Below are 71,223 nucleotides of genomic sequence, written 5' to 3'. Positions count from 1 at the left end.
GTGGGACCATGCTCCCAGCAAGGGGAGACCTAAATCAAACCAAAATGATCCTGGATCCCCAGCCATGGACTATTTGTTGGAACTCTGTGATGATTCAGACAGGCAGCCCAGTAGTTAGGAGTAGCGCTTGGAGCCAGAGGGACCTGAAGTTGAGTCCTAGCTCTGTCCCTGACTTGAGCAAGTTGCTTCCTCTCTCTGAACTCTGGTTTCCTCATCTGAGAAATGTAGATAATAATCATTTTTGGCCCTTAAGGATGTTGTGGGGATTAAATGAGACTGTGTGTAAAGTGCTTAGCATGGAACCCTTCACTGGGGAAATCAGTTGCCATGTAGTGAGGAGACTGAAGCAGCCCTGCAGAGGGGCCCACGTGGAGAGGAACTGAGATGCCCAGCCGACAGCCAGCACCAGCTTGCTGGCCATGTGAGTGAGCCACCTTGGAGGCAGACCCTCTGGTCCCAGCCAAATCTTCAGGTGAGTGCTGTCCCAGCTGACATCTGGACAACAACCTCCTGAGAGACCCTGAGCCAGAACCACCCAGCCAAGCCATTTGCAAGTTCCTGGCCCTTAGGAACTGTGTGAAATAATAAATAATTATTGGTGTTTTAAGTCAGGGGTCAGTGAACTTTCTCCATAAAAGTCCAGATAGTAAATATTTTAGTCTTTGTGGGCCACGTGGTCACTGCCATAACTACTCTGTCATTCGAGAGCAAAATCAGCCATAGATAAATGTGGCTGTTTTCCAATAAAACTTTATTTATAATAACAAGTGGTGGGTCGGTTTCAGTCTCTGATCCATAGTTTGCCAACCCCTGCTTTAAGCCACTAAAATAAATGATTCATGCATTTCTCACGGTATATAAAAATGGTCCCTTTCTTCTTAGAGATGATGGTCTTACCTGGAATGCCATCTCCTGTACATCCTCTCCACTGGATTGCTCAGACCTCAAGGGAGGGTCTGTGCTGATTCACTTCCATGTCTTGACTCTCCCAGCTCTCAGAGAAAGTGCTAACCTAACTATTTGCTGGAGAAACAAACCACGTAAAACTCAAGACACTATTCGTGCCACAAGTAGGAAGCAGACACTTAGGGCTGTGGGAACACTCCAAGGATTAATGTAGTCTGCAAGGCTTCCTGGAGGAGGTGATTGGAGCTGAATCTTGAGGGTAGGTACAACTCACTAAGCAAAGGACAATCATTTCAGACCAGAGGGAACAGCATGAGCAAAGCGTGGAAGGGCAGACACATGTGGTGGGGTCAGTGCATTGAGGGCCTTAAAGGCCAGGCTTGGATGTCATCCTGGAGACCAGGGCTTCTCAAATAGGGGCTTCACAGATGGGCTCTGGGGAGAGATGCTGTCACTTTCATAAAATTCTGTGACCCAGAGACAATGGGTCCACTGGGGTAAGCCACTGAAGCCACTGAAGATTTGTGTTTTATTTTTAAACAGAAGAGGGTGAGTTGTTTTGGGTTCCCCGTGAAGCAGACACGGAGATGAGGAACCAAGCGAATGGTTAATTTGGGAGGTGATTCCAGGAAACACTGTAAAGAGAGGGAAGTGAGGCCTGGAAGGAAAGGCAACCAAAATAATCAAGCAGGTTGCTGATGTGGGCTATGACAGCTCAACCCCAACTGGACCTCAGCCGGGGACCTCTGGGAGACAGTGAGAGACATGACAAAGAGGCATCCCAACTGAGGGCTGGGAGCTGGGCATTCACCCATCAAATCCTATTAGTCATTGGCCAAAGGTGCTGGGGGACCCTTGATTCCCCAGCACCTCTGGCCTCGGGCAGAGAGTTGCAGATGTTTTGGGAAGGCTCCTTGGGCATGGAAAGGTGAGCACCAAGCGGACACTGACACCAAAGGGACAATGACAGCATGTGATATGGGTAGGGTGACACACACAAAGCAGTGTGTTAGAAAGAGTAATTGAGCAGCTGTGGAAGGCAGGCGGGCACTGACAGGAGGAAGTCAGAGACTGAGACCCAGGGAAGTGGCCGCAGCAGACACTGCAGCCCAACCCTGCCGGGGCCGGGGGTGGAGGAGGGGGTACCGAGGACCAGGCCTGGCCCCACAGACCCAGTGAAGAGGTGGATGGGCCCTTCCCAGGGTCAGAAGCCAGGAGGGGAGGAGGCTGAGTCAGGTTCCAGACAACCCAGGTTTGACATGCCCACAGGGCTTCAAGTGGAGAGGACCAGCCAGGCGGATGGAGCCTCATGTCAGAGCTGGGGAAGGGGTTTGGGAGGCCCCCGGAGGCGGAGATAGGAGAACAGAGCTGAAAACTGACCCAGGAATGTAGCTAGGTGAGGAAAGAGCAAGAGGAGTTAGAAAAGAAGGAGAAAAGAGTACAGAAGGGCCATGGGAAGGGCAGCATTTCTGAGCTGATGCATGGCAAGAGCTTGGTCCCTGAGTAAACAGGGAGTGGAGAGGCCAGACCTCCAGAGAGGGTGGAGAGAGAAGGGGATGAGAAAGCAGCCCCCACACAGGTGGGCAGAACTTCTAAGATGTTTCATGACAAGAGGGAGAAGTGAAGTGAAGATCAGAGCAAAGGGGGGTGGAGAGGACAGAGACCAGAGACAGGCAGATGGAGGGTGGGGAGGGGGAGGGCCCAGCTGGAAACGCTGAGAAAGGACCAAGGGAAGGAGGGAACTAGCAGAGGGGGTGGGATCCCAGAGGTGGGATTCAGGCTCGTTCAGGACCATGAGCAGCCATCCTTCCCTCCTCCTCACACAAAGAAGGACCAAGAAACAGACATGCAGAAAACAGGCAAGCAAGGGCTGGTGGCTTCCTGCTGGTGCCTGAGGCAAGGACCACCAGGCAGCCCCCATACCCAATCTCCCTTTCTCTTGGAGAAAAATATTTCCCCTGAGTTTTAGCTGAGCGCATGTCTGCCCTTCATGATTCCACATTTGCCAGCCTCCCTTGTGACTGGACATAGCCATGTGGTTGTGGGCTGACCAGTCCCACCCGCTGGAGGATAGATGTGTTGGGGGCTATCTCGGGCAGCCCCCGGGGAGCCGCGCACCGTGCAGACCCTGCACCAGGCTGCGCTGCTCACATCCAGGCTGCTGTGGGAGGAGTTACACTTGCACCTTGTTTAAATCATTCTTATCCCAGCTCTCTGTTCTTACACAGGATCTAGGCACCCACTGCTCCCCCAGCTGTCTACTTTCTCTCTCCAAGTTCTTTTCCTCTGTGGCATTTTCCACAACTGGTGCATCATCTGCCTTCCTCCCCCAGCCCCTGTCCAACCAGATTATCAACTCCAGGAGGGCAGGGACATCACCAGACTCACAGCTAAACAAGGAAGCTGGCCAAGGGCCTGGGGCAAGAAGCCCAATGTGTGCAGACAAGGTCCCTGCTTTGGGGGGCACAGTCAGCATGACGACAGATCAACAAGATCAGTTCAGAGGGTGGGAAAGGCATACAGGGAACGAAGCAGGCTAAGGGGATGGAGCATGGTGATGGGGGACCGGGTGTATTTGCTTGCGTGGTCAGGGAAGGCCTCCCTGGCGAGGTGGCATTCAAGAGGAGCCAGGGAGGACCAGGATGAGCTCATCATTGGAGATTTGGGGAGTGTTCCAGGCAGAGGGAACAGCAAGAGCAAAGGCCCTGAGATGGTAATGAACCGGTGTGCCTGAAGAGCAGGAAGGCAACCAGTGTGGCCTGGGGCAGAGAGATAGAGAAGCGGTCAGCGGGGCTGGATCCTGTGGGCCTTGTGGGCCGTGATAAGGGGAGAACCAGGCGCAGCCAAGGCAGGTGTTAAGCAGGAGAAGAAGATGAGCTGGTTTTCTTTATATCAGACCCCTTTGGCTTCTTGGGGCAGGGTGGGAGTGGGGGTCGGGGTAGAGGGCAGGGGTAAAACCAGAAGACCACCTGGGAGGCCTTTACATGTATGCAGTCAGGGGTGCTGGATGCCTGCACTAAGCAGGCCGTCACAGAGGTGATGGACAGAAAGGGCTGGTTTGAGAGCTATTTCACAGGCAAAACTGACGAATCATGGTGATCGTCTTAGCAGACCTGGAAATAAGAATTCAAGTGCAAATTGGTTACTTGGGAGTGGACTCCAGAAAGCAAGGAAGTGAAGGAAGACAGGGAAGGAAAGGAAGTGAATGTAAGGAGTGAAGATCAAGTTGGGCAACCTGGCTTCAATCCCACTGGGAAGTCTGGAGACAGAGTCATCCCCCCTAAGGGGCGAGGAAGCTGTGGGCTTATCCACAACTCCCAGTATCATCTTGGGGCGGGGCGAGGAGGAGGTGTGTTAACTTACCAGCACTCCCAGCCTGCCCGGGGGGTGGCTGGAGCCCTGGGTTCTGGACAGCAAGTACCTGAATGATGAACACCAAATGGTATGGGCAGGGCACCCACTGACAGAGCCGGAGAGATGGCAGGACGGAGAGACTTGCGACTGGATGCCTTTGCCAAGAATTCTCAGGAGCTGAACTGGTCAGAAGTCATGAGGGATTGGAGGGGGACCATTCAGGTCCAGGTAAGGACTGGGATTAAGGGGCTGAGGAAGAGCAGAAGGTTGGTGCCTATCATTTCCTCCTCAGCCCAATTTTGGCTGAGCTGGCTGAGAAGGAGGTGGCTGAGGACTCTGTAGGCTGGGGGAGGCTGTGGGTCCTGAGGATCCTTAGGGCTGGGAGTCAGACGCCAGAGAAGACAATGGGGAGCTCTGGGAACCAGGGCTCGTAAGCTAGAGGCAGCCAGATCTGTGTTCTCTCCGTGTGACTCTCTGGGGCCTCCACTTCCCCACCTGTGAAATGGGTCGTTATGAGAACTAAGGACAGAGTGTGGAAGGACCCAGAACTCCAGGCTTTCTAAGGCCAGTGTCTGACCTTGTCCCTCTCCAGTCCTCCTCAAGGGCGGCAGCTCCTACTTCCTCTCTTCCCACCCACCCCCAGCCACCCACCCCCTCCCCATCTCCTTGGGAATACACTCAGACAAGGCCACGCCTGCCCCAATCCCACCACCCTTGCCACTGCTCCGCTCCCCTTCCTGCACACCCCCTCGCTCCCTCCATCCTAGCCACTCTACCTCCCTTCACTGCCTTGACCCCAAGTTCATTCCCACCTCCGAGCCTTTGCATCTGCTGTTCCCTCTGCCTGGAATGCTCTCTCCAGATCTCCACACAACTCGCTCCCTCACTTCATTCAGGTCTCCGGCCAGTGTCACCTCTCAGAGAAGCTCTCCCTGACCACCCCTTGTCACTCTCTGCCTCCTCACCCCACTTGTTTTCTTCACAGCACTCGCCCTCACCCCTGCTGGGCTGTAAGCCCCAGGAGGGCGGGATCTGGACCTGTCGTGTTGTTGGTTGAGTCCTCAGCGTGTGGACCAGTGCTCAGTAAATATTTGTTGAATAAATGAATGTTTAACTTCTGGGAGCCCTTTAAGACTCAGTTCAGATATCAGCTCTTGCAGACTTCCTTCCAGCACCTTCCCCGGAGTCTCCACCACCCCTCTGACATGCCTGCATTTCAGAATTTATCCAACTTTGTTGTAATTGCCTGATTTCCCTCTCTGCTCCCCACCAGGCCGTGAGGACCTTGTGTCTTTAACTCTCACCGCTCCCTGGCACACAGTTGGTGCTAGGTACTGAATGAATCAATCAATCAATCAATTATCCGATTCCTAAAGGCTGGAATCGAGACAGGGGATATGGGTCAAGAAAACCTGGGGGCCCAGTGTCCCTCACTGCACTTCATGTGAAGTAATTTTTCTATCCCTGAAAGCGGCACATAATAGGGCTGCATGAAATATTTTTTGAACAAATAGTAATAGCTAACACTTATTAGGCACTTACAATGTGCCAGGCACAGTTCATTAACTCATTTACTCCTCACAATAACTTGATTACCATCCCCACTTTACAGATGAGGAAACTGAGGCACAGAGGAGTTCAGCAACTTGCCCAAGGTTACATAAGTAGTAAGTAATAGAACCAGGACTTGAACCCAGGCAGTTGGATGCCAGACTCCATGTATCACCAAGCTCTACTGCCTCTCAGCTGACAAACAATGGATATAAATAATAATGATGGCACCAACTGCTATAATTTGCACCTTCCCAGGGTCAGCACTTGTCTGGGTGCTCTGCAGTTATCTTTTGATCTCCAGAGTGCTCCTTGGGCATGTATTATCTCCATTTCATAGATGAGAAAAGTGAGGCTCAGATTTAAGGGTGCACAGAAAAGTAAGAGGCTCTGGCTCTCAGCTCCTTCCAGAGTGGGAAAGTTCAGAGGCCTGAACCTTGGCTTTTTCCTCCACCTTTCTGCACTCAGTTCTCCCCCATCTTCCCAGAGCCAAGGCTGGTCCCAGCACCCCTGCCCCCAGCCCACCAGAGACCTGCCGTCCCCAACTATGCAAAACTTCTCTTCATCCTTCCCTTCTCTCCCCCAGCCAATTACTGACAGATGAACTTGATTGTGAACATGTTTTAGAAATATTTTCACTATTGTTTGAAACATTTTCCCTTTGTTTGAAAAAGTGTTACAACTTCAACAGCATGAACAAGAAAAACCCTATCCTAGCGGACAAGGGCTGTGAGTGTAAAACCAGGAACGACTGTATTAAATAATCAGAACTGAAAACCACCCAAACAATAGAACTCCTCAGAGTTCTGGCATCAGGAGGACTTGGGTCTTTGAGGCTGCCCCCAGGCGGGGTTACGGGGTTTACAAACACAGGAGAGGATATGGGGGTCTTGCCTCCAGTAATAGGTTGTAAATCCTGCTCTAATGCCTGCACCTTCTCCAAAGGGTGCTGAGAGCAGTTTTCTTTTCCACCCTTTTCTGGGAGATGGACTGAAGCCTGGGGAAGATGGGAAATTGGATTCATACAGCAGATCCAGGATGAGGCTACAGCTGGAGTCCCAGGTTAGAGGCCCCACTGGGGGCTCCGTCTGGGGCCAAAGCAGGGGCTCAGTATGAAACCAAGATCATAAGTCAGTATGGGGCCCAGGGTATGACTCAGTCTATAAGAAGGATCAGGGCTCAGTGTGTCACAGGATCAGGGCTCAGTCAGAGGCTGGAGTCAGGGTCTACTGTGAAACAACATTCAAGGTTCTGACCGAAAGCAAGATGGTAGCTTAGTCTGGGACTCAGTCCATGATCAAGAATGGGGTCAAAGCCCCACCTGGGACCAGGATTATGATTCAGTCTAAGATCAGGGTCAAGTGTCGGTGTGTGATGAAGGACCAAGACTCACTCTATGATGAGAGAATCAGGGTTCAATGTTACGACCAGGATCAGGATTCATCTTGGGTCCCTGAACCACCAAATAGGAGTCTATCACTTCCTGAGACCTTGGGTGAGTCAGTCCACCTACGAGGCCTCACTTTCCTCTTCTGTAAGCTGGGCTAACCATAATCCGTTTCCTGAATCCTTCCATAGTTAAATGTCAGGCCAGATGAAATAGCAGATGTCAGTAAGCTTTGCAAACTGTAGGGCACTGGGCAGATGTTTATATAAACACCCCAGAGGAAACCCCAAACAAGTCTTATTGTGGAAAAATCTAAATGTCACTAAGCCTCCTACTCCATCTTCTATCCCACTTTCTCTTCTGTCTGTAAAACTAATAATAGCTAACAGTTACACAGCATGGCCTTGTGCCAGGCACTGTTTTAAGAGCTTCATGTATTTTTAATCTAATCCTCAAACAACTGTATGAAGTAGGTATTAATATCATCCCTATTTTCAGAGGAGGAAACTGAGGCAGAAATAAGTAATTTGCTTAAAGTCACACTTAATACATAGGAAATCTCTGGTTCAAACCCAGGCAGTTTGGCTCCCAAGTCTATGCTGTGTATAGGAACTAGGGTGGGGGATGAGTCTGGGGAATTCTTCATGGAGCAGACAGACAGGGGTAAGAGATGCAGGTCAGCAAAAGGCCTAAGGATGACCCATGGCCCCCAGCAGCCTGCCTGTGCCCAGGAGGCGGAGTCTCTCAGCAGACCCCACTCCTACACAGGGACATAAAAGGCTGGGGGGAGGAGCTGGCGGGTGGCATTAAGTCATCTCTTTAAACCTGTTTGTTTATGGAAAGAAATTTCGGGCCAGCTGCTGAAAACCTGTATTTTATGGGTAATTTTTCAATTTATTTCACACTGGTATTAAAAACAACAACCCAACCTACCATGGAGGCTGTGATTCCACTGGGGTTGGTGAGGGAGGGGTGGCTGACTTGAAGCAGCTCCTTTGTTTGCCTGAGCATCCCAGGGCCAAGGCTGCTTGCCTTCCCTCGGCAAAAACCAGACAAAGTGAAGAATGAAGACAGGGGTTGCAGAGGTTGTGATTTAAGAGGAGAACAAGATGAAGTCCAGTGGAGGAAGGTGGGGGGTTCAATGCCTCTCTTTTACAGATGATGAAACTGAGGTATAGACAATGGAAATTATTAGTGAAGATTTACTCTGGATTAGGCATTGCTTTTACCTGCACTACCTCAGAAGCAGTCAGGATAGAATTAGTAAAATACTGTCTTCGTTTGGGGTTGCTGAGAAGCAGACCCTGAGACACAGATTGGAGTTCAGGAAGTTCATCTGGGAATTGATCTTGAGAAACACAGGGCTGAGAATAAGGAGTGAAACAGGACCAAAAGGCAGCCCACGAAGGATGGGTCATCAAGATAGTTACCGCTGGGCACAATTGGAGCTCAACCGTGCTGGGGAGTTCTGGGAGACAGCATAGAACATGCCTCAGGCTCTCTCACTTACTGAAGGAGGGAGTGGGGGTATTTGTCCATCACTGGGTATCTCCACTCTGCTACTGAGTCTATTAGCAAAGTTTTTGTTTCAATTATTGTATTTTTCAGTTTTAAAATTTCTTTTGGGTTCTTTTTTGTAACTTCTATTTCTTTGTTGAGATTTTCTGCTTCCATTTTTTTCAAAAGACTGTATAATTTCTTCTCAAAAGATTTTTTTTTTGATGGCTGCTTTAAAATCCTTGTCAGATAATTCCAATATCAGAATCATCATGGTATTAGCATTGGCTGATTGTCTTTTCTCATTCAAACTATGGTTTTCTGGTTCTTGGTATGACAGGTAATTTTCTATATATCCTGGACATTTGGGCTATTATATTAGAAAACTCCAGGTCCTATTTAAATGTTTCATTTTAGCATGCAGTCTCACTGTTTAGGTATAGCATATAGGTTCTCACCTACTTTGGGGGCTGTAGTTGCAATGACCATTTGGTTTCCAGAGCCCTTGCAATTCTCTTCTGGCCTGCTTTGTTCTTCTGGTGTTACTGGGGTAGTATTATCCTAATACCAAAACCAGACAAAGACAGTACACAAAAATATATAGAGATCAATATCCTTCATGAATATAGCTGCAATAATCCTTAATAAAATATTGTCCAGTAGAATTCAGTAATATATAAAAAGAATCATAAACCACGGCCAAGTCGGGTTTATTCCAGGGTGGAAAAAGGCTGATTCAACATTCAAAAATCAATGAATGTACCATATCAACAGGCTAAAGAAAAATCACATGATTATATCAATAGATGCAAAGAAAGCATTTGACAAAATCCAACACCAATTCATGATAAAAACTCCCAGAAAAAATAGCAATAGCAATAGCAGTAATAGAGAGGAACTGCCTCAACTTGATAAAGAGCATCTACAGAAAATCTACAGCTAACATCATACTTAATGGTGAAAGACTGGGAACAAGGCAAGGATCACTCTTGTTCAGCCAGTGCTGGAAGTTCTAGCCAATGCAATAAGGCAGGAAAAGGAAATAAAAGGAACATAAATCAGAAAGAAAGAAATAATAACTTTTATTTTATTTGCAAGTGACATGATTGTCTATTTTGAAAAGCCCTAAAAATCTTTTTAAAAGTACTCCTAGAATTAATAAGTGAGTTCAGCAATGTGGCAGGATAAAAGAGCAACACATAAAAATCAGTTGTATTAACCCAATCAAAAATGGGCAGGGCTTCCCTGGTGGCGCAGTGGTTGAGAATCTGCCTGCCAATGCAGGGGATACGGGTTCGAGCCCTGGTCTGGGAAGATCCCACATGCCGCGGAGCAGCTAGGCCCGTGAGCCACAACTGCTGAGCCTGCGCATCTGGAGCCTGTGCTCTGCAACGGGAGAGGCCGCGACGGTGAGAGGCCCGCGCACCACGATGAAGAGTGGCCCCCGCTCGCCACAACTGGAGAAGGCCCTCGCGCAGAAACGAAGACCCAACACAGCCAAAAATAAAAATAAATAAATAAATTTAAAAAAAAAAACAAACCCATTAAAAAAAAAAAAAAATGGGCAGAAGACCTAAACAGACATTTCTCCAAAGAAGACATACAGATGACCAATAGGCTCATGAAAAGATGCTTAACATCGCTAATTATCAGAGACATGCAAATCAAAACTACAATGAGGTATCACCCCACACCAGTCAGAATGGCCATCATTAAAAAGTCTACAAACAATAAATGCTGGAGAGAGTGTGGAGAAAAGAGAACCTTCCTACACTGTTGATGGGAATGTAAGTTGGTGCAGCCACTATGGAAAACAGTATGGAGGTTCCTTAAAAAAATGAAAATAGAGTTACCATATGACCCAGCAGTTCCACTCCTGGGCATATGTCCAGAGAAAACTCTAATTCAAAAAGATACATGCACCCCAATGTTCATAGCAGCACTATTTACAATATCCAAGACATGGAAACAACCTAAATGTCCATCAACAGATTGATGGATAAAGAATATGTGATATATATATATCTGAATTTGCCGTAAAAAAGAATGAAATAATGCCATTTGCAGCAACATGGATGGACCTAGATTTTATCATACTAAGTGAAGTAAGTCAGACAGAGAAAGAGAAACATCATATGATATCACTTATATGTGAAATCTAAAATATGGTACAAATGAACTTATTTACAAAACAGAAACAGACTCACAGACATAGAAAACAAAACTTATGGATACCAAAGGGGAAATGGGGGTGGGAGGGATAAATTAGGAGTTTGGGATTAGCAGATACAAACTACTATATATAAAACAGATAAAAAACAAGGTCCTACTGTATAGCACAGGAAACTAAATTCAATATCTTGTAATAACCTATAATAAAAAAGAATATGAAAAAGAATACATATATATAACTGAATCACTTTGCTGTACATCAGAAACTAACACAACATTGTAAGTCAACTATACTTCAGTTTTTAAAAAATCAGTTGCATTTCTATATGCTAGGAATGAACACATGGGGCAGCAAAACTAAAAATACAGTACCAATCACAACTGCTTTTAAAAAAAGGAAAAGAAATACTTAGGTGTAAATCTAATAAAACATATGCATATGCTGAAAATGACCAAACATTGATTTTTTAAAAAATCAAAGAAGATCTTAATAAATGGAGAGACGTATCATGTTCATGGATTGGAAGACGCAACATAGTCAAGATGTCAATTCTCCCCAAATAGATATACATACTTAAGGCAATTCTGATCAAATTCCCAACAAGATTTTTTTGAAGATATAGACAAAATTACTATAGTATTTATATTGAAAGGCAAAGAAACTAGAATAGCTAAAACAGTTTTGAAAAAGAATAAAATGGGTAGGATCAGTCTACCCAATTTCAAGATTTCTTATGAAACTACCAAAATCAAGACAATGTGGTATTGGCAGCCAGAACAACACATAGTTCATGGAATAAAATGGATAACCTAGAAACAGATCCATACAAATATACCCAGTTAATTTTTAACAGAAGAGCAAAAGCAATTCAATAGAGGTAATACAGCCTTTTCAACAAATAATACTGGAGTAACTGGACATCCACAGGCAAAAAAGGAACCTTGACTTACACCTCACCCTTTATACAAAAATTAATTTGAAATAGATCATGGACTTAAATGTAAAACAATATAACTTCTAGAAAAAAATAGGAGAAAATATTTGAGACTTGGGACCAGGCAAATGTCCTTAGATTTAACACCAAAATCATGATCCATAAAAGGAAAAATTGATAAAGTAGACCTCATCAAAAGTAAAACCTCTGCTCTATGAAAGACATTGGTAAGAGAATGAAAAGACAAATTATGGACTAGGAGAAAATATTAGCAAATAACATATAGAATAAAGAAGTCTTAAAATGCAACAATAAAAAAATCTAATTAAAAATGTGCAGAAAGACATGCACAGACATTTTTGCCAAAGAGGATACACAGAAACTTGTATACAAATGTCCACAGTAGCTTTAGATTTAATAACCAAAAACTTGAAATTATTCAAATGTCTTTTGGTGGATGAATGGTTAAACAAACTATAATACATCCATATCATGGAATACTACTCAGCAATAAAAAGCAACTATTAATACATGCAATAACTTGGACAAATCTCAAGGAAATTATGCTAAGTGAAGAAAGACAGTCTCAAAAGGACACATACTGCATGATTCTATTATATAACATAAGTGTAACAACATAATTATAGAAATGGAGAACAGATTAGTGGTTGTTAGGGGTTAGGGTGGAAGGGAGGGAGTGGGTGGGATCCTAAAGGAAAGCATGAGAGAGCGAGTCTTGTGATGGTCCAGTTAGGCATCTTGATGTGGTAGTGGCTACGTGAAACTATACATGAGATAAAATTGCATCCTAGGAAACTCTTCAGTCCCTGGCAAACCAGGAAAGTTGGTCACTCTAGCAGGGGTCATCCAGCAGCCCTTGTAGCTCTGAGGAGGAGTTTGGACTTCACCTGGAAGAAAAGCCAGGTCCTCTGGCTGCTTAGGAAGGAGAGCTTGTAGGGGCCAGAACTGACACAGCCAGAAGCTACTACATCAATGCGGCCAGAGTGGCAGACTGGCCAGATGTTCACCAAATGTTTGTTTTCCCCCTGAGCACATGGCTAGACTACATTTCCCAGCCACCTTTGCAGACAGATGTGGCACGTGACTGAGTTCTGGCCAATGAGATGTGGGGGGACATGATCTTCGCCTCCAATATGTGGTCCTCCATGCCCTGCCCCTTCCTAAGTGAGCTTTAAGCCATGTACCAGAGAGCAGAGCACAAGCTGGAAGGAACCTCGGTCCTGGCTATCCCACAGAGAAGGATTTGCTGATCAGGAACACGCACTGCGAGCATAATGCATTGCAGCCATTATACCCATCTTCATTTATTTGTGACGGTGTCCAGTAGTTCCTTAACTGATGGCCCCTGGTGTGTACACCTCCTATTCTGCCATCAGCACCACTGGTCTTGATGTCCTCCCTGTGCACCTATGTTGGGGGAAGGCAACTGGATGGCAGGCTGGGATTCCCAGACAGCCCTCTACAGCTACAGAGAACCCAAGACCCTCTGAGCAGCTCAAGGTTGGGTGGGGGCCTGAGTTCTGGCTCTTAAAACCCTGGAAATACCAAATTCTGCAAGGATTGGAAGGGCTCTCGGAGGACACAAAATCCCATCTGTACCACTGAATGAATGGGGAAACTGAGGCCCTGAGAGAGAATAGGAGGTAGTTGACGTCCCACAATGAATGAAGGGATGAGTGAACATTCATTCATTCTTTTATTCATTCCACAGATATTTATTTAGCACTTTATGTGTCAGGCACAAGGATAAAACAGAAGATTCCTGCCCTCATGGAATTCACAAACAAGAGAATTACAAACATGAACAGGCCTGGTGGTGCTCGGTACTACGGACAATAAAGCAGGACCGGGGATAAAGGGCACAGGCATCTATTTTGTCTGGAGTGATCAGAGAGGGCCCCTCAGAGGAGGTAACCTTGAGTGGAGACAGGCCCTGAGGATATCTGAGGAAGAATTTTCCAAGCAGAGGTAACAGCAAAAAGCCCTGCTGGGGACACATGGCAGAGTTTGAGAAGCAGAAGAAGGCGGGGGGCGGGAGCACGGTGTAGGTGGAGCAGAGGGGGTTGGGGGAGAAGAGGCGAGAGGCTACAGGCTGCAGAGCTCTGTGGCTACTAAGTGGCCCCAGCCTCTGCCTGACTCCCATGCACCCTGCCCTTCCCCAGCCCTGCTCACCTGGGGGATGGCCTGCTCTGGACTCTGGAAACTTCAGGACCGGTGCTGGCTGGGTAGGGGCTGACTTTCAAACTTCTTAAAGTTTGAACTTCTAGGGTCACCTCATTTCTCCAAGTACCCGAATTCCATGTATAAGCTGGGAGACTCCTGCATCTGGAGAACTCATTCATTCATTCATTCTACAAACATGTTGCATACCTGCTCTGTGTCCAGCATGAGCTAGGTTCCAGGCATCCCAATATGACCTCATCTCTGTCCTGGAAGAGTTGACAGTTCAGAGGAAGGGACAGACACATCCATAGTTACCACCTGGTGTGATGCAAGCTGTAATAAAGAGATTGTGGGAGCCCAGAGGAGGCACTGGACCTGGCCTGAGAATCAGGGAAGGCTTCCTGGATGAGGGGCATATTCAGGACTGCGTCCTGAATGAGTCAGTGGGGATGGGGGATGGGATGTAGACCGACATTCCATGGAGAGGCCACTCATGAAAGGCTCAGAGGTGTGAGAGGCTTGGAGGTGTCTGTGAAATACTGCAAGGAGTTGAGATCTGGGATTAAAGGGGTGAAAGGTGGGGTAGAGGGGAAGACGGAGATCAAAGAAGTCAGAACAAGAGGGCTTTGTAGGGTCTGGTGGATGGGGACCAATCTGGGACACCTGGGTGCCCATCCCACCTCTGCCTTAGACTTGCTGGGCTTCCTGAGCTAGGCACCTCCAATCCCGAGGCCTCAGTGGCCCCATCTGTGGAATGGAGCCATTTTGGGGGGGTGGCTCTGACATCCCACCAAGACCCCTAGGATGTTGTTTGTCAGTGTTCGTGGAGCCCTACAGAAGAAGAACAGCCAGGGCAGAGTTGCTTCACTCTGTGTTTCCCTCCCCCAACATGCCCTCAAATGTCCTCATTATACTGGGGGCCTCACTAAGGATGAGGACAAGGGGCTGGAGAAGGAGATGCCGGCATTTACCTTCCTTTTTTTTTAATCAAACTACATACACAGGATAAAGGAAGGATAATTGGTCATCAAGAGACTGTCAAGGGTAAGTTCCTCTGTGCCCCAAGCAGTGGCTAAAAGGGTGGACACTGGACCCAGACAAACCACTGACCTGCTGTGTGGCCTTAGGCAAGTCACTTGGCCTCTCTGAGCTTTCCTTTCCTCCCCTGTAAAGTGGAGCTAATCAGAATAGAACCTCGCTGGGTTGTTTTGAAGATTATATTATGTGTAAAAGTGCTTAGAACAACGCCAAGCACATAGGCCTCAAAGTGATAGGCAGTATTATTCTTACTCTTACTGTTTTTAGTGGGCAAGGTGGCCGGAGGCAGGAGTGTACCGTTTGTTGGGGAGAAGGAGGAATTTGGCTCTGAAAGGGTTAAAATTGTACCAGCTGCTCCCATCCTGTAGACAAGGCTGGAGGAAACACAGTCCAGGTCCTGGGCCCCTTCACTGGCTAATTTATCAGGTGCTGGTCACTTTGGGGCTTAGGAGAAAGAGGAAACAGAGAAAGCGGAAAAAGAAAATCCGAGGCGGAGAGTGGGGTGGAGGGAGATGCTGAGAGGACGGGGTCACCTGCGTCCGCGCGTCTGTACCTCTGTGTGTGGCGTGGAGGACCGTACCTGTGTATGCCGCGGGACAGTGCCGGGCGCGGAAACGACGCCAGAGCGCGCACGGCGTGACAGACCGACCTGGCCGGGCGACCCCCTCCACCCCCACCGCGCGCCTTCCCCAAGCGGGTTAATGCACCGCCCCCGCCTCGCTGGCTCCTCCCTGCCCGCCCCTCCCAGCCCCGCCGACGCCCTCACTAGACCTGGAGGCCGGCCCCTGGGCGGACTGCGGGTCCCTGGCTGCGGGATCTACCCCGCACTCGCTGATGCGCCCGGCGCGCCCTGAGCTGCCCCCGCGCCCGCTGTGCCGCCGCCGCCGGTAGCCGCTGGGCCGTCGGGCCTCCCAGGGAGCCCCGCGCGCCCGCCCAGACCAGGCTGCCCAGATGCGGGCGCCACTCTGCCTGTTGCTGCTCGTCGCCCACGCCGTGGACATGCTCCCCCTGAACCGAAGGAAGAAGCAAGGTACGAGGGGCAGCCGGCAGGGTGGCCGGGAAGGCGCAGCAGGATAGTCAGGGGGGTCGCCCTTGGGGCATCTGCCTGCTGCCTGACGCCCTGGGCTGTTAACTCTTCCAGACTGCTGTCAATCCCACTTTACAGATGGGGAAACTGAGGCCCCAGGGCACCCGTGGGGCAAGCTGGACCAAGAGGCTCTCCAGGGAGGGAAGGAGCTGGCAGGGCTCTCTCATTGCCCCCGCTCCCTATAATCACAGAATTGCTGGGGGGAGGGAAGTGACTTTTGAAGAGACAGGAAGCCTCAGGTGGCAGGCTAGAGGTCGCAGGGCCTAGGGGACAGAGTTAGTGGCTCAGAAATCATCCCAAGCATCCATACTGAGCCAGGAGGTGACATAAAGAGCCCTGAGCTGGGAGTCCAGATGCCCCAGTCTCAGCCCCATTATAGACCCTGATCCCCCGCATCACTTTCAAGAAGCCAGTAATTTTTGGTGGGTTTCCCTCTGGTGAGGGCATGAGCTGCATGAGCTCAGAGAGACCTGAGTTTGAAGACATTTATTCTGGGATGACCTGGAAGATGTCCAGCCCCTCTAAGAGCCTCAGTTTTACCATCTTGACCTCCTAGGGCCACTAAGAGGATGAACCAAGGTTCAGACCATAAATGTACCTGGGGCACAAAGCCAGGGGCCCCTTGCACTCTCACTTCGGGGTCCTGTGCCACAGCCCTTCCCTGAAGGAGTCAAAACATCCTCAGGAGGTGGGTTTGAGGCTGTCCCTGCAGAGCCAGGGTTGGCAGACCCTGGGGGGCTGAGGAAGGTGAGCGAGTCCCATACCCGAGCTGGCAGCCCTTTGGCCTCCGGATGGCAGTCTGAGAATCAACAACCAGCCACTGTGCCCAGGGTTTTCTAGTCAAGGAGGGAATCCCCACTACATCCTCGTGGCATAGGGCTTATCCCATTCTAAAAGCCAGGTGCCAAGGCTCAGACAGGCTAAGTAACTTTGCTCGGTTGACCAGCAGGTGAATGAAGACCCTGTGTCTTCTTTCTTTGCAGCTCTGGTGTGAGGTCTGAGCTTGGCTACATGGGAAAGAGAACGAGAGTCTGCCCTCTGGGGGTTTCTAGTCCACCTGAGTGAAAAAGCCCTAAATAGACACAGTCACTCCTCGAGTGAAACAGGAGGCAGAGAGAGGCTGTGGGAGAATTGGGGGTGGGATTGGGTGGGACAGAGAGACTGTGGCCTGAAGGACTCCAGCTCCAGGTGTGACTGGACAGAGGGATCCAGGAAGGGGAGAGGTGGGTGGGCTTCACATGAGCTGGGGGGCATCTGGGACCTCATGGGGACACTGCTCTGTGTATGGCCCTTGTATAGTAGTTACGGTCATGGGCTCTGGAGTCAGCCTGCCTTGTTCAAATCCCTGCTTCCCCAGTTACCAGCTGAGTGACCTTGGGGAAGTCACTTTGCCTCTCTGAGCCTCAGTTTACCCATCTGACGGTCTTTTAGAAGCTCTCTAAGATCTTTCTCAGTTCTTAAAAAGACCAAAAAAATAGATAAATAAAAACTGTCTCCTCAGCGACTCCTCTTTAAAATAGGAATAATAATCCTCTGTATCCAACTCACAGGGCAGATGTGGGGAAGACTGAATGAGTTAGTGTGTACGTTACATGAGTAGCCAAGTACAATAGTCATTCTCCTTTCCTGTCCATTGCGTCCTTTGCCTCTCATAACAGCCTAGTGGGGCTGGGGGGATGCTTATTTTCTAGACGAGGAAACTGAGATTCAGAGAGGAAAACTGATTTGTCCAACGTTGCACAGAGGGTTAGTAGCAAAGCAGGCTTGAATCTCAATCCGTCTGACATGACGCTGAGAAGATATCTCCCGAGCTGTGTTGGTCTTCTCTTCTCAGAGCCTCACTTTCCCCATCTGAAGAGGAGCTGGTTTAGAAGATCTTTAAGATGCTTCTCAGTCAGTTCTAAAAGACACAACACACAAAGAATAAAGAAAAAGAAAACTTCCAATCCCTCCCCCCATCCCCAGTTGCTCAGTGAGGAGGTCAGGCATGGCTGCGCCTTACATAGCCACCATCTGGTGAAGGGGCTATTGGCACCCCTCCCCACGGTAGGTGATCTCTTGCGTCTGGGACACGTGCATGTCCAGCGCAGCATCTTCAGAAAGAGGCTTGTGGCTCCATTTATCAGTCAGGTGCAATGGAGATAGCCTTGGATTTCAGTCCAACCGCCAACCCCTTTGGGTAAGTGGATTTCCCCCCCCCCCCCACCACCTGCCTGCTGCCCACAGCCTTGGTTTCCCCAATGGCACTGGGGTGGAGGTGGTGGTGGGGGGGTAGCAGAAGGCTTCCTGTAGCATCTTCTGCAAGGTGATCATAGGAGTCCTGGCCAAATAGGTATGAGAGATGCTGGCTTTAGCAAATTTCTTAACTGTGGGACTTATCAGAGCATTCATAGAGAAGAGGCTGAGGATAGAGAGCAGGACCTTTCCCAAACCAGTTACATATTAGAGACCATTTTTCGTAAGACAGCTGCTTGGAAAATTGCACATGAGATCCCTGAGGGTCTTACCAGCTTTGACATTCTGGTCTAACTTTGGCAGGAGAATGTGTCCTGAAGGCACCTAGGTATTGGCAGTGTCTTTTCTTTCCTTTCCTTTCCTTTTCTTTTTTCTCCCTCCCTTCCCCCTTCCTTCCTTCCTTCCTTCCTCCCTTCCTCCCTTCCTTTCTCTCTCTCTCTTCCCCTTGTTCATTCAACAAGCATTACAGGGCAGACCGGGCGCCGGGCTCTGTGCTGGGAACTTTGGGAGTGCCGAGGTGAACAGACCTGGGGCCCGCCCTTGAGGAGCTGCCGGTGTCGAGGGATGCCCTTCCCTGGCCCTCTCCTACCTCCCCTCCATGCCCGAGTGCTTGGCCCAGCCTTTGGCCTACTCTGCAAGGTCAAGAGGAACACTCGGTGGGCCCAGCAGCCGCCCAGGCTGAGCTGTCACCCTTGGGGCCTGGTTCCCACAGACCCATGCTTCCTCAAGCTCCAGCATCACCGTTTTTTGATGAAACCTAATTTTTCTGTTTCCAAGACAAAGACTAAAAGAAAAGGCTTGAGAACGGTTCTTGGATCTCAAGTGACTCTTACAAAACATGTTGATTAATTAAATATAAATGAATCAGAACCAGATGGGGATGTTTCTCTTGAAACATGCTGGGGTGTCCCGGCAGTAGGACAGTCGGGCAGGGTGAGGGGGCCCCGGTCTGTACCCGTACGTCAATACGGAGCTTCATTTAGGCAATGAGGAGAGGACAGGCCATGACTGACTTTCCCCAGCGTCCAAGGCCTGCTGGGGAGGGGGCTTGGTGGAGGCAATTGTCACCCACATTCACATGGTGCCTTTAGATCCTTCTAGACCTGAGGCAGCAAAGGGCAGAGGGAGGAGCTCGGAAATTCAGGGCCCTCTCCTTCCCTGGATGTGTGATTTGGGGCAGGCCATGTACCTTCTGCATTGGTTCCACATCTGTGAAATGGGAACAGTTGTACCTACCTGTTTGGTGTTTGGGACGATTCACCACAGTCCCAGAGGGAAGGTGTCCAAAGGCATAGAGTAGGTGCTTCATGAGGACTCAACCACTTCCCCCTCCCATTTTACAGCAGAGCTGGATGCTCCCTGGGCTGGGGGAGGGGAGTTTCATGCAGGTTGAATCTCACCTCTGCCCTTCTCCCCTCTCTGAGCCTCTTTTTCTTTATCTGTAAAAGGACTGTGGCAGCGCCCACTCCAGAGGCCTGTTAGGTGGACTGAATATAATAATTCTCTGTAAACTGAAAAGCCCTATGTGGATGGCCAGGCCGGCAGCACTGTCCCCTGTACACAGACAGAGAAGCTGAGACACAGCAAGCAAGTACCCGAGGCAGGGGTGGCGATCGGGGAGGACCCAGGTTTCTAGTCTCCAGGTCAGGGCCATGGCTGGGCACAGAACAAGGTGTATCCCACCTCCCTCTCCCATGGATGGAGACCACCCCACCCCTGCCCAGCCACCAAAGGAGACCCTTGAGGCCACTTGGGGCCAGCCACGTGCCGGGAGCTCTGCACGTGGGTTTCGACATCTGACTGACTGTGGCGCTGCCTGTGTTACACCTATTTCCTAGACAAGGGGTCTGAGGTTCCGAAAGGGGCAGGGACCTGCCCAGGAACTCCCAGCAGCTGAGCTGGTACGTGGACCCAGAGTTTTGGAGGCTCCAAAACCTGTGCATAGAAAAAGAAATGAATTCTGCTGGAGACGTGCCCAGGGCTGCAAGGAGGAGGCATCTGAGAAGAGCCCCATCAGAGGGCTGCAGAGGTGGCAGCAGCATAGGAGCTGGGGACTCTGGCAGGAGGAGGGGAGGGTCTGGCCGGATGGGAAGGGCCGAAGGGGCTGTGTGGCAGAGGGGGTGGAGGTCCGATGGCAGACAGCGCCAGAGCCCAGCATCTCCTAGGGATGTCAGGAATGGATCCATCAGAAAAAATGACATGGACAGGATCCTGCTGCTCCTCAGTGCAGCCTAGCGAGGCTGGTCGGCGGCAGTCCTAGTCTCAGCTGAGGAATCTGAGACTCAGAGATGGGACGTTACTTGGCTGAAGTGTCACAGGACAAGGGGACCTTCTTCCCTTTGTTCCCCTGCCTCCTCTAGTCCATCTGTCAGTCCACTGTCTCTTCATCCATCTTTCCATCCTTTCATCTAGTGAAAAAACTGAAGCTCACGTTGATGCAGAGTTTCTCCGTCAGCAGATGAGGGAGATAAATTTAGTAAATGCAGCTAGCATTTAGAATGCCGAAATGGAGTAGAATGGATAAAACAGAACAGAATAGTATAGAGTAGAATAAAATAGAGTGGGGTCGGCAAACTGTTTTTGCAAAAGGCCGTATAGTTACTATTCTAGACTTCATGGGACATATTCTTCCTGTTTTGTTTTGTTTTTTTACAAGCCTTTAAAAACATTAAACCATTCTTAACCTACAGGCCATACAAAAAGAGGCCATAGCCCAAAGTTAGCCCATGGGCCATAGTTTGCCAGCCCCCTTTTTAGAAAATATCAGAGTGCATTGCAAGTGTTAAGATTAATTATCATTTTGAGAAATGGGTTTCGGCTTACATATGTATGTGAATGTGTGAGTGGGTGCATGTGTGTGCACATGGATGTGGGTGTGTGTGGGAGTGTGTGAATGAGTGTGTGTGTACTCTGTGTACTGTGTGTGTACTGATGTAAAAATGTAATTTTTACCATTCCCCAAAAAGTGTGGAGCTTTTGGCTGAGCCCAATGCAGTGCTCCTGACAGCTCTGAGAGGCGGGTTCTAGGGGATCCCAGTATTGCAGGTGGGGAGACGAAGGCCCCATGGGTCACACAGCCATAGGCGTGTGAACCCAGAGAGTCTGGCTTTGGGGCCCCAAACAGGACACCGAACTGCCTTTATAAGTAGCAACTGTCCTCAACACATTTTGCAAACCTCTATTTCTTATGCTTGTTTCTAATGGCTCAGAATCTGGCGGCCACGTCCTTCCCAAGGTGTTTTCTTTTCCCAAGGTGGATTTTAGCCCTAGGACCCATTGGGGGCCTAAATATCCCTCCTGCATTAGACACCCTCAAGCAGCCAGTGAGCGCCGGACACTGCATGTTCCTTTCTCACCCACCCTCCCCCAGCCCTGCCAGGTGGATATGGTTGCCCTTCTTCCTTTACAGAAGAAGCAGGCTGGTTCAGAGAGAGAAACTGGCTTGTCCAAGGTCACATAGCCAATGTTCCTGATTCCAGAACCACAGGAGCAAATCCCGCCTACTATAGACCGCTCCAGAAAGTCCATCTAATGCTGCCATTAACCACCCTGTCATTTATATAGCACTTTATTGTTTGCAGAGCAGTTCAACTTTCATTTTCTCTCTGGAGTTCTGGAGAAGGTAGAATAATGGAATGTTAGGACTGAAAAGGCCAGTTGAGACCTTTGAGACCCACGCTTGTAAAAATGGAGCCTCAAGTGAGGAAGTACCTCACCCAGGATCATCCAGCCAGGAGTGGAGGTGAGGATGCAGGAAAGCGAACGGGGGTGGTGAGGGTGGCCTTGGATAGGCAGAGGAAGGCAGCTTGCTCCAGGGCCTGAAATCTGGTTTAGACCTTCTCAGAAACTGAGTCTCTCAGTTTCCCCTGTGTGACTTGGCAATGCTCAGTCTGCTTTGCCTTTCTCCCAGGCCTAGAAGAAATGTTAGAGGAGAGGATGGAACCAAGAGGGCTTTCAGAGCTTGAAGGCTGTCTGCAGAGGTTTCTTAATAACCAGAGGCCAGCCTGGGGTCCAGGAGCCTCATAAGGGCCTCCGGAGTTACCTGAGTGCCACATGGGGTCTGTGGCCTGGCTGTGTGGTTCCATAAGAGGGACCTGGTGGAGGCCTGGGCCCCACACAGAACTACCATGGCCTGGAGGGCAGTCCTTCCATCAGAGCCCCAGGCTGTGGACACTGTCAGGACGTAGAACAGCCCCAGACTCTGTGGACACCCAGGAGCACACGCCTCACGTATATATCCACACACATATATGTTCCTAAAAACATTTATTTGTTTTTTTTAAAGTACTTAATTTTCACTGGCACCAAAGGTTTAGAAAAGTCTCTTTTTGATTTGGTTTTATGGTTGAGCATTTACTCTATGCCAGATGTTACCTGTGTTGTTTTATTTTATTTGTCAATGTCAGGTACTATGCATATAAACTGACTAAATTCTCCTAATAAACCTGTGATGTGGGTACTATTATTATCCCTATTTTACATATGAGAAAACCGAGGCACAGAGGGGTTAAGTGACTTTCCCCAGGACACACAGCCAAGTTCAAATCCTTCCTAGTCCCAGAGCCAAGCTCCAACTACTGAGCTCAGTTGCCTCCCACCCTTATTTAGTCCTCACATCAACTTGCAAAGGGACTGTTACTATCCACATTTTACAGAAGAGGAAACTGAATTAAGAAGAGAGGAGCATTAGTTGAAGTATGTGAAACTGCCATTTTTGTAGGTTGAAAACAGCCAAATATTAACGATTTCATATGTTCCAGTCCAATAGCTTGGCAAGTAAGTTTGGCAAAGCCAGGATCTAAACCCAGACAATTGATTCCAAAGGTTGGGTGCATAGCCATCCTGCCTGGCCTTCTCCCAGTTCATCCAGATAATAGCCCACGAGGTGATTTGATCCTATTATTCTCCAGAGGTCCTCCAAGCACAGAGAGGGCAATCGACTTGCCAGGGTCACACAGCCAGGATGGGGAGAGGTTGGAATGTGACCCCCAGGTCTCCATAGCCAGAACCTCCTTTTCTCAGCCCTGTGCAGCAGTCAGCGCCACTCGGGACACATGAGCCCTCGGCCCCATCCCTGGGGATTCCTCCAGGGTCCCGAAGGGAATGGTCTGGTTCCCATTGCCTGGGTGAAGCTCACTCGTCTTGAGCACTGCTGCCTCAGGCTAGGCCATTACTGCCTGCCCCTGGGATGATTTCTTGTAATGCCGCGTGACTCATAGGGCCCCTGCTCTGTGGCCCGTGGTGGGGACTCCTCTGTGCTGCTGTGAGTGAGGGGTTCTGTTTCAGCAGCTGAGAAGAAAGGCATTCTCAAGCCTGGGGGACCCAGACTACATAGGGAAACCACTCCCTTTCCCTGCAGCCTGACTGCTGTACCCACATCCGCAGGGGTGGAGACACCCAGAAAGGAATGTCACAACTGCCCTTCTGCAGCCTGCTCTGGTGTTGGCAGGCAGGCACAGCTGTCTCTAGCAAGTGCCAGATGAGCAGTGGGAGACTGGCTGTCTGTCACGAAGGCCACGGGCTCTACTGCTCACCAGCTGAGTGACCTTGAGCAGGTCACCTCTCCCCTCTGGGCCTCAGTTGGCTAATTTGCAAAATGGGGCATGAAACGCATCCCTAGCACATAGTGAGTGCTCAGTTAGTGACTATGAAGAGTGTCCAGTGCCAGGCAGTGGGTGTGGGATTTGGGCTGTGACAGGCCTGGGCTCAGCTCCCAGCTCTGCTACTGCCGTGTTTGGGTGAAAATATTTCACTCCTGAATCTCATTGTTGTCTATCAATACAATGGGGACGATAATAGCATCTACATCATAGGATTGCCTTGAAGGTCAAAATTGTGCATGTAACCCACCTGGGAGACAGTAGGTGCTAATAAATGGTGGTCACAGTCATGCGTCATGGGAAGGTTGGCTCCTTCTAGCATCCAGGACATTCCAGCCTGATGTCAGACATGCCCCTGCCTGTGTTTGAAAGTCCTCTGTAGACCTAACTCTCCAAAAGAAGGTTATTTTGGGGAGCCCAGATTCAGAGGATAGGGAGGTCCTAGGTGCTCTGTGTCTATGGCACAGTGACTTACCCTCTCTGAGCCTCTGTTCACTCCTCTGTGAAAGGGAACCTCAGAGAACAGCAGTGAGGATGGAAGGATGTGTGTGTGTGTGTGTGTGTGTGTGTGTGTGTGTGTGTGCTGCTGGCACATTATAAATGTATAAATGATGTGATGGCTATTTGTGGATGAGGCCATGATGGGGCCTGACATCCTGCCCTCTGCCCATGGCAGGCTGGAAAAACCCAGTCAAATGCTGCCTTTCAGACCTGATTTTCCTTCCTCCTCCCCTCTTGCCCCACTTCTGACAGGCATTTGAGTCAATCAGACTTAATTCATAGCACATTATCAGCATCAGTCGAGCTGATAGTACTCTTGTTTTGTATTATTTTATTTCTCTTTCCTTATTTTTTAAATGGTTACAAATTGCCAATTTTTAATTTTACTCAAAATTTATTTCACTTATTTAAAATTTTTTCATTTTTATTTTATTTAAACACTTTAATTTTATTTTTAAAGTTTTAATTTTTATTAATTTTAATTTATTTAAATTTACTTTAATAATGCATTTTTATTTTATTCTTACATTTTATTTTTCTATGTTTTTTATTTTATCATTTAGTTTTAAAATGCCATTTTATTTTAAATTTTTTATTAATTTTAGTTATTTTTTATTTTAAATCTTTTAATTTTACTTTTCAGTTTTTTTCATTTTAAAATTTTTATTGTATTTTTATGTGCCCACTTTTTTATTAGGTTTCCTGAATTTTTCTTGTCAGTTTACAGTACTTCTTTGTATTACCTACATATTAATCCCCTGTTGGTTTTGACATGGAAGATATGTTTCTTCAATCTGATACCCAGCTACTAACTTTGTATGTCCTTTGGAGAAGAGAAATCGTTACTTATAATACTGTTCATGTGATCAATCCCTTGAAGGTTTTTTAGGTAGGAGGGCGTCGTTTCTGCCGTATGTTCTGGGCTTTTTGATTTTACAAAAAGTCCTCATAAGGTGGTCTCATGAGAAGGGTGTGAGCCCCCGATTCTCTGTCCCTTGAGCGGATCACCCTTCCCGCAAGTGATTCTTCCCTGACAAGTGTTGACAGTCCTGATACAGCAGCCCTCAGCCCTTCCTGAGTACATTCCTGGAACTCAAATTCAGGTGACGCTTCTCTGTCCACCCTCATTCCTGGATGTTCCCTGAGTCATCACATTTCAGCCAGCACACGTCTGTTGAACACTTGCTGTCAGCTGGCCCCTGTCCTTGGGGGCCCCAGACTGATGAAGGTAGCAGGCCTAACAGAGTGAATAGGAGAGGTGTCAGCTGGAGACCCTCGGCCCTGGGACAGGGGACGTTGGCTTGACGTCCTCCCTGCGAGCGGAGCATCCCCACAATGGCTGACGTTCTCCCAGGGCTGCTTTGGCTGAATAGCTTCAGTTCGTAGACCATCTTATTCCCTTGCATCAATAACCCTCCCTCCAACCACCTCCCCCATTAAAAGAAAAAGAAAAAAACCGAGCACTCAGGACATTTCTGGGTAACACAGACTTTATTGAAGGTCCGGGGATGCTGCTAAGGGCTCCATGGTTTCCGACTTAAGACCACTGGGTTGTTCCTGCAGCCTCCCCCCTTCTCCTCCTGTCTGACCCTGCACACAGCTCAGGGCCCCTCTTTGGCCCTGAGAGACGTATGACTTTCAGTGGCACTTCTCTGCCTTTGGAGAGCCACTGGGCATTAGTCAGCAGGGAGGGGCTGACAGGCCATCAGGGAGGCATGGCTCCCAGCAGTCAGGAGCTAGGACTCTGGTTTGCATCCCACCTGACTCTTCACTGTGGGCTCTTGGGTCAACCACTAACCCTAACCCTAACCCTAACATCTCTGAGCCTTAGTTTTCTCATCCATGAAAATGTGTAAATGTAGCCCGGGTTTGCAGGGCTGTGATGGGTTTGCAGTGATTTAACACAGGACCTGGTAGCACAGGATCCTGCATGCTGCAGACGGCATCAGCCTCATTCTCCCCATCTGCAGACCTGGTCCCTCAGAGGATCTGCAGGAGCTCACAGAGACCAGCACCTCTGGCTGTGGCTGCTCATCTTGGTTCCAGCCCTTAATCCTGGTTTTAACTGGGCAAGAAGGATTATGGTTCCCATTTTGCACATGAGGAAACTGGGACCCACTGACAGTGGTTGTAGAATTTCCAGGCCCTGCAAGCCTAGGTCCCTCCAACTGGCTGGGTATCGGTGTGGTGGAGACAAGTGCCCCAGGACCACGAGAGGTTTCCAAGGTAGAGCCCCACCATATACTGTGCCTGTGTCCCCTTCTTCCATTCAGCTCCTCCCTACTGGCATCACACCATTTCTTGAGCGCCTACTATGTGCCGGGTGATTTTTGTGTGCATTAGTTACCCACAACCCTAGAAGATAGGACCCATTTTACAGAAGAGGAAAGTAGAATCCAGATAGGTGAAGCCACTTGCCCAGGTTTCCACAGCCCCCATACAGTCTGGGTTAGAAGCCAAGCTGGGGCTCCGAAACCAGAGCTCTTTTTCATTGTGCCAGGAATTGGTGAGCAGAACCCAGGGCAGAGCATAAGGACAAAGTTGGCTCCCATTTGATGAGTCCTTGGCATATGAGCTGGGCACAGAGCCAGGGGCTCTGCAGGTTATTACCTCCCTTTATCCTCCGGGCACCCCTTCGATAGCATCATTCTCATTTTGCAGCTGAAGTGTGAGGCTCAGAGAGGTGAAAGGGACTTCCCAGAGTCAAGGTGGCAGAGCTGGGATTCATACCCAAATGTGTGTGACCTGGACTCCCGCCTGCCCAGCACTGCCTCCCTCCCATCTCCCATTTCCTGGGCAGTTGGTCTGGGGGCCTGGCCCGGGGAGATGTCACTGTGACTCACCACCTATTCTCACCTTCGAGAATGACTTAGGGAACCATCCAGACAGGGCCTCGGGTTTCAGTCCAGCTTGGGGGCGGCGGTATACAGCTGGTTTAGGGAGCAGCTGAACAGCAGAGCGGCTTAAAACAACCAGAGGGAAGCTTGAATGAGACCTTGTCCCGGTGGCCTGCAAAAGTCGAGAGGCCACAGCAGGTCAAAGAGGCACAACCCGAGCCAGTGACAAGGAGGAGCAGAAGCGATTCAGGCATCTCTGGAGGAGGCTGCGGGGCAGACAGTCATGGGATTCTTGGATTAGGTCCCTTTAGAGCTGAGGACGGGCAGCTGAGATCTGCTCACACCAGCTACCTGCTGCCCCATGGACTAGGCCACTTACCTTTTCATTCTCATAATAGCCCACAAGCAAGGCTTGTCCATCTGCTGCTCACAGCCAGCAGCCTGGTCCAGACCCCCTAGATGACCACAGGTCTCCGCCCTGGGCTCCCAGCTCCCACTCCTGCGCCCTACTGTTCATTCTGCTCAGCCCCAGGGGAGCTTTCGAGATGGCAGACGCTCCTTGGCCTGCACCACGCAGGGCCTTCCCATCTTGCTTCCAGGAAAACCCAGCGCCATCCACACTCCTGCTGAGCCTACCACCCAGGTCTGGGCTGATCCGCCATTCTGACCAGTCCCTGTGCTCTGGCCTCACTGCACTCTTGCATGCTAAACCCCTGGACCTTTGTATCTGCTGGTCCCTCTGCCAAGAATGCTTTCCTTATATGTCACAGCGGGTCCTGTCTTGTGGCCGGGACCCTCCTCTCCTCTCCTCTCCTCACTCTGTTTACTGTCATTCACTCACGGTCACTATCTCAAATGACCTCTCTCTCCTTTAGGATGCAAACTCCCTGAGGGGAAGGGCTGTCTTGTCCACTGATGTATCCCCTGTGCCTACAACAGTTCTTGGCACATAGTAGGCCCTCGAGCACATTTGTGAAAGGAACAAGCTTTCCAGTGAGTGGGTGATTGCCTCTATCTTACATATGAGCAAACCGAGGTTCAATAACGGGCCCAGGGAGTGAAGTGTGGAGCTGGGATTTGAAGGGGGGGTTGTCTGATCCCAAGCCTTGGGTTCCCACCTCCGCTCTTTATGCCTCACTGCTGAGCAAGACTGATTGGGAGCCTCTATTGTGGGGAAGGGGTGACAATAGATGTGTCACCTGGAACAGCAAGGGCCCAGCCATCCTCAGTCCCAAAGCAGGTGCAGCAGTGGGTATAGCAGGCCTGGCCTCCCCAGTTAGAGGCCAGGGACCAGGCTGTTCACAAGGCCAGACAGGGAGAGCCAGCTGGCTGGAGATAAAAAACCAAAGGCACCCATCCAGAGACCAGGGTTCCAGCCCTGCCTTCCAGTGACCCACTGTGTGGCTCTGAACAAGTGCCTGCCCCTCTCTGAGCCTCAGGGCACCATTTGTAAAATAATACTACAGAGTTCAAACTCTAATAGACACTGCCCAAATCCTTTTTTAAAGTGAGCACTGGATGTTGTCAGTCTTTTAGTTTGCCTTTCTGGTAGGTCACAAGCAATATTTTGTTCTTATTCTAAACATCATTTTGAAAATTATTAGTGCAATGTAATAGCTCTTCCTGAGGTTACTGGCCCATTTGTCTTTCTTTTTTGAATTACTTGTAATATTTTTGCCCATTTCACACCTTGGGTTGTTGCTGTTTTTCTTCTTCTTGATTTCTAAGAGCTCTTTGTATATTAAGGATGGTAATCCTTCGCCTTCTTTCGTGAGGCATAATGATCAGAGTGGACATGTAACAGAGGATCACAAACATGACATTTGCTTTTTTTTCTCTCTCTCTCTAATTCTGTTATATCTCTAAAACCCAATCCTTAATAACTTTGGGTAGATCTCAGAATTTCTGGTATTAAAAAGCTCAGTTTGGTGCTAAATTTTCAAAAACACAGGTCTAATTCAAAGCTGTCTCCTTCCCCATCACTGACTTGCCTCCTGACTCCATTGATCTGCCCTGTCGGGAGATGTGTCATCCTCCCTCCCTTCCTCCCCTGTGTGCTGGGGAGCAGAAGAGGGATGGGGACAGGGACAGCTGTGTCTTACTCCTCTGGTGCTGCTGTGGCCTCACAAGTCCCAGCAGTGAGAAAACTCGGGGACGCATCACCAGTGAGCACAGGGAAGCGGTTGGGTCTAAACGTTCCTATACCTCCCTCCACACCCTCTGTGTGTGGCAGGTGCCCTACCTGTGGCATGGCTGTGACTTATTAGGGGGGGGAGCATGGCCTCGACCTCTTCGTATATTCCCAGCTCCCTCACTACCCCATGGTACCCCTACAGCCCCTTTGGGTTGGAAATTTTGGATCAAGTTCAACAGCCTCCTTCAGTGTCCACGTGATCTGGACAGAGAATTGGCCAAATGGTGGCAGCGCAGGCTTCTGAGAGACTGACCCCTCCCCTTCTGCATCTCTCATTCATTCTCCCCCCTTCCCCAATAGACATGGGAAGGATCAGCAAGTGTGTGTTCAGTCAGGGGATGAAATGCCCATTTCCATGTCTTATCGGGTTCCCTCCAAACTGTGAGTGATTCTCTTGCCACCCCACCTGGGTTTAGGGAATTGGGGAAGTGCCCTGCCCCACCGCAGCCCCTGCTAGACAATCCTTCCTGGATCCTCTTCAGACATCGGTTTACACCAGCTGGTAGGCAGTGGAGGGGGAGAGGATGGAGGGTGCAAAGATATCTGGCCTCCCCCTTGCTAAGTTCTGAAGGGGGTGTCTGGCTCCAATTCCATACTCATGAGGCAGATTTCTTTAGAACACAGTGGTAAGGGGAGGGGAGGACTCAGACTTTGTTTCCACCCTTAGTCACAAGTTTTGGAGCAGCAAGATACATCTTGTTCCTTCGTTCACCCAATGGACATTTACAGAGCACCCAGTGTACCCTGGCACTGTGCAGGGCACTGGGAGGCGTGGGTGAACAAGACAAGGTGCCTGGGAAATTTCCCTTCCTGATCTAGTATCATTCTGCGCATCTTTCTAAAATGTTTCCACAGGTCTGTGATTTGTCTTTTAACTTTGTCCAATAAATCAAATAAAAGAAAAAAGTTTTTGTTTCTTGTTTTCACTGGAGTCTAGACAAGGGCCTGGTATATTGTAGGCATTCAAGAAACACCTACTGAATAGATGGACGGATGGGTGGATGGATGGCTATTGGGCCCTTAGAAACACTGAGTTTAACCATCCATTTGACAGATGGAGAAACTGAGGCCCAAAGACAGGGAGGAACTTGCCTGAGGACCCACAGAACCGGGATAAGAGTCCATATCTGGTGCTCTCTCCCTTCTACAAGGTTTTGAGAGGGGGAGGGAGCCTGTGGGGAGAGACCAGACCCAGAATAGGGTCCCTAAAGATGCTCACCCCATGTCTGGAGGTCCAAACTGGATTCCCAACTCTTTGTCACCGCTCGGAACCTCCAGTTACCCCGGGTGCTGGATGAGAGGGGCTGGGGCTGTCCCTGGAACACCAAGAGGGTCCAGTGCTGAGGCCCAGCCCCATTCCCTGATGCTCACTGGCGGCAGAGCCCCAGGTTTTCTCTGCACTGGGAGCTGATGCTATATCCAAAGCTTCCTTAGGGCTTAATTGTAAGAGGCAAGGAGGGTGTTTACATGGGACATATTCTAGGGGCTAGGTTCTCCGCAGTACTTAATAATAGCTACCAGTTACTAAGACTCCCTGGCGTTAAATCCCAGCTTGCCACTATGTGATCCTCAGCAAATTACTTACCTTCTCTGTGCCTTAACTTCCTTGTCTGTAAGAGGAGATAATAATACCTCGTAGGGTTGTTGCAACAGAGTCTGGCCTTGTAAGAGCTCCACACTGCTCACAGCTACCCCATTGCCGTGCACCTACCATCTGCCAAACCCTGTTCTGAGCATGTCAGACACACCAACATACTGAACCTTCTCAGCAATGCATGAGGACAATGATTATGCCCATTTTACAGATGGGGAAACTGAGGCTTAGTTTGCGATTTAGACCCAGGCTGTCTGCCAGCAGAGACCAACTTAACTGCTACACCATGCTGCACTGCCTCTCCTGCCATTGGTGCTGAGGGACTTCGGGGCTTGAAAGTCTTTAGAGATTATCCATGCCCTTAGGGGATGCCCCCGGAAGTGATCAGAGGAAACCAAGAGGACTGGCTCGAGATCCTCCCCCTCACCCTATGCAGGCCTCAGCCAAAGCAGCTCAACTCTTAGCTGCCCTATTAATCGAGCTCCCAGATCACATCCTATCTTGGGAAAAAGAAAGCTTCCTTGGCTGAAAAAAGTTTGAAAGTCCTCTGTCAAGACCAATCCCTTGTTCTTCTGCTGGGGAAACTGAGGCTGCCAAGGTCACGCAGTGAGCCTGAGTCCCAGCTGAGACGGGAAGCACGGTCCTGGCTCCTAGCCCCGAGCTCTGTTCACTGCGGGTCTTCAGCATGATGGGGTGAAGGGGTCATTTGTGGAGCAAACTGCGAGACCTGGTACCTCTCAGTCGAGTACATATTAGGAATCATGTGCTCTCAGTTCCTCTTAAGAAGTTCCCCCACCTTTCCTGGAATCCTGGCACTCATCCTCCCCACGGCTCATGGGGGGCTCCTGGACTGGATTAGTGGGCACCAGCCCCCCTACCCCCGGCCTGTGGCATCAGGTCTCCAGATTGGCTGGACGTGTCCCACCAGGTCCTGACTGCTGCGGCATCCTCCCACTCAGCCAAAGCTGAAGCTTTCACAGCCTCCCAAAGAGCCACAGGAGGCCTCCACAGCCCTAAAGAGCCCAGGAACCGTGAACTCCCCACAGAGGGAAAGGGAATTAGCAGCTAGTGTTTCCTGCCCCCAGTGTTGCCATGTGCTTTATACACAGCTCTTGGGGCGCTTTATAGCACCCAAGGCAGGCTCAGAGAGAATCAGAGAAGCAAGAGACCTGTCTGACGCCACACGGCAAGGCAGCCCCACCATAAGCAAAGCCAGAACCTGTCTGAGTCCACTCCCCAGCCCACAAGTTCTCACTGAGCACCCACTGTGTACCAGGTACCGGTGCTACAGACGTGAACAAGTCAGAAACACCTGCCTCAGAGAGATTCCATTTGTGTGTGTGTGTGTGTGTGTGTGTGTGTGTGTGTGTGTGTGTGTGGTGTAGCAGGGCCTCTTGAGCACCTACTATGTGCCAGGCACTGTTTTGAGCATAATGCATTTTATCTGCAAAATAGCCCTGTAAAAGTCAGTAGAAGAAGAAACTGAGGCACAGAGTATTTCAGCAACTTGTTCAAGGTCACGCACACAGCAAACCTAGTCTTCTAACACAAAAAGAAAAGGAACTGTCCTCTCCGTATTTTTTCAGAAGAATAGCAACTGCGCGTACCCAACACTTCATGACAGTTTTACATGTAGGACAATAGCAAGACAATTCCTTACATAATTTCACATACTTGACACTTTCACACGCAAGAGAGTTTTGTGACAGTTCCACAGACAGATGGATTTTGCAACAGGTTCGCACTCCGGGCAGATTCGTGACAATTCTGTTCATGGATAACGGCGTGCCGAGCTCTGGGGACATGGATGCCGGGGAAGCCAGCTGGGGGTTGTGACTCCCTCCCCTGGTCCTGGTCTCAGCCGCTGCTCCTACCCGCCCCTCACCCCCCGTGCAGCTTGCCGAATGATGAGGAATCCAGTAACAGTTCTTTTTTTTTTTTGAATTTTATTTTATTTATTTTTTTATACAGCAGGTTCTTATTAGTCATCAATTTTATACACATCAGTGTATACATGTCAATCCCATTTGCCCAATTCATCACACCACCACCCCCACACCCCCGCGGCTTTCCCCGCTTGGTGTCCATACATTTGTTCTCTACATCTGTGTCTCAATTTCTGCTCTGCAAACCGGTTCATCTGTACCATTTTTCTAGGTTCCACATATATGCATTAATATATGATATTTGTTTTTCTCTTTCTGACTTACTTCACTCTGTATGACAGTCTCTAGATCCATCCACATCTCAACAAATGACCCAATTTCGTTCTTTTTTATGGCTGAGTAATATTCCATTGTATATATGTACCATATCTTCTTTATCCATTCATCTGTCGATGGGCATTTAGGTTGCTTCCATGACCTGGCTATTGTAAACAGTGCTGCAATGAACATTGGGGTGCGTGTGTCTTTTCGAATCGTGGTTTCTCTGGGTATGTGCCCAGTAGTGGGATTGCTGGATCATATGGTAATTCTATTTTTAGTTTCTTAAGGAACCTCCATGCTGTTCTCCATAGTGGCTGTATCAATTTACATTCCCACCAACAGTGCAAGAGGGTTCCCTTTTCTCCACACCCTCTCCAGCATTTGTTGTTCGTGGATTTTCTGATGAAGCCCATTCTAACTGGTGTGATGTGATACCTCATTGTAGTTTTTTTTTTAGAATGCAGTTTTTAATTTTATTTATTTATTTATTTATTTATCTATGGCTGTGTTGGGTCCTCATTTCTGTGCGAGGGCTTTCTCTAGCTGGGGCAAGCGGGGGCCACTCTTCATCGCGGTGCACAGGCATTTCACCATCGCGGCCTCTCCCGTTGCGGAGCACAGGCTCCAGACGCGCAGGTTCAGTAATTGTGGCTCACGGGCCCAGCTGCTCCGCAGCATGTGGGATCCTCCCAGACCAGGACCCGAACCCGTGTCCCCAGCATTGGCAGGCAGATTCTCAACCACTGTGCCACCAGGGAAGCCCCCCTCATTGTAGTTTTGATTTGCATTTCTCTAATAATTAGTGATGTTGAGCAGCTTTTCATGTGCTTCTTGGCCATCTGTATGTCTTCTTTGGAGAAATGTCTATTTAGGTCATCTGCCCATTTTTGGATGGGGTTGTTTGTTTTTTTAATATTGAGCTGCATGAGCTGTTTATATATTTTGGAGATTAATCCTTTGTCCGTTGATTCGTTTGCAAATATTTTCTCCCATTCTGAGGGTTGTCTTTTTGTCTTGTTTATGGTTTCCTTTGTTGTGCAAAAGCTTTGAAGTTTCATTAGGTCCCATTTGTTTATTTTTGTTTTTATTTCCATTACTCTAGAAGGTGGATCAAAAAAGATCTTGCTGTGATTTATGTCAAAGAGTGTTCTTCCTATGTTTTCCTCTAAGAGTTTTATAGTGTCCAGTCTAACATTTAGGTCTCGAATCCACTTTGAGTTTATTTTTGTGTATGGTGTTAGGGAGTGTTCTAATTTCATTCTTTTACATGTAGCTGTCCAGTTTTCCCAGCACCACTTGTTGAAGAGACTGTCTTTTCTCCATTGTATATCCTTGCCTCCTTTGTCATAGATTAGTTGACCATAGGTGCATGGGTTTATCTCTGGGCTTTCTATCTTGTTCCATTGATCTATGTTTCTGTTTTTGTGCCAGTACCATATTGTCTTGATTACTGTAGCTTTGTAGTATAGTCTGAAGTCAGGGAGTCTGATTCCTCCAGCTCCGTTTTCTTCCCTCAAGACTGCTTTGGCTCTTCAGGGTCTTTTGTGTCTCCATACAAATTTTAAGATGATTTGTTCTAGTTCCGTAAAAACTGCCATTGGTAATTTGATAGGGATTGCATTGAATCTGTAGATTGCTTTGGGTACTATAGTCATTTTCACAATATTGAGTCTTCCAATCCAAGAACATGGTGTATCTCTCCATCCATTGGTATCATCTTTAATTTCTTTCATCATTGTCTTATAGTTTTCTGCATACAGGTCTTTCATCTCCCTAGGTAGGTTTACTCCTGGGTATTTTATTCTTTTTGTTGCCATGGTAAATGGGAGTGTTTCCTTAATTTCTCTTTCAGATTTTTCATCATTAGTGTATAGGAATGAAAGAGATTTCTGTGCATTAATATTGTATCCTGCAACTTTACCAAATTCATTGATTAGCTCTAGTAGTTTTCTGGTGGTATCTTTAGGATTCTCTATCTATAGTATCATGTCATCTGCAAACAGTGACAGTTTTACTTCTTCTTTTCCAATTTGGATTCCTTTTATTTCTTTTTCTTCTCTGATTGCCGTGGCTAGGACTTCCAAAACTATGTTGAATAATAGTGGTGAGAGTGGACATCCTTGTCTTGTTCCTGATCTTAGAGGAAATGCTTTCAGTTTTTCACCATTGAGAATGATGTTTGCTGTGGGTTTGTCATATATGGCCTTTATTATGTTGAGGTAGGTTCCCTCTGTGCCCACTTTCTGGAGAGTTTTTATCATAAATGGGTGTTGAATTTTGTCAAAAGCTTTTTCTGCATCTATTGAGATGATCATATGGTTTTAATTCTTCAATTTCTTAATATGGTGTATCACATTGATTGATTTGCATATATTGAAGAATCCTTGCATCCCTGGGATAAATCCCACTTGGTCATGGTGTATGATCCTTTTAATGTGTTGTTGGATTCTGTTTGCTAGTATTTTGTTGAGGATTTTTGCATCTATATTCATCAGTGATATTGGCCTGTAATTTTCTTTTTTTGTAGTGTCTCTGTCTGGTTTTGGTATCAGGGTGATGGTGACCTCATAGAATGAGTTTGGGAGTGTTCCTTCCTCTGCAGTTTTTTGGAAGATTTTGAGAAGGATGGGTGTTAGCTCTTCTCTAAACGTTTGATAGAATTCACCTGTGAAGCCATCTGGTCCTGGACTTTTGTTTGTTGGAAGATTTTTAATCACAGTTTCAATTTCATTACTTGTGATTGGTCTGTTCATATCCTCTATTTCTTCCTGGTTCAGTCTTGGAAGGTTATACCTTTCTAAGAATTTGTCCATTTCCTCCAGGTTGTCCATTTTATTGGCATAGAGTTGCTGGTAGTAGTCTCTTAGGATGCTTTGTATTTCTGCAGTGTCTGTTGTAACTTCTCCTTTTCCATTTCTAATTTTATTGATTTGAGTCCTCTCCCTCTTTTTCTTGATGAGTCTTGCTAATGGTTTATCAATTTTGTTTATCTTCTCAAAGAACCAGCTTTTAGTTTTATTGATCTTTTTTGTTGTTTTCTTTGTTTCTATTTCATTTATTTCTGCTCTGATCTTTATGATTTCTTTCCTTCTGCTAACTTTGGGTTTTGTTTATTCTTCTTTCTCTAGTTCCTTTAGGTGTAAGGTTATATTTTTTATTTGAGATTTTTCTTGTTTCTTGAGGTAGGCTTGTATAGCTATAAACTTCCCTCTTAGAACTGCTTTTGCTGCATCCAATAGGTTTTGGATTGTTGTGTTTTCATTGTCATTTGTCTCTAGGTATTTTTTGATTTCCTCTTTGATTTCTTCAGTGATCTCTTGGTTATTTAGTAACATAGTGTTTAGCCTCCATGTGTTTCTGTTTTTTACGTTTTTTCCCCTGTAATTCATTTCTAATCTCATAGTGTTGTGGTCAGAAAAGATGCTAGATATGATTTCAATTTTCGTAAATTTATTGAGGCTTGATTTGTGACCCAAGATATGATCTATCCTGGAGAATGTTCCCTGCGCACTTGAGAAGAAAGTGTAATCTGCTGTTTTTGGATGGAATGTCCTATAAACATCAATTAAATCTATCTGGTCTGTTGTGTCATTTAAAGCTTCTGTTTCCTTATTTATTTTCATTTTGGATGATCTGTCCATTGGTGTAAGTGAGGTGTTAAAGTCCCCCACTATTATTGTGTTACTGTCGATTTCCTCTTTTACAGCTGTTAGCAGTTGCCTTATGTATTGAGGTGCTCCTATGTTGGGTGCATATATATTTATAATTGTTATATCTTCTTCTTGGATTGATCCCTTGATCATTATATAGTGTCCTTCCTTGTTTCTTATAACATTCTTTAATTTAAAGTCTATTTTATCTGATATGAGTATTGCTACTCCAGCTTTCTTTTGATTTCCATTTGCATGGAATATCTTTTTCCAACCCCTCACTTTCAGTCTGTATGTGTCCCTAGGTCTGAACTGGGTCTCTTGTAGACAGCATATATATGGGTCTTGTTTTTGTATCCATTCAGCAAGCCTGTGTCTTTTGGTTGGAGCATTTAATCTATTCACGTTTAGCGTAATTATCAATATGCGTGTTCCTATGACCATTTTCTTAATTGTTTTGGGTTTGTTTTTGTAGGTCCTTTTCTTCTCTTGTGTTTCCCACTTAGAGAAGTTCCTTTAGCATTTGTTGTAGAGCTGGTTTGGTGGTGCTGAATTCTCTTAGCTTTTGATTTCTCCATCAAATCTGAATGAGATCCCTGCCAGGTAGAGTAATCTTGGTTGTAGGTTCTTCCCTTTCATCACTTTAAGTATATCATGCCACTCCCTTCTGGCTTGTAGAGTTTCTGCTGAGAAATCAGCTGTTAACCTTATGGAGGTTCCCTTGTATGTTATTTGTCGTTTTTCCCTTGCTGCTTTCAATAATTTTTCTTTGTCTTTAATTTTTGCCAATTTGATTACTATGTGTCTTGGTGTGTTTCTCCTTGGGTTTATCCTGTATGGGATTTGCTGTGCTTCCTGGACTTGGTTGGCTATTTCCTTTCCCATGTTAGGGAAGTTTTCGACTATAATCTATTCAAATATTTTCTCTGGTCCTTTCTCTCTCTCTTCTCCTTCTGGGACCCCTATAATGCGAATGTTGTTGCATTTAATATTGTCCCAGAGGTCTGTTAGGCTGTCTTCATTTCTTTTCATTCTTTTTTCTTTATTCTGTTCTGCAGCAGTGAATTCCACCATTCTGTCTTCCAGGTCACTTATCCGTTCTTCTGCCTCAGTTATTCTGCTATTGATTCCTTCCAGTGTAGTTTTCATTTCAGTTATTGTATTGTTCATCTCTGTTTGTTTGTTCTTTAATTCTTCTAGGTCTTTGTTAAACATTTCTTGCATCTTCTCGATCTTTGCCTCCATTCTTTTTCCGAGGTCCTGGATCATCTTCACTATCATTATTCTGAATTCTTTTTCTGGAAGGTTGCCTATCTCCACTTCATTTATTTGTTTTTCTGGGGTTTTATCTTGTTCCTTCATCTGGTATCTTGTTCCTTCATCTGTTCCTCCCTCTGCCTTTTCATCTTGTCTATCTTTCTGTGAATGTGGTTTTTGTTCCACAGGCTGCAGGATTTTAGTTCTTCTTGCTTCTGCTGTCTGCCAACAATTCTTTTTTTAAAGCAGCGATGATTTTCTGAAGGTCTCTGGCAGATGCTCTGGGCTGCTGAGGGCCCCCAGTGCTCCCATCAGGAACACAAAGGTGACCGCCCTTAATGAATGGCTAATGAAGGCAGACCATATCTTGTGGGTCCAGGGTGGGTTGTTACGGGATAAGGAAGCAGAGATTTGGGTTGATGTGGGGAGGGATTCCAGGCACAAGCAGCCCGCTCTGGACTGTCCACCCTCTCCCGCCTAGCAGGAGGGCTGGGCAGGGGCAGCACAGCCAAGGCCTTCTCCGTGCTTCAACCTCCAGGCACTAGAATCCTTTTGGTATGGGTCTCATCTGTCTGCACACACTGCCACTGTCTCAGAGGCACACACATGCTCAGGACACACAAACCCAGCCCCTCTTCTTCTTGCCATGCTGGGCTTGGCAGGGACTGTCCTCCACTTGCGCCACTTGGGAAAATACCCCTCCTATGAGTGGTAAGAGAGGTCAAGTTGCCCCTTCCAAATATCAGCACAACCTCTCATCCATCGTCAGGCCAGCAGGGCCAGGCACTGTGACACAGTAGAGTTTGGGGGCTCTGTCTAACTCTGTGACTTACAGTTGTTGGCCTTTGAGCCTTAGTTTGCTCCTCAGTAAAATAAGAAATAATAACAGCACCTGCCTTCTTGCTTCTTAAAATGAGGTCTGGGGGCCAGCACCATCAGCATCCCCCAGAAGCGTTGTACAAAAGCAGAATCTCAGGCCCCAGCCCAGAAATTTAGCATCAAATTCTACACTTGAACCCAAGGTCCCTGGGCACTTGGTGTGCTCCTTAGAGTTTGGGAAGCCCTGGCTGACCTCGCAGAGTGCTTTCTGAAAATCACGCAAGTTCATACACATACGACACCAGGCACAGCACTGTACACGTTAAACAAACAGCATATATCGAGGGACGGAGGTGCCTCTGCTTTTAATAAGCAGCCCCAAGTGATTCTGATGTGGATTTAAATCTCAGGATCACCACTGGCTGGGAAACAGCAGATGTGGGTATGAACCCTGGCTCCACTACCAGCCTCCATCTCCCCACCTCCCCAGCCCATGGAAGCCGATGTCTGAAAAGGATTCTGTGTGGATTTCAAGCAGGGGCTGGGGCAGGGCACTTCCCCACCTCCCCAGACCCAGGTGGGTGGCAAGAGAATCACTTGTAGAGAGCTTAGAGGGGACCTGAAGGACAGGGAAATAGGCATGTCACCCCTGATTGAACACGCAGGTACTGATCTGCCCCACATCATGGAAATGAGGGGAGGTGAGCACGGGATGAGGGGAAAATGAATGAGAGATGCAGAAGAGGCAGGGTCTGTCCTGGGAACACATGTACTCCCACTGTTTGGCTAATTTCCTGTCTCAGTCAAGGTCAAATGGACATTGAAGGAGGCAGTAGCCTTAGCACAGCACTGGGAACCTAGCAAGGCCTTAGCAAGGGGACCTGTTATTCTGTGTGGAGGATTAAAGGAGGTGCTGGGATACACTGGCAGCTGGGAGGCCGTGTGGCCTCGAGATGAAGCCTTCAGGTTCTGCAGTCACACCGCCTGGGTCCTCTTACTAAGTGACCTCAGGCAAGCAGCAGCACTGCCCTGGACCTCAGTTTCCTCCTCTCTGAAATAGATATGATAATTATACCTAAATTAATTTCGCAGCATCTCTATATGGAATGGTAAGCAGCTCTAAACAAGGATGAAGCAGTGATGTGCAACATTCGCCAGGATAATTTAAGTGAGCAAAGCATGGCGCTGAAGAGTCTGTGGAGCATGCTGTGGTTTATCCCTGCCCTCCCGGAGCTCCCCTGTCAGTGGTGGGACAGAGACACCAAAAATTCAAACAAACACCTCACGTATCAGGTGGGGATAAATGCCAAAGCAAAACAAAGCAGGGTGAGACAAGGATGCAGGGATGGGTGCTACTTCAGGCGAGGTGGTCAGGGAGGTCTCACAGAGAAGGGGACGTTCCAGCAGAGACCTGAAGTGGGGTAAGCCCTGAGGATGCACGTCGGGAGGGCATTCCAGGCAGAGGGAGGGGCAAGTGCAAAGGCCCTGAGGAGGGAGTGGTCTTGGCATGTTTGAGGAACAGCAAGGGTGAGGCCAGCATGGCTGGAGCAGAGCAAGCGATGATTGGGAGGGAGGGGGAAAAACGTGTTGGTGCAGACCAATTTCTGATAGATTCCATGTGGGACAGGAAGGCAAGAAGAGAGGCAGGGTGACTCCAAGATTTCTGACCATGAGTGGAGTAGCCATTCACCCAGATGGACAGGAGAGGCAGGTTTGCGGGGAAGGAGGGGAAAGGATTACAGGTTTCCATTTTGGATGTGTGCCTATTGTTACTATATTCTGAGGGTCCTACCCATTAACCGCTTGGTGTCATGTACAGACACCTTAGCAGGGATTCACTGTCTGCTCCTTGCCCAGGCTCCCTCCCTGCCACCAACTTATATACTGTCATATACTCACCTCTCTTAAAAACCTTTCTTTCTCCCACACAGACTAGTCCTGCTCCCGTCCCCACATCTGCCTCTCCAGAAAACCATCCCTGATGACTGCCGTCTGTGCCCAGCCCCTGGCTCTGAGCTCTGCTGGGCAGACATCATCAGCTTTCTTTGCAATGTATGGGCCTAGTTCTCCCAACTAGACTGCAGCCTCCCTGAGAACAGTTTTTGAGAACTTTTATTAAGCCATCATTCATTCATGCATTATTCTTTCTTTTAAGAAATAGTGGGCACCTACAATGTGCAAGACTGTGGAAATTTGAAGGAGAATGAGCCAAGCTGGGCCCCAGCCCTCAAGTGAGCACCTTGGGGTGCCTCTCATGTATCTCCCATGAATCAAGTAATAAAATAATGCTCATTCATCAGCCATGAGCTGTGCTAAGTCCTTTGCATGGATGAGCTCACAAGTGCCTGGGAGGTGATTGCTACTACCATTGTCCCCATTTTGCAGAAGAGGAGACTGAGGTTTAGAATAGTGAAGCCACTTGCCTAAGATCACGCAGCCAGAAAATGGTGTTTTGTCATGCTGCAAAGCTGAGATCATCTCAATGTCCCCACACCTGCAGGAGTCTCCAAACCTGGAGTCATCTCTAGGGCCCGTGCCTTGCTGGGGATGGTGCAATCTGCCCCCGAGGCAGGAATGTGCCTGGGGTCCTCTGAGCCAGCCTCCAGTGGCAGTGACTGCCTCCCATATGTGGCGGTCTGAGCAGGCAGACGGGAGCCCAGATGTTGTTTATTTCCTCTGGTTATCGGTGACATGCATCCCACACTGCCAGGCAGGGGTCGGAGAAGGCACTGCCCATCACTCTCTGCATGGGGTCCCCCTACATGGTTCTGGATCCTTCTCAAGGACATAGCAGGGCCCAGGGCAGGGCCTGGCCCTCCTCAGGTTGCACTGCCTTGGGGCAGGGAGCAGCGGTCTCTTTTTCTTCTTCCCCATCCTCCTCACCCACAGGGAGTCCTTCGGGACAGCTGTGTTAAATCCTTTAGTCCACCATGACACACAATGTTCTCATGCAAAACACACTTCCCTGGGCACATCCCAATTATGAAGAAACTCTACCCCAAAAATGTTGACATCAAATTAAAAGTTCTGCACTGATTGCCAAAGCAAGTCCAAGATCACAAACACCAATGGAGGCGTGGCAGGTGGCGATAGTAACATTACTGAGACCCTTGTTAAGTGTCAAGCCTGCTCAGGTCCTCAAGGTTCTGTAAGGTTGGCCAGTATGATTTCTATTTTACAGATGGGAAAACTGAAGCACAGAGAGATTAAGGCACTAGTTCAAGGTCACATGGGCAAGGATAAAGGGTAGAGCTGGGGTTTGAACTCAAGCAGTCTGGCTCTTAACGCTACTCCACTTTAAAGTGGGAACCTGTTAGCAGTGCAAATTCTCAGCCCCCACCCCCAACCCCAGACTTACTGGATCAGCAGCTCTGGGGGAAGGCCCAGCAATCTGTGTTTTTAACAAGCCCTCTAGGTGAATTTGATGCGTGCCGAAGTTTGGGAACCCCTGCTCTACATGGCCTTCTAATGTGAATGAATGAAGCAGGTACAAGATAAACAGCAGCTCGAGGGGAATAATACATGGCAGCTGACCTTTGCCCTCAGTGTCAGGGGCAGCAATAGGGAGTGGTGGGGACTGGCAAACTGGAGAGCACATGCCCCATCTATGGAACTCCAACCAAATGTTGCCCTGCAGGAATGCAGGCCCAGTGTTAGCAGGTATTCATCACCTTTTCCAGAGAAGTCCAAATTCCAGCTTCTTGTGTGAAATCTGATTTTTTAAATGGTGGCAAATCTTTTTTTTTTTTTTTTTTTAGTTTTTTTTAAGTGTGTAGCTGGAGTTCTTGGCTTGGGTATTGAGGATTTTTCATTGGCAGACTCACTGTGGACTGCTGAGGAGGTGAGCCTGTCTGGGGAAAAGAGGTAATTTTCAGGGTCCAAGATGTCTCCCTGTGCCTTTTGACCCCCTCAGGAAAAGCTCTGCAGAGTGAAGGTGGGTGGGAGGCATGATAATGCAGAGATGACCCTGAATCTACTCAAATCCCTAAATGAAAAAATATAGAGATCACTTGCAAACACTGAACCACTGACTCCTATCTAAACAAGGGGCTTGGGGTCATTCTCAGGCTGTGGATGACTCTGAGGTTGGGAACCCTCGTTTCAAAGAGCACAGGTCATTCCCTGATCCCAATAGAAAGAAAAACCTGCCCTTCACCCAAGACCAAATCTGCCTCCTCTGTCTCTGCCCTGAGCCCTTCACCACCCTGAGGATGAAAGACCATCTCCCTGGAGACGGTGGTTGGTGGCTGTCCTCCACCAATGCCTCTGGCCTCCGTCTGCTCACCAGTGAAAGGGGAGGAGGGTCCGAATGTGGGCTGACAATCCCACCATGTATCGTGACAGTGAGGGAACAGGAAAGGAACTTATATTTATGGAGAAGGACCTACTACATGCCAGGCACTTGCTGCTTGCACACACCTCATAACAAAACGTGTGGGAGTAGGGGTTGTTGCCACAGTTTTTCAGATGGGGAAACTGAGGCCCACATTGATGAAGGTACTTACCAAGGTCAGTCAGTGGGTGGTGGAGCCAGGATTTGAACCTGGGCACCTGGACCATAATACATGTCCTTAGGTATTTGAGGGCAGAAAACAATATAATAACAAGATACCCAATTTATCAGAAGTCTGCTGCCAGGCTTTAAGCTAAGAGTTTTCCATGTACCATCTCCTTTCATCACAACAACACTGCAAGTTAAGCATTATCCCTCCTTTTACAGCTAGAATAACTGAGGCCCAGAGAGTTAAAGTACTTTGCCCGTAATCACACAGCTGCTGCCACATTTCATAGCCATCGAGCCCCCAGCACGGGACCTCACAGAAAGTAGGGGCTCAGTAACTGTTGAATGAATGGATGGATGGATCACTTAACCTTGGGCTAATGCACGTACTCAGAGTTGTTATAAGCCTGCATCCCTTTGTAAACTGCCAACCCCATTGTCACTCTCCATAAAATGGACATCCAAGTCTCAGCTTATCCCCTGGGTGCTTGGGGAAAGACAATATCACTCAGATGTCATTCCAAGCCCCTCCAGCTGCTGGAGCAACACAAGGCCATCCTTTTTGGTACAACTGGCACTTTGACCAGGGGAGGATGGTCTTAATTATGGGAGATACTTATTAAGGGAAATCACAGGGGGTGCCATCCCCTCTGATGTCCCAGGAAAGCTCGGGGAACTTGCAATCAGAGCTCAAATACTTCATTTAGAAATGCGCATCAGAGCCGCTAGAGGGCAGCAAAGAAGGCCAGCATGCAGTTGAGGTGTAGAAGGAGCCAGGGGTTTTCAAACTGTGCTCCCTACAACCCCAGGGTCCCTTGGCGTGCCATGGTCAGGCCGGGTGGGCAGTGCTTCAGGTCCCTTGGCCTTGCTGAAGCAGAGCTGCTCCACCATGATCTGTTGGGCTCCACCCATCTGGTGAGATACATCATTTTGATTGTAATTTGACAGGAGGAGAGCTAGCTCAAGTGAACTAGTGACTTTCTTTGGAGCTTTGGGGTGAGCCAAGCCTTGGGGGACTGGAACCTGGGCTTGGAAGATGGTCAGAAACTCTGTCTGACCATCTAGGGCCCATGAAGTTTCTGGTTGCTTTTTTTCTCTCCCTGCATCTGATTTATTTTTTTTCTCTCTCTCTGCTTCTGTGTAGTCAGGAGTCTTTCGCTGCATGTGACAGAAAACCCTACTCAAAATGGCTTTAGAAAAGAAGAGACTTTATGGACCCTCCCAGGGGTGGATCCAGGTGCACAGACAATCTCTTGTGTGGCCTCCATTCTCGGGACACTCACCCCGCATGCGTTGCCCACCAGCTCTGGTCTACATCTTCTCAAATCCAAATAGAGTGTAAACACACACACACACACACACACACACACACACACACACACACACATACACTCAATCCTAAGACTAGCTCTAGTTGAAACATGTGCCTATGTCTGAACCAATCACTGCAGTCAAGGGGACCTGATTCTCTGACTGCCTAATCCCAGGTTAAGTGCATCTGGACAGAGATGGTTCCACATGAACCTCAAAGTCAAAGATGGGACCTCTGTTAGCAAAGAAAGGTGCCACAGATGCTAGTGCTCACCAAAGCTTCTCACACTGGCCACCCTGCCCTCCTACAAATGTCCTTAGGTCAAGAGGCCATCCTAGACCATTGTCTGTCGACCCACCATCAAAATTCTCAAGAGAGATGGTCTAATTGTCCCAGCCTGGATGAACTGTCAGGCCCTGGTACAGCCTGTCCACCACTGGCCAGGGGACAGGGTCATGCAGTACAAGAATATTTGCCACGTCTGGTTCTCAGGGAAAGGAGATTGTTCTCAGGGAAAGGAGATTGTGAGCAGGGAAGACACTCCCACAATGCCAATTACATCTATTTCGGTCTTGTTTAAATGCACATCCCTGGGCCTGTATACTTTACAAGCCTCCCTGGGGATTCTTATGCACAGTCAAGTTTAAGAACCATCAAGTTTGGATCTTTCTAAAGCAGCATTGTACAAACTCTAGTTGTCATCACTTATTATTCATAAAATTAGCATTCAAGTCTCTATGCCCGTGACCTTGGGGAAGTGGGAGGAACATTACTGCTCTTTCTAGTGAGTTAGAGATATGATGAAAAGCCTGAGTGAGGCCATCAGAATCAAAAAGTCAGAGGTGCCATTACAACATGGAGGCACTAGAGGGCACCCTACCAACTGCCGGGACCAAGGATGCAGCAGGAGGCAGAGACAACTCTCTACAAAAACCCAGTGATGAATGATGCTAGTTGAGACCCATCACCTGTGCACGCGTGCGCGCGCGCGCACACACACACACCACACCCTCCGAGGTCAGGGGAGGGTCCTTGTTGGGTTCTTTTTTCTGCAGCATGTTGAAATATCACTCTACAAATAGTGCTGTAGCTCTAATTGGAATTTCTTTGCTGTTTGGCTACCTGACCTCGGGGAAGGCTGCACCTCCTCTGGCTTCAGCGTCCCCAGTGAAGCGGCAGGGGTTGGGCTGAGTGACCTCTAAGCTCTTCCAAGAGACAGTGGTTAGTAAGAGTTTTGCTTTGTCACCATCTGCGTTGCTATTACAGTCGCCTCAGCCCTATTACCAGGCGTATCTGATTGGCCAGGTTTTGGTCAATGCCCACCCACTGTCGACTTGAAGAAGGGCCAGGCCTCCATGGATTCTGTTCCTGGGGGCAGGCACCAGGATTTGCCCTTCTCCAGGGCCTCTCACAACAGGGAATTTCTCTGAAAGGAAGATGGGGCACCAATAGGAAGGGGGTGGGGGTGAGGCTGGAGAGTCAAGAATGTCCCCTGCTAGGTGGCCATGGCCTCAGGTGAGCCAAAGTGTATAAGTAGTTTATTAAACAGGCTGACCTTGATGGAGTATTAACATACATGAAACAACTTCATGTTTCCCTAATCGCTGTGTCTAAGAAGCTACCTGGTCCTCTTCTGTCCCTTAATGACACCTGGTCACTTTCTGACTCTCCCCAACTACCATCTACCCCCGATGGTCTGCCCTGCTGCCTCTTGCTGGGGCACCTGCCAGCAACCAGCCTTCTTGGGGAGGCAGCAGCAACAGCACTTAAGCCTGGCTACTCCTAGGGGGCCCTTGCTGCTGAGAACCCCCTTGCTTGCCATGAAGGATGTGCAGGTTCTTCTGCTGCCTCCCCCTCCCAACTTGGCCCTTCTCTCTCCTGATCTCTTTTCTCTGCTCAAAGAGACGTTGGACGGGGCAGACCTGCAGAGCTGCCACACAGGTTCATGTCCAACCAAGGCATGAGGTGCTGGTCACCCCTTTTTGCAGGCATCCGTCTCTGTGAGGGGTACCCTTGCATCTCCTCTCTCTTGGTTTGGGGGTTGGGAACAGAGGGAAAGCCACAGCACTCCCCCTTCCCCGGGCTGACAGCTCCTAAGTCCCCTGAGTTCCCCTCTCTAGGTGGTCAGCTTGATCAGGTGGTGGTCAGACAGCAGAGACGCCCTATAAGCCTTGGAGAAGCTCTCTTTCCAGGGTATTTTCCACCTCTTTCTTCCCAGTTTTGGGCCCTGGTTGCCAATTCTGGAACAAGAAAAAGTTCCTTTCCTCCACTTGCTATACTTGATGATTTTGGGAGCCTTTGATAATGGTGGCAGTGAGGAATGGGGTATTGCTCAGAAAGGCAGCAGGAGGGTGAGGGGCTCCCCCACAGACATGTGCACCCCACACACAGTCAAAAATACACACTGTGTTAGTGAAGATCAAGTTTGTCTGTGAGTGACAGAGGACTCCAAATAACGGTGGTATGAACAAAATAGATACTGATTTTTCTCTCATGTAACAGTCTGCACAGGCAGAAGAGGGCTGATGCAGCACTTCTACCTTCCTCGAGGACCCAGGATCTTTTTATCTTATTTCTCCAGTATCCTTAACACATGGTCTCTATCTCATGATCCAGAATAGCTGCTCATGCTCCAGCCATCATGTTCACATTCCACCCAACAGGAAGGATGAGGGGATGACAAAGGGTATGCCCCTGCCCTTTAAGCTCTCTAGAAGTTGCACACACTGCTTTACCTCATAACACGCTAGATTTTGGTCACATGACCACATCTAGTTGCATGGGAAATGTAGTCATTTGGGTGGCCATGTGCTCAATTGCTATACCAATGAGACAGTCTGAGCTGCTCACGCATATGGTTTGACTATCTCTCTCTTCCTTTCCCCACCCTCCACCCTGGTCTGGCTGGCAGTGGGCACTGGTCTGGGGGGCAACTGCACAGGCTGTGTCATCTGCTCAGAGGAGAATGGCTGCTCCACCTGCCAGCAGAGGCTCTTCCTGTTCATCCACCGGGAAGGTATCCGCCAGTACGGCAAGTGTGTGCATGACTGTCCCCCCGGCTACTTCGGCGTTCGCGGCCAGGAGGTCAACAGGTGCAAAAGTATGTGGCCCCTCCCTTGTCCTGTGCTAGCACTGTGCTCCTGAGCATCTCTGGCCCACGTCCTACCTCTAGCCCAACGCAGCCCCAGGGGAAGTAGTATATGCCTGAGCCCAGACTCTGAGATACTTGCTTGCTTTCAGGCTGGCTGTGAAGCCCCAAGCAAGTCAGTGCCCTCTCTGGGCTCAACACTAAGGGGACAGGGGACCTTCACTTCTACCCTAGTTTGGCTGTGTGGCCTTTGGCATGCTACTCACTCTCTCTGGGCCTAGCTCAATGGGAAAAGGAGCCCTAACTCCTAACTCTAATTTTCACTGTGACCTGGACAAATCATGACCATCTCTGAGCTTTGATGGAAATGGAGTAGGGAGTCCTCGCTCCCAGTCCAGATTTACTGTGTGACTTTAGGCAAGTTACTTGCCCTCTCTGAGCCTCGGCTAAAATGAGAAAGGGAATCAAAATAACCATGTTACCTTGGACATGTCACCTGCCCCAATGAGCCTCAGTTCAAATGAGAACAAGAGTTCTTGAATGCAACCCAGTTTGACCCTGGACAAGTCTGGGTTTCAAAGGACACACTGAATCCAGACCCCAGTGCTACAGAGCTTGGGCTATTCAGAGGCCCTCCCCAGTCCCAGGCAGTCCCAGAGGATCCCCTCCCTGGGCAGCCACCCTCACCAAAGGTGGCCCTGGCTGTATTACAGAATGTGGGGCCACATGTGAGAGCTGCTTCAGCCAGGACTTCTGCATCCAGTGCAAGAGGCGGTTTTACCTGTACAAGGGAAAGTGTCTGCCCACCTGCCCGCCGGGCACCGCGGCCCAGCAGAGCACACGGGAGTGCCAGGGTGAGTGGGGGCATCCCCACCCTGCCCTGTCCCCTCCCTCCCTGGAGCAGGGGCTGTTGAGGGGTGTCAGGAGACCTGGAAGAAATCATAGGAGAATGTCACGTGGTGATGGGCCCAACACCATATCAGGTACACATATGAACCCTTCAATACACTAGACCCATCATAAGCACCACTATCATGATTACTATTACTACCAACATCTACATCAGTAATTATTGCCAAGAGAGGCCACAGAGCACAGAAGAGGAGCATTGATTTTGGAATAAGGCCTGGGTTCAAATGCTAGCTCTAAAATTCACCCATTAGTGACCTTGAGCAAGTCAGTTAAGCTCTCTGTCCCTCAGTTTCTCCAAATGTTAAAAAAATTACAATAGAACATAGAACCTACTTCATGGGGGAGGGTTGTTGTAAGGGGTAAATTAATACAATTTAAAGTACTTAATACAGTAACTAACACAGCAAATGCTCAACACATGTCATTACTATTACACATCATATTAGCTGTCATTACTGTTCTGTTTTCCCACCACTCCTTTTTAGACTCCTGTGTGAGCCCCTCTTCTGTGATCTGTCCTTACACAAGGCTATTCTCCAGTGTTCTCACCTAAATCACATATCTCTGCCTATACATTCTCTCTGGGCACATGTTCACGGTCATTCCAAAAGCTGATGGCTCCTAACTCACTGTCCTCAGCTGCATTTCTCCATGGGCAGCAGACTCACATCCTCACCTGCTCTATGGATGCCTCCTTCCCTCCCTCCCCATCCCCAGCCTGGTGCTTCCTCTGGGCTTCCTCCATCAATAACCAGCTCCGGCCATCACTGTGGGCTCTTCTCTCTCATCCTACATCCAATCCAATCTCGTTCTTTCACTCAGGAAATATTTACTAGAGCATCTTCTACGCTCCAGGCAATTTCAGAGTAGCTGGGGACATATCAGTGAACAAAACACACAAACTTCTGCCCTTATAGACGTGACATTTTAGTGGGGAGACAGAAGACACACAAAAATAAATACAGATGTTAGGTGGTAAAAAGAACTCTGGGGAAAATGAAACAGAATAAAGCTCCCAAACCTGCCCCACCCCTCCTTCCCCCTTTTCCCCACCCCATCCCCACACATCCCTTTCTCCCCACCCTCTGCCCATTGCTGGGATCTTGGCCACAGCCTCTTGCCTACCTGCCTGCCTCTGGTCTCACTGCCTCTAGCCCAGCTGGCTCATTCCAGAAGCAAGAGTGATTATTTCAAAATGACAATCTGATCAGGCTCCTCTTCTGCTCAAGGCCCTTCAGTGGCTCCCATTGTCCTCAGGTAGAGCCCCCAGGCTATGGGCAGTCTGGTCCCCATCTGCCACCTCTCCACCCCTATCATTTTTTTCTTTCTCCATTTGAGTCCGTGCTCCAACTTCCCCATGGAGGGCAGTGTCACACTGGGGATTTTGTTAGGGTTATTCCTTTCACCTGGAGCTCTTCTCCCTCCTGCCCCTCCCTGAGCCTGGCTGACCTCCCCACTCCTACTTCAAGACTCAGATCAGGAGTCTCCTCCTCCAGGAAGCCTTCCAGGTCACCCAGGCTGGGACCCTCTGGTCTCCCACAGCTGCCTGTTTTTCCCCATCACTGTAAGAGCACCCTGCCTTCCAGCCTGACCACTCTAGACAGTGAACTCTGGGAGGCAGACCCAAGACCAGCAGACAGACCAGCAAGGTCTGTCTTGTCCCTGCTGCACCTCAGCACCCAGCACAGCATGTGCACACAGTAGGTGCTCAGTTTTTGCTTCCCAAATGAATGCATCTGTGAAGGACCATCATTCTAAGGTCTGGAGAGCTGGTTTCTGGGCCCAACTAGATCTTAAACACTTGCAGTTCTGTTTTGTGAGCTCCTTCTCTGTTCCCTTAGCAAGCCCCTCACCTGCTCTAGACCTCAGTGTCCTAATCTGCAAAATGGGGTATTAATAGCTGCCCTATTCTCTGCCTACCTTTCAGGGACTCTTAAAAGAATCAAATGTGAAAGAATACTATATATGTTCATATATTTTGAAAATTTCTCCCTACTAAGACCTTTTATGTCCATGACTTCCTTTTTCCTCACAACAGCACAGTGTAGCTCCCACCTTGTACAGCTGATCAAAGGCACAAGATCAAGTTCAAAATCCAGGTCCTGGCCCCAGGGCCTCCCAGCTGACCTTGTAGCCTCATCTCCTGCCCCTCCCCTCCTGAACCTTCACTCCACCCCCAGTGTAGCTTCCTCGTCCCTCACACAGGGTGGCCAGGCCCCCGGGCTGTGCACAGCTGCCCCGCATGCACTTCCTTCCATCACCACCTGATGAAGAAGTCCTCTCTCCCTTTAGCTCCTTTGTCACCTCCTCAGGGAAGCCTTCCCCTTTAAAGCCACACAACCGGTCCCTCAGGCTTCTGGCCCGCAGCAGCCTGTGCTTGCTCTAGTACAGCTCTCATCCCAGGCTCTTACAAATAGCTGCTTAAACGTCCCCCTCTGCTCCTTGTAATAGCCTGTGACTCCTTTGCATGAGGAGATGGTGTCTTCAGGGAACTGAACCGCTCAGACCCTGCCCTTGATCTGAGGAACACTCACTGCCAGCTGACCCCATCTGTCTGTCTGTCTCTCCACCTCACAGAGGAGTGTGAGCCGGGCCCCTGGGGCAGCTGGAGCCCCTGCACACACAACGGGAAGACCTGCGGCTCAGCCTGGGGCCTGGAGACCCGCGTGCGGGAGGCCGGCCGGGCCGGGCGGGAGGAGCCAGCCACCTGCCAGGTGCTGTCTGAGTCAAGACAATGTCCCATTCGGAGGCCCTGCCCAGGAGGTGAGCACCAGGCCGGGCACGGGGGGCAGCAGCAGGCAGGGCCCAGGGTGGCTCTGAGTGGCCTTGGGACACAGCCCCCACAAAGAGTCCCTGTAAGGCTGCCTGAAAGCCCCCCACTAGCCACACCTTTCTGTGCCTTGAGCATTGCCCCCTCTGGTGTCCTCCTACTGGGGTCAGTCCCAGATCCCTTGGGAAGATCAAGCTTGCCCTTTCCAGCGGGAGTTTGCGACCCTTTCAGACTGACACCTCCTGTCAAAGGACTTGGGACACCCTCTTTACACTCTGAAACAAAGTCATGGATGATGTGACCCATTTGCACTGGTCTTTTTTTAAAAAATCAGTATGGTGCCTAACTATAAAAGAGAAATAAAAGAAATTTCATTATGGCAGCGCTTGGGCCCAACACACCAGAGAGTACTGACCGAAGTCAAATCACAGTGAAAGTGGTAACCATCCACAGTCAGGGCCTCATGCACGGCTGTGTTGCCATAAGAGACGCAAATTCCCAAATGGCGACCAGCTCTTAGTAAAGTCCAACAAAACTGTCTGACTTCTCGATTGACACCACGCTGGCAGCCCTAGAATATTCAGTAATGGGACAAGTGTTCGCAAACACTTGGCATTCACACACGAGACAGAGTTCAACTCTGAGGTCCCTGCGTGAGGCTGGAGCAGCCATTAGAGAACTGGCTGGGATGGGGCCTTCTTCCTGGGGGACTGTCCCACGCAGCACCCCCCCATCCCCTTCCACTGAATGCCCCTGGGACCCCCTTCGTTGTAACAACTGAGATCACCGCAGAGTTCCAGAATACCCCAGGGGCTATGAAGAACCACTGATTTAAATAGAAGAGAGGCCGCAGAGTGTGTGGGTAAGATGTAAACAGTGAGTAGTAATAATGTGGCATTAGCTAATGTTAACTGTGCACCTACTATGCACGGGGCACTGTGATAATTCTCTACATTCATTAAGTCATTTAATCTGCACAATGACACTATGAGGTGGGTATTGTTATTATTCTAGTTTTACCAGTGAGGAGATTAAGGCCCAGAGAGGTTGAGCCACTTGCTCAAGGGTCACACAGCTAGGGAAGGGTGGACCTGAAATTCAAACATAGGTCTGTGTGCAAAGAAGAATCTACAGCCACGGTAAGGGTGAGGGCCCTGGAGCCAGGTCACCTGGGGCTCACTGGGTCGGGGTGGAGTCAGGACTCAAACCCAGGGGCACCCCTGGGTTCATAAGGGCTTGTGGTGTCTGGGTTGGGAGTGCAGATAACAGAGATGGAGGCCCCTCAGGGCCATAGTGGGCAGCTGGGGACAGAGGATGAGTTTGAGATGGGACCAGAGAAACTAAGAGACCCCAGACCTGAGGAAGCACCCACACAGACGGACAGGTCTCTGTAGCACTATGGCCACATCTCTCATGGCATCTGAGAGCTAGTGGCTGATTGGCTGTGGAGGGATTGAGAGAGGACAGCTGTTCCCCCAGATAATAACAATAAGAATAATAACAACAATAGCAACAGCAGCAAACATTCATAAAGCGCTGATCACATGCTGGGCACTGTGCTAAGTGCTTTGTAAATATGATGCCTTTAATCCTCACAACAGCCCTGCTGTGGGCTCCCTGCGGCATCTGCTCAAATGTCCCTCCTCAGAGAGCCTTCCATGAGCTTCCCCCAACCAAGAGTCACTTTCCATCATGTCATGTCACAGCTCTTAAATCTTCCTGAAATGATCATGCACATTCTTTACTTGTTTAATGTCTGTCTTCCTCGATAGAGTGGGACCTCCAGTGAAAGCAAGTTCTTTATTTCCAGCTCCCGCTCTAGCACCTAGAACAGGGCCCGGCACATAGTAGGTGCTCAGTCAACACTTGTGGATGGCAGGGTGGGTGGGTAGGCAGGCCTAGGGAAGGGGTGGGGACCCAAAGCCTCTCACCCCATTTCCCACCTTCACAGCTGGCAAGGGCCCCTCAGGCAGCCCCCTACCCCATCCCCCAGATGCTTTCCTCCCCTGAGGGCTGACACAGTCAGCAGGAGCCTAGAGGAGCGCCTGGCTTCAGCGCCCCCGAAGGGCCCAGGAGTGGGTGTAGGGGGCCCCAGAGCGGGCAGCCAGGTCTCAGGGGATGACCCTGAGTCTACCCTGAGAAGGGAGGAGCCCTGACTCCAGAGGAGGCAGGCACACAGCTGATACTCAGGTAATAAAATTGCCCTCCCCTTGCCACTCCCAGCTCTCTAACTGCCTCACCCTGTGACCTTGGGAAGTGGTTCCCTGAGCCTCGGTTTCTTCATGTTCAAGGGGGCACACGGCTCCTGTGGGAGAAGAGTATGGGGCCAACGATGGGTGAAAATGGCCTGGATGTGGAGACACTTTTAAAACAGAAATTTAGGGCTGGCCCTGCTCCCAACCATGCCTCAGTCTTCTCACCTGTTGATAATAATAATGACAAAAAACAACGGGAAGAGCATTCCAGGCGGAGGGCAAAGCCAGTGCAAAGGTGTGGAGGTGGCATGAATCTGCCAGTGGCCAGGACGGTGTGAGCAAGGGGGCTGGGGCGGGTGGGGGGAGGCCACAGAGACAACGTGGTCTTTTCCTCCAAGTGAGTGAGGAGTCACTTGAAAGTGATGCCCAGAACTCCAGCCCAGGCTGTGCCACTGAGTTAAGCGAGGCCCCTCCTGGGCCTCAGTCACCTCACCTGAGAAATGGGACTTGATAAGATGTTTGTGTTAGAAACTCACCCCAGCTCCACGGGGCATGGGGAGTGGGGCGCAATGGGGTCAGGCTCCCGAGGCAGGTCTGGGGTTTGCATCCACTCCCCACGGTGGGAACTGGGTGAGGTACAGACCCCGGTGACGGCGTCAGATGGGGCAGTGGGCCTGCGCCTGCTTGCCAGCTGTTGTGAGGGTGACGTACTCAGCGGGAGCGTCAGATAAGTGCTGACGTTACTGTTGCCGTTCGGAGGGCAGAGCTGGGCCCAAGCTGAGTGGGAAGGTTGGTGCCGGGACCCAGGTGAGAGGTGTTGAGTCTCCAGCGAAGAGCCCTGTAAACCGCGCAGTGGGTGCACGTGGGAGTGTCATGGGCGCCCCCTCGAGGCCACCCTAAGTCCCAACTGGGGTCCCAACAGTGGACCTCCAGGCCTGTTGGGGCAGATGCCCAGCATGGGTGGTGCTCAGCAGGTCAGCGCCCTCCCCGCCCGCCGCCGAGGAACTGAGGGGAGTGTCCGGTTTGGGGTAAGTGATGCTGCCGTCCCAACTCCGAAAAGGAGGGATTGTCGGGTCAGCACCCCCATGACATTCCGAGCCTGCTGCGGGGAGTGGGGGGCACTGTCGTCTGTCAGGATGGGCTCAGCAACAACGCCCCGCGCTCTCGTTGCAGAGAGTAACCCCAGCCAGAAGAAGAGCGGGAAAGATCGGCGCCCGCGCAAGGACCGGAAGCTGGACGGCAGGGGGGAAGGGAGGCCCCGCCCAGCGCCCGCCTAGGCACGCCGCCCGCGGCCAGACCGCCAGCAGCCGCGAGCTTTCTCTCGCGCCCCTCGCTCTCTTGCTGCTGCTTCTTCTTTCTCTCTTCTCTTTGTTTCTCACCTACCTCTCCCCTCTTTTTTTCTTTTATTTCCTGCATTTCTTCCACTTCTGTTTTCCCCTTCTCCCTCCCCTGCTTTCTCTTCTTTCTCTCTTTCCTTTTATCTTTTTCTTTCCACCTGTTTTTCTTCTCTTCTTCACTGCGTCCCTCCCCCCGACACACATGCACTAAGACAGAGACCGACTCCTGTGCACTCCACCCCTCACCCCCCTCGCTCTCTGTCTCCTCCTTAAAGAAAGCAAACATCTTTTTCTAGGCCTTTCCCAGACCCTCCCTGACCCCTTTGCAGACAAGGTGTTTCTAAGAGCAGGGCCCAGGCCACAGCCCAGGCAGGCTTACTGAGTCCTGAGAGACCCGCTTCTGCTCCAGAGGAGACCCCAGAACCCGGAGCTGTGGGTGCCTCCAGCTCTGGCCAATCCCTGGAGGCATTTCCACAGCCCTCAGCCACCAGCTCCCCTGGGAACCGCCTGGAAGAGTCTCAGGGCTTCCTGATGCCCCAGCTGGGACTTGATAAGATGTCTCCTCACGGAGGAGCCACGACGGGGCCTCTGGCTGGTCAACCAGCCCCGTGCCCACCTGTGGCACAGAGTCACCCTCCTGGGAACTGCCTGCTGCCCTCATCAGTGCTCCCTCAGCACCCTCCCTCTCACAGTTCCCTGGCCCCTGCTTCCTGAGCCCACGGTACACCCATGTCCTGCATCAGGTGGGGCTGTCATCCCTGGAGGAACCACCAGCCCATCCTAGAAGAGGCCATGGGGGCTGAAAGGAACGTTGAGATCATCCAGGCCACTCTGTTCGCCCCTGGCTCCTCCTGCCTGTTGTACCGCTGGGGAAACTGAGGCCTGAGAAGGGACTTGCCCAAGGTCATACAGGGAACCCAGGGGCTGTGCCTTCCACCTGTTGGTTGCCCCGCTCAGCACACCCAGAGCTGAGAGGAAACTTCGGGAGCCCTTGGGGAGGTGAGGAAGGAAGTTGTCGGATCAGGAGCAGGGAAAGATTCCCCCACTCACCCACAGCACCCCAAGACCCCAGCCTGCGACCCCCGCACACCAGCCGGAAGAGCAGGAGGAGGCGTCTCCTCACTGCCTGTCGTCCCGCCATCAAGTGCCTCCTTCTTCCTTTGCTCCCCTGACTCCCAGGAAGCGGTGCTCCCAATTCACATTGGCGTTTCCAGCAGCCAGGACCAGGGAGAGCGTGAGACCCCAGGGGCGTGGGAATTGGGGCTGTCAGCTGGCTGGAGGAGAGGCTAAAGGTGATGCAGTAGCACATCCCCACCTGAGACAGCGCCCACCCTCAGGCCTCCCTCCGCCTGGTGCATGGGGATCCCCTAGCACTGCCTCCAACAGATTCTGAGGAAGCTGCCCCTTCCCAGGCCTCAATCCCCCTCTCACCTCCCTGAGGTCAGCAAGAGCCCCTTGCCTGGCCAGGCCACCAGCTTCTGTTCTGCAAAAGTTTGTGCCTCTGAAATGCTCTGTTGTTGTTGTTTCAATACCCCACTATTTTTTTTTTTTTTAATAAAGTGAAAAGAAAGAAACTCGCAAATGCTTCTTGGGCATCAAGCAGGTGTTACGAAATCATGATGCTGATGAGTTTGGAGTAGCCGAATCTAAATGATGTGGGGTGGTTTTCTCTGGAATGCCCGGGGCCAAGAGGGCCAGGGTGTGCCAGGGACTGGGTGGGGGGCGTGGGGGGAGAGGAGAATTGGGCCCTCAGCCCCTCCAGGCCTCCTGTAAGAAGGGGGCTTGGGGGGCTTCCCTGGTGGCGCAGTGGTTGAGAATCTGCCTGCTAATGCAGGGGACACGGGTTCGAGCCCTGGTTTGGGAAGATCCCACATGCCGCGGAGCAACTAGGCCCGTGAGCCACAACTACTGAGCCTGCGCGTCTGGACTCTGTGCTCCGCAACAAGAGAGGCCGCGATAGTGAGAGGCCCGCGCACCGCGATGAAGAGTGGCCCCCGCTTGCCACAACTAGAGGAAGCCCTCGCACAGAAACGAAGACCCAACACAGCCAAAAATAAATAAATAGATAAATTTTAAAAAAGAAGGGGGCTCGGCCAGAGGCAGAAGAGAGCAACCCTGTGCTCCCCCCACTCCTGTGCCTTTCAGCCCCAAGATTACAGGAGAGACCCCAGGAACCTATCTGTGTGCTATATGACATGTCTGAGGGGTCAGGGACACCTAGGAGGTGTGACAATTCCACAGAGCCGTCTAAACTTCCTGGGCTGCTGGTGAGAGGGGCCTCAGCACTGGGAGGCACAGGTCCAAGTCCCAGCCTGTCATTGGCAATCTGCGGGGTTAAGGCCAAATCATTTCCTCTTTCTGGGCCTCGGTGCCCCCGTTTGATGGATGAAGAGGAGGCATAACTGGATTAAATCCATTGCCCAAGCTGGATGGCCCAAGAGCATCCTCTGGGTGCTTCCTAAAAATTCAGATTTCAGGGCTCCGCCCAGACTTACTAATTGTGAACAAATTAGGAACAGACAGTGAGAGCAAACGTTCATTCCAAGACAAGATCAGGGGAGAGGGCAGCTCTCAGATGACTTCCAGTCCCAGATCACTGGGTCTAAATTTGAGGGGGCTGCACTTTTGATTCTGACCTCAAGGCTCAATAATCTGATTCTACAAAGTTTATATTATAAATGGAGTTTTCTGATAAGATTCAAATTCTAGGATGCTGAATGTTCTAAATTCCACAATTCTAAGACACAAAGATAGGAATGGAAAGTTCCAGTCCTGCAATCCCCTGGCCATGTTCTTTCCCTCAGGGGGCCTGGTCCTCTGCCCCAGTTGGGGGCTGTGGACAAGATTTTTTTCTAAATGTTTTCAAATTAGAAGATAAAGTTTCTTCAGAGCCTAAGCCCCTCCTATAACCTTTGGATCTCAGATGTTTCCCTGACCCCCAGCTCCTAATCCTTACCAATCCCAGCCTCTCCCACATTCTCCTGGGGATTTAGGCCCCTTACTGGGAAGGAGACCCTCCCAGGTAACCGCCTCTCAGAGGCCAAACTCAGAGAGAAGCTCAGAAACTGATGGGGCCACCCAGCAAGAGAGGACTGTCAGGCAGAGTACGGGGGAGGTTCGGGCTTCTGGCCCCTCCGGATGCTACCCCAGTGGGAGAGAATTAACAGCTTAGCCCAGATTTAGGAGCTCCCGCTTGACCCCTCCAGCGGCCCACTCCAGCTAGGCCCGCTAAGGCCCTCTCGCCCCGGCTCTGCATCCGCCTGGGCTCACTCCGCACCTGCTTGACGGGGCACCACGGTGCCTGTCCTACCCACGTCCTGTCACTAGAGGGCGTCACCCAACCAGGAACAGGCTCATAACCGAACAACACCGCTTGCGATGGTGGCTTCGGATGACTGGCGTTCGCAGCAGCGCGGAGAGGGTCAGACCTCAGAGGTCCAGGGCCCAGGCCATTTCTTGCACAGAGGGGAAACCGACCTAGCGGAGAACCCCCGCCCAACATCCCATAGCCAGTCTCCATGATGGCGGCAATTATGGTCCTCCTGCCAAGACAAACAGCGCCCCCGCCCCCCACTCGTGGAGCTTCATATATCTCCTTTTCCACGTATATGAAAACCATCCTATGTGGTCCCTCTGGCTCAGGAAATGTGCATTCTTATAATAACAAAAATAATAGTAATAATGATAATGATGACTAATAATGCCAGACACTGCTAAGTGCTTTAGGGGCAGTATCTCATTTTCCTCGCTTTTCTCTCCTCAGTATACTAACTCCCATTTTTCTGACTGCTTCCTATGCACATACATTTTCACATCCTTTATTTCCTGCCACCTTCACAGCATCCCTGAAAGCCAACTTATAGAAGAGGAAATTGAGGCTCAAGTTAAAGTCATTCAAAAGTCATTGATCTCATCTCTTCATCCACTCAATAAATATGTATAAAGTGCCTGGGACTGTGCTGAGTGCTGGTGATAAGGACCCAGACCTTGTCCCTGGAGCTATCACTCTGTGGACAAGTCAATACGATGGTGTGATAAGGCCCCGCACAGGGGACGGGATATAGGAGAAAGGACAGCAAATCTGCCTACAGCCTATGGGGATCAGGGAGCTCCACCCCCAGCACTAGAGAGCCAAGCTGGGAACTGAAGAATGAGGGAGTGTGAATGAGATGGGTGAGGAGGGTCCCAGCTTGAGGAAACAGCAGGTGCAGAGGGGCCTAGACTTTCTAAGCCTCTTAGGCTGTCAGACCCTGGAACACAGGGACACAGCCTTGGGGTCTGCTGGCTCCCTACCCTGCCGTCCATGACTCCCAGCCTCACCTGTAGAAGTGCTTTTCCATTCAACCTGCCACCCACAAGGCAGAATAGATCATCCAGCCCGACCTGCAGGTAAAGAAGCCATCTCCAGAGTGGGTCTGCCAGCCCTGGCCTTTCCAGCCCCAGCTGTAGAATCCTCCTAGCCAAGGCCCCAGCAGAGATAAGCCGGGCCCGCTCTGCCCTGTCTGGACTCTGATCCTCAGAACTCATGAGCACAATAAAATGGTTGTTGCTTTCCGCCTCTAAAGTTGGGAGGTTTTGTAGCAATAGACAACAGGAGCAGGGGTTGACAGTGGCACCTTTCTCCTAGGGTGGAGGGGCAGATGGCAAGGCCACAAATCCCATCTCCATCTCTGACCTTCAGGCAAGTTATGAGCCTTCAGGCAAGACCCTGTACTCTCTGTGCCTCAGTTTCTTCATCTGTAAAAGGGGAAAATAAGAGTATCCCTCCTGTTGTCACTGTGAGGTTTAAATAAGTTAATAAGTTAATATATGAGCAATAAGTTAATATATGAGCAAGGGTTTATATACACAGTAAATACTCAATAAATTTTTTTTTCCTTTTTTTTTTAATCAGTCATCAATTTTATACACATCACTGTATACATATCAATCCCAATCGCCCAATTCAGCACACCACCATCCCCACCCCACCGCAGTTTTCCCCCCTTGATGTCCATAATAAATTTTTTATTATGACATATATTTTGTTTATTCACGTAACTAACATTTCTTATGCACTAAGTCTGAGCCAGGAACTGTGCCAGGCACTTAACATTAAAAACTTAAATTCATCCTAGGTTCCTAGAGCCCTCTGAAGTAGATTTTATTATTATTCCTCTTTTTTACAGACAAGGAATCTGAGGCTCAGAAAGTAAGTAGTGGAATGGGAACTCAAACTTTTGCCCTCCACCAGGCGGACACTTCATTCATGCACAGACACCCATGGAGGCATGTCCCACTCATCATTGCTTCCTTACGGCAAAAACATTCATCCAGAACAGGAATTCCAAATGGCTCTTACCTACACACTGGAAAAGATGGTCCACCTCACTCAAATTAAATGACAATAAAATTTCACAGAGCTACTATTTTTCACCTATCTGATTGGTCAAGAGCCAGAATTTCAAACCACAGGGCCTCAGGCAGGCTGTGGGCAAGCCTCTGGAGATCTCTCCTACCTTCCTCAGGGGAGGACATGGCCCAGCCTCTACAAAAGAGAGTTGATGACCTCTATCAAAATTACAATGCGCGTGTCCCCGACCCAGCAATCCACTTCTAGTGATTTATCCTCTAATTAGCCTCGTTCACATGCAAAGTGACAAGTGTACATGGTACACGGCTGTTCCCTGCAGCCTGTGTGTGATCACAAAAATCTGAAAACATCCTGAACATCTCTAGGAGATCTGTTTACCATATAATCGCAGAGCTTGTGATGGAATGCCACGCAGCGGAGAAGCCTGAGGAAGCGGATGGTGTGCTGGCCTGGAGCAATCCCAAGATACATTGTTACCCAGGAAAGGCCAGTTGCACAACAGTGTGCAGTGTGCACCAGGGCTGGGGTTGAAGGGCATGGAAAGGAGACTTGCTTTTCTCTTTTGTTCCTTTTGACTTTTAAGATATGGGAATATATTACCAAGTCCAAAAAATAAAAATGAAATACTTTGGAGACATTTTGCAAACTGGTCATTAAGTACTCCTAATAAAAATTCAAATGGCCTTGACATAAATTCTGAAATGAAGCATTTTTCAGACAGTGTCTTGGAGACACGTCCTTGAGTTCAGAGAGTGAGGCCCCACCTTTCACCCACAAGTGTGGGCGCCCAAGCTGCCTGCCAAAAAGCGAGAGCCAGCTTCCGAGACGAACCCCTGCGCACCAGCCCACAATGAGCTTCCCCCTGTCTCTGAGGGTTCCATTTCCATTACTTGTGCAAACCTAGTGTGAAATTCTGCTAAGGAGTTTTTCAGATACCAAGATTCAGGAGTGAATTATGCCTGGGCTCACTGAGTTCTTTGATCCACCCCAAAGTGGGGATGATTGAACATACCAGCAAGTTACACAGACCTGGGTGCGGACCCCAGCTCTGTGCCCGGCAGGCTGCAGGACCCTGGGCGTGTCACTTTGCCCCCTGAGTCTCCCTTTCCACAGCTGCAAATGAAGCCAAAAGCAGTAACACCCATTGCCAGGGTGGTAGAGGATAAAATGATATCAGGTATGTAAAGTCCTGACACACAGAAGGGCTTAGTGATGGTAGCTTTTGATAATATAACTCCATACAATCTTTCATTCGCTCATCAATATCCCAGACTCCAAATAGTATCTCTCCTTCAGCATACATGCTCCTCCTCCAGGAAGCCTCACTGGATCCATCCTTCCCCAACTGGAAGTCCCCTGCCTCTTGTGACGCCCTCCTCCTTCCCCCTTTCCACACCCTTTGTCTGATACCCTGGGAGTGGCCTGAGTCCTATAACTGTTTTGGCCACGAGAGGGCAGCACTACCCAGGAAGACAGAGGAGCAAGGCCCCGACTTCTAGGGCCAGTGGCTGGAAAGCTCACACCTATGAAGCTTGACTAAGTGCCAGCACCGCGCTGAGTACCCTGCCCGCTTTATCTCATTGCAGGAAGGTGTTGCTATGGCCATCCTTCCATCACGCCCATTTTATCTTCTTTTTCATTTTTTTTTACAGTGTGGGTGCCGAGGAAGTTGCATTAATCATTCTCGATTCCTGCAAACCCCTCTCTTTCTTTTTAATTTCCCTCTTGATGTTCCTGCCCTTCCTCTTCCCCTTCCACACAGGCACCCACTCTCATGAGTCCGGTCTGTGTCCTTGAATACTCATGAATCCTTGTGAACCACATGGGGATGTTTTGTGGTTTGTGTGGTTTTTCATTTACAGGAATGGCCTCGTGCTACAGATTTCTATCTTCTTTTTCCCCCTCATCCACCTGGTGTTTCTTAGCTGCACCCCTGCACCTCACTTACCCTGGCCTCAGACGTAGGTTATCATTGACTGCCCCCTTCTTCACGTCTGAGCACAGGAGAGAGACCCATCGCCTCTTAGTGTCCCCTCCTAGGCCTGCGGGAGAATCTCTCTGGGCTTTATACGCAGGAGAAGGGTGGCTGGGTCTCTCCTGCTTACTGTCCCTAGGTACTGCACCAGTCCAAATGCCAGCAGAACATGAAACTCCCATCTCCCATACCCTCACTATCTTGGGAGTTCCTGACTTCCTAATTTTTGCCAGTCGGGTAGGTATAGGCAGAGGGGATGTGCCTCTTACCATTTAACCTGCATTTCTGTGATTACTACTGAGGTTTACGAGCATTTATTCACACACTTGTTTGCTACATTCTCCCCCATTTTACAGGTCATACAATTGAGGCTCAGGTGCCTAGGAAGTAGAAGGTGGAGCCCTGCCTTGGGCCACCTCTCTAACAATGGCAACAATGCATTCATCGCCCACTCAGTCAATGAATGTTTGCTGGTTCCTTGATGATCTTGGGGGACTGTGGTCAGGGGCGATGGCTGTGTTAACTCAACAACAGGCAAGAGGATCGAGGAGCCTATGAAAAGGGGGTGCGGGGAGGGTGGGCCTCACTGCTGGATGAGCGGGGTGGGTGAAGGGGCACCGGAGGGATCTAGGGACAGCCAACGTGTCCATCGACGTTGACAAGAACAGAGGAGGAAGCAAGAGACCAGGAGCCAACCAGGAACAAGGATCCGGAAGGCCCCTTGCGCTATGCCAGGGCTGGTACAAACAAGCTCACGGCAGCCACAAGGCACAACCTAATCAGCCCCCATGCCCCCTCTGACCTTGTCTCCTGCCCTCTTGTCCTTGCCCACTTAAACCACACTGGCTTCCTTTGTTCCTTAAACACACCAATCTCATTCTGGCCTCAGGGACTTTGCACTTGCTAACCTCTCTGCCTGGAATGCTCTCCCTCTAGATCTCCACATGGCTGGCTCCTTCTCTTCCTCTGAGTCTCTCAGTTCAAATGGCACCTCTTCAAAGAGGCCTTCCCTGATAATCTTATCGAAATACCATGCCCCCCCCAAACAAGTCATTCTCTACTTAGTACCTTTGAAATTTTTCTTCATAGCCTTTATCGTGATTTAAAGGATCTTGTTTATCTAATTCTTGACCTCTTTACATCTTCCCCCTCACCTGGATTCTGACCCAGTTTCAAAAGGCTGCCACCAGACTTCCCACTTCTCCCCCTCCTCCAGATCCCCAAATGCCCCTCTTCCTCCTCTTCCCCCCATCACTGTTGCAGACCTAACTGTACATCAGCCACTTTACACATATTCTCTTGAATCATCTTGCCCACTTTCGGAGGCTGGGTAACGGCCCCATTCTCCAAATGAGGAACCTGACCGCAAGATAGAATGAGTAGCCGGTGGCTGCAGAACTTTTGAACCAGGCTCTGAAAGGCCCCACCCCGATCTTACCCCTCACCTCCTTCACACAGCTGTGCTCTCTGCCTGCAGCCCCCTTCCCCCTCCTCTTCGCCTAGCTAACGCCATCATCCTAGAGGTTTCAGCTCTGATCTGCCTCCTCCTGGAAGCCTTCCTGACAGCCCCCCAGGCAGGCCAGGTGCCTCTCCCATCAGCTCTGCTCCGACTTCCCGGTGAGGTTCCTTGCTCTATGTGTCTGTCTCGCCCCTAGACTGGGAGCCCCATGAGGGTAAGGCCTGGGTCTGACTCAGCTCTGAGTCAGCAGCCACTGCCTGTGCCATCCATGGGTTGCAGCAGATCAGCGTCCAGCCATGGCCCTAAAGCCCCAGAACACAGCCTCGTCTGATCAATGAACCCCCGCTTCCCACCCCCTACTGCCCTTCAGAGCCCTGCCCTCACTCACACTAGGAGAGTAAACAAACCAGTACGACCTCTATCTCTGTGGGGCATTTGGAAGTACTTATTAAGTTTACAAACATATGTATGGTCTCCTTAAATATTTTTCAGTACTAAAATATTCAATGTTGAATTTATTACTGTTTTGTTGGAATATAATTTATTCCAGTAATAAAATTCATCCCTTTGAGATGTAAAGTTTATTGCGTTTTAACAACAGATAGTCATGTAACCACCACAACAATCAGGATGTAGAACTGTTTCATCACCCCAGAAAGTTCTTTCCTGCCCCTTTTCAGTTCATCTCCTCCCCCCTCCCCCACCCACCCCGGGGGAAGACACTAATTGGATTGTTCTCTGTCCATTTGGTTTGCCTTTTCCAGAAGGTCATGGAAGTGAAATCACGAAGTATATAGCTTTTTAAGTCTGGTTTCTTTCACCCCACATCTTGCCTTTGAGACTCATCTGTATTTTTGCTTGTATCAACAGTTCATTCCTTTTTCGTGCCGAGTAGTATTCCATTTTTTTATCCATTCACGGTTGGAGGACCATTGTTTCCAGTTTGGGGTGATTATGAGAAAAGCTGCTATAACTATTTGTGTATGATTTTTTCACAATTTTAATTTCTCTTGGGTAGATATCAAGTTTGGGTAGTATTGCTGGGTCCTACGGTAATTGTAGGTTTAATTTTATAAGGAACTGCCACATTGTTTTCCCAAGTTCCAGTTGCTATGTACCCTCATCAGCCCTTGGCATTGGTGGTATTTTTAATTTTAGCCATGCTAATAGGTGTGTAGTGGTATCTCATTGTGGCTTTCATTTGCATTTCACCGATGACTGATGATATTGAGTGTCTTTTCATGTGCTTATTTGCCATCAATATCTATATTTTGGTGAAGTATCTTTTTAAATCTTTTGCCCATTTTTACTGGATTATTTGTTTTCTCATTATCCAGTTGTGCAAGCTCTTTATATATATATTCTGGATACAAGTCTTTTATCAGATATTACTTTTGCAAATATTTTCTCCCAATCCGTGGCTTGTATTTTCATTTTCTTAACAGTGCCATTAGAAGAGAAGTTTTTACTTTTGATTAAGTCAAACTTTTTTTTTTTTTCTGATTCATGCTTTTTGTGTCTTGTCTAAAAAATCCTTGTCTAACCCAAGTTCACAAAGATTTTCTCCTACTTTTTGTCTGGATACTTTATGGGTTTAAGTTTGACATTTAGCTCTATGGCCCATTTCAAGTTTAATTCTTGTGTATGGTGTGAGGTATAGGTTAAAATAATTTTTTTTACATATGGATGCAGGATGCAAATGTATAAAATGGATATTCAATGCAATTGCAAACTTGACTGAAAAAGTAAAATATTGGAAACAGCCTAAGTGCCCATCACTTGAAGACGGGTTGAGTACATGTTGACACACTCATGCAATGAAAACACCATGCAGACTCAGAGCTGGCACTAGCCACCAACACCGTACAGGTGTAGGGGTTGTGCACTGCTGGAATCCATTCCAATTTGTCAATGGCCATGCTAAATAGTTGTGTGATACTTTGACTGTCACCTTGGTCAGGCGTCAAAAGGAAGGAGGTGCTCTTCATGGAGCATGTAGAAAGACCTCTAGAGGGAGTTTTAGATAACAAAAGGACAGTGCAGAATAGTGTGTGAAGTCTGCCATCACTGGGTAAAAAAAAGAACCCCGTGTATTTCCTTACAAGTACATAAAATATCTCTGGGCAGAGTCACAAGAAATTGGTGACAGGGTTGCCTTGGGGAAGGAGAGTCTGGGTGTCTGGAGGATGGGGGTGGGAGAGAGACTCACTTTTCACTATGTCCCCTTCCTTTTGTACCTTCGAGATTTTGTACTATGGATATGAATTATACATTCAGAAAATAAGTATGAATAGAAAATAAAAGCCAAACTCAACGTCCCTACTTTTCCAGGGGTGCTCGGTCTGGCAGATTCTGCCCCAGGTGCACAGCCCTTCACAGTTTGGGAAACCCTCTCATGCTCCTCCTCAGGTTTCCCAGCACAGGACATCCCTGCCAGGCCGGCGTGATGGAGAATGATTGCTGAGGGAGAATGCCTGCTTCTCAGAAGGAGAAACTGAGGCTCTGAGCAGGACCAACATTCCTGAGGTCACCTGGCCCAAACCAAGGTACATTGTCAGGTATCTACCAGGACCAGAGGGGCTAAGAGCCAGGGAGGAGGACTGCAGTCTTGCCCCGCAGAGACCCAGACCGAGTCACTTAAGGTACTGCTCGGAGCGGAGCCCATCTGGAAGCCATTACCACCGCCCACCCCGGGCTGCAGCGGAGTGTGGGCGGGGCCCGCACTCTGTGTGCATCTGTTCCTCATCAAGGCTCAAGCTCTGGACTGGGCTCCAGCCCTGGAAATCCCACTTTCCAGCCAGGCCAGGCCACCCTCACACCAGCCACCCTCCCCACCAGGACCTGAACAAGGGTCCTGAGAGCAGCAGGAGGTGGGTTTCCAGTTCCAGGCTGCACGTCCCATTACCTCTCAGAGCTTCGGGTTCCTGTCGCTGTAAGGATTAAATAAGCCAGTTCATACAAAGCACTCGGCCCATCAGCGCTCAATAAACAGTAACTGTTCTTGTCTCCTGATACCCCTCCACATTTCATTCCTGTACTGTAGGTGCCCCAATAGCAACAGCTAATGTGCCCAGCACTGTTGTGAGCACCGTGTATGTACTAACTCTTCACAACAACCATCAGAGCTAGATGCTCCTACTAACTTGGCTTTTCTGATGACCCAGCTGAAGCTCAGAGATGTTGAATAACTCGCCCAAAGTCACACAGCCAGCAATGGGCATAGCCAGGATTTGAACCCCAGGCCACCTGGCTCCAGAATCCCCACTCCAAAGCGCTCCCTACACCACTTCTATGGACCCAAACCTCTTCTCCACTGACCTCCGATTCCTGTGGGCGCCTGTGACAGTGTCACCTGAGATGGAGATGAACACTGGTCTCAACCCATGATGGCTGACTGAGAGACGAGCGTCAACAGCACAGCCGAGAGAGGATGCTGGACCTCCAGTCACCTTGAAGCTAAGGAGGAGACCAGAGAGGCAGGGAGGCTGGGGCCTTCCAGGGTGGAGGGGTGGGGGCGACAGTCACCCTCACACACAGGCTGGGCGAGTGAGTGTGCCAGTCTAGAGCAGCCTGCTGGGGAGGTGGGATTTGACGGTACCCGCCCGCACGCGTTAAGAGCACGTCAGCCTGGGGTCCAGGGATCTGCCTTAGAGAAACGGCGCCCGTGTGGATAAAGAGGCACGAACGAGGGCTGACCCTGCAGCCCTTTCACCAGTGTACGAAGCTGGGCTGCAGCCCAGAGGTCCACCAGGGGCACTGGCCCCACTGACCGCGGCCCAGCCACACTGCGGCAAACTACACCGTGATGGAAAAGCCTGACACAGGGCTCCTGCGCTGCCGGAACTCCGTCCCAACCCCGCTGTGCGCTGGTCAAAGGGGCTTCGGGGCAGCGTGCGCTGGGAACAGCGGAGGGGTGGGGTCTGTGCGCACACAGTTGGTGGGGGCGGGAAGGGGGCCGTGAGCGGGCCGACTGACAGGATTTTAACTCTGCTTTACACCCTTCTAGAACTTCCTTCACTGAATCAGTCATTGTTTTGTCAGAATAAGAGAGAGAGCAGGTGGCACTGTGCCTAATACACAGAGGAGGCTCAACTGAAACGGGCGGAGGCGTTCTGATCCCCTGGCGGCTGCTGAGCTGGGAGAGCTGTGAAGAGGGCCGGCCCTCGGCAGCCCCTCCCTGCGCTGTGGCCCCAAGTGCCTGATTGAGAGCTGGGTCTATGGAGGTGGCGAAATGGCCAAGATGAGGGGACAGCAGGAGTCTGAGGGCTGAAGTCTTATGGAGGATTTATCGACGCTGGCAGTGGGTCAGGTAAGGTTCTAAGCATGAAATCTTACTTTCTCATCCCCATTCTGCAGATGGAGAAACTGAAGCCCGGGAGTGACCCATGGGCTGCCCACCTCACCCTCCGCTCACACCCTCCGCTCACACCCTCCGCTCACCACCCCTCCATTCACAGCCTCCATCCCCACCCAACCTGAGCACTGAGCCAGGAGTCTGAAGCCTGGCTTGTGATCCACTCTGGCCTCTGCTCCCTTGTCGGTAAGCCCCTTCCAGTGCTGGGTGAGGGCAGCCAGAAGCCGGTGGCCACTCAGCCAAGAAGACTGGGAGCCATTAGGGTCTAGTCGCATTTTTTGGACAGAGGTGCCTTCTGCATTTTAATCAAGCGAGGCATCAAGAGACCAGCCCAAGTTGCTGCTCTGCAGTGGGGCTGGGGCAAGACCCAGGGGAGAGAAGGAGCATCCCTTCAGGAAAGGGGAGGGAAGGATGGGAGGATGGGACTGCAGCCAGGGTGGGGCAGGGAAGCTCAGAGAATGTGGGGAACCTGGTCCCCTGGGCCCTGACTAAGACCTCCCGGAGGCAAAGCTGGGCTTGGGGCTCATCTTCACTTCCTCCCTGCTCCCTCCAGGCTCTCAAGAAATTGGCCTGAATAGTCCTTCAGGCCTCAGGGATGATTTCTGGTCCTGACTGCTCCTCATGGTGGAAACAATCTTGGGTCCCAGCAGAAGGGAGTTGGGCAAGGAGAGTGGCAAGGCTGGAGCAGGAAGGGAGGGACTGGGTCCCTCTCGTGGAGAGGAGGTCAAGCCCCATTCCCCACCCCAACTCCAGGCAGAACATCAGTGAGGTAGGTGAGCACTGTCCCTTGACACTGGCTGAGGTGTGGAGGTATATGCAACAACCAGGTCAGTCTGAAAGCTGGAAGGGGCCTCAGAAAGGATCTGCATTAATATTAATAGCAACAATAACAATAGCAATAGAATGGTAAAATATAGTAATAATAGTCATTCCTAGCAGTTACTGAGCACCAGTCACTGCACATTTAATCCTCATCATAACCCTGGGGACTGGGCCGTCCTCATTGCACAGATGAGGAGACTGAGGCACAGGGGGTTAAATAGCTTGCCCAAGGACAGACTGCTGGAAAAGAGTGGAGCCAGACCAGCCCCCTCCTCAAACAGAGGAGAAAAGGGAGGCCCAGAGACAGGCAGAGACAAGCCCCAGGTCACACAGCAAGTTAGAGGCAGGGCAGAGGCTATGAGGGCTTGACTCTCAGGGCTGTCTGTCTCTGTCCTCTGCTCCGTGTCAAGATCTCCAGGAGGTCAGGAGGGTGCCCCTGTCATTCCAAGGGCCTGTAGATTCAAGCCCGGGCCTCATTTTCCCAAGGGATCCAGCCTCCACATGTGACAAGAAAGAGAGAGCAAGAGAGAGAAGTCAAGTGGAGTAGAAGAGATAAATTTGGGCTGAGATCCTGTCTTCTCTCTTCCTTTGGATACGCCCTCCCTGCAACCCCAGAGCTGACACCCAGATGAGCCCTTCCAGGGGAGTCCTCTACCCTCCCCCACCATTGCCCACCCAAACCCGTCCTTGGTCCCATCCCAGCCCCCTCCACAGCCTCATCAACACCTCCCTCTCCTGCTCACTCCACTCAAGCTGCACTGCCTTTCTTTCTGTTCCCTGAAGGTGACAAGCTCATTCCAGCCTCAGGGCCTTTGCACTTGCACTTTGCAGGTGCTGTTCCCTCTGCCGGGACACCCTTCCCAGATCTTCAGGGGGCTCACTCCTTTTGCTCTCAGCTCAACGTCAGGAAGGTTTCCACTGACATTGAAATTCAGGGCACTACCTCCTCCCCTCACCCACCCACATCTTCCTGACTTACTGTCTTCCTGTTACTCATCCTTATCTGAACTCATCATTTATCTATTTGCCTATGTGTTTATTGCTTGTTTTCCCCATTAGGGTATCAGCTCCATGGGGTCTGGGATTTCCCCCTATTTTGTTGACTGCTGTGTCCTCAGCTCCATAAATATTGCCTCTCACATAATGAATGAAGGCACAGGCTCCAAGGAAAGGCCGTGCTGTGGGAAGGAAGCTTATCTCAGAAAAATACTGCACTCCAAAGATGCTGCCCTTTGCAAAGTGTCCTGGGATGTCCAATGAGCTTCCATTTTCTCATCTGTAAAATGGGGCAGTGCCTTCCTTGCTGGGTCATCATCATGAGGATGAAATGAGATCAGGCTTATGAAGCAGTGAGTCCAGCGCCTGGCAAGCGGCAAATGCTCTTGAACACTGGCAGCAACTCTCATTATTGTGGTTATTAGTCTCTCACCCCGACTCCAGGCTTGACGTCATGGGCTGCTGTCTGGCGGTCAAGGGTGGAAGACCCAAGGAGAGTCTGGTCTCAGCACAAACCATGTGGTCACCGCTGGTTCCTTGGGCCTCCTCACCTGCCCCCCAACTTCACTGGCGCCCACATGGTGTGCCCTCCATGGCTGGCCGTCCATTCCCACCCCACAAGACTTTACAGGACCCCCGGGCAGTGGATGAGTGAGGGCAACATTAGTAAGCCCAAGAGACAGAATGCACCAAACACCATAGAGGTTTATTTCTCACTCACCCGAAGTCCACCATGGGTGCTCCCAACGAGTGAGCGACTCTCACCAGCAATGATTCCAGGACCCAAGCTCCTTCCATCTCGTGAGCCACCATTTCCACCCCGAGGTCTCCAGGCCTGCGTGCATCAAGCCCACGGAAGGGGAAGGCGTGTGGTGGAGCGGAACTCAGGGACATGCCCACTGCTACCTGCAAAGGAGGCTGGGGAATATGGCCTCGCCACCTGCCTCGGTTTGCTTACCGCCGGGTGGTTCCTGCCTCTGGTGGGAGCAGATTTTCTACCTGGGATTCTAGGATTGTCGGGGAAGGCTTTGCAGAGAAAGCACCCTGGCTGTTGCTGCTGGCACAGGGCCACCGGGGCCAGCCACTGTCTCTCATGCCGTCCTCCACCAGAGGGCCATTCTGTCCCCCATGCTGGAGATGCAGG

General features: G+C 49.7%; 1 protein-coding gene across 1 annotated transcript; it reads left to right on the top strand.

The window, feature by feature from the left end:
- Nucleotides 1-15,958: 15,958 nt before the first annotated feature.
- RSPO4 (R-spondin 4) lies at nt 15,959-55,060 on the top strand. Its single transcript, XM_036826723.1, has 5 exons — nt 15,959-16,054; nt 47,730-47,918; nt 48,620-48,760; nt 51,396-51,581; nt 54,957-55,060. Exons 1-5 carry the CDS (start codon nt 15,976-15,978, stop codon nt 55,058-55,060), a joined length of 699 nt encoding a protein of 232 aa, XP_036682618.1. The 5' UTR covers nt 15,959-15,975.
- Nucleotides 55,061-71,223: the final 16,163 nt, after the last annotated feature.

The sequence above is a fragment of the Balaenoptera musculus genome, chromosome 15, assembly GCF_009873245.2.
Source record: "Balaenoptera musculus isolate JJ_BM4_2016_0621 chromosome 15, mBalMus1.pri.v3, whole genome shotgun sequence".
Classification (NCBI taxonomy): Eukaryota; Metazoa; Chordata; class Mammalia; order Artiodactyla; family Balaenopteridae; genus Balaenoptera; species Balaenoptera musculus.
This window is presented reverse-complemented; position numbering and strand designations above follow the sequence as displayed.

Excerpts from the sequence above, each read along its gene's own strand:
- RSPO4 (XM_036826723.1), top strand. The coding sequence starts at position 15,976 with ATGCGGGCGCCACTCTGCCTGTTGCTGCTCGTCGCCCACGCCGTGGAC. Across the intron at positions 48,761-51,395 it reads GAGCACACGGGAGTGCCAGG|AGGAGTGTGAGCCGGGCCCC; the intron begins GTGAGTGGGGGC and ends TCCACCTCACAG. Across the intron at positions 51,582-54,956 it reads TCGGAGGCCCTGCCCAGGAG|AGAGTAACCCCAGCCAGAAG; the intron begins GTGAGCACCAGG and ends CTCTCGTTGCAG.